Here is a 72089-nt window from a genome sequence, read left to right as displayed (position 1 = left end):
GGATTCTCTGGGCTGGATTTTGCCATCCAGACATGGGACAAACCTATATCTTGTGGGGGACAAAGAGGCAGGGGAGACGTGCTTTCAGGATTCATGACCCCATTTCTGTCCTTTGCTATTTTCAAGGATGCAGGATAAGGATGTGGGTCCTGATTCTGCACTCAGTAATCCATTACCAGCAGTTCCATTACGAGGATGGTGAACTGAAAATGACCACAATTTTCATGAAGTTGGGTGGTTTTGGAAGGCTTCTGAAGGTGATGTGGTTCACCCAGATCAGAGGATTCATGACCCATGGAGGAAGCTTGTTCTGGAGTTGGGAAACTTTTGACAGGTAAGTTTAAAATGCGTTTCTAACTTCACATGCCATTCTGCAATGCTATATGGTAAATTAAGTTTGTTTTAATGCCGTGATTGAAGACTGAACTTTGTTCTGAAAAGATAAGTAACCATTAAATTGACCAGCATTGTGAAAGTTTTCAGATGCCTTAGAGTATTTTATCCAGTGGATAAGGTGTTCTTTTGCATTCAACAATTTTGAGATTTAAATTTGAATATGCCAATTTGGCACAGTGCTTTTATTCTTACATTTATTGACAGTCCAACATCAGTTAAGCTTTTACTATAGCTGAACAGAAGGATGACTTCTTTAATTGACAGCACAGCCATCTTTTAAGCCTTTGAAACAATGAAAAGAATGGCCATTTGTTCAGGCTACCTCATGGGTTTTAATGCATTCAGCTGTAGAGGTTTTGTTGTCAGTTGTGCAACGAAATCTCATTATGAATGCAAGGCTGAGTTCCAAACCCCATGAATAGATTCAGCTCAGCAGGGGCTATTGATATAGCTCTCAAGGGGACTGGGAGCTTTGCTCTGATCAATAGCTTTATGAGCTCCTAAGAGGATTATGTTTTTAAGTGGTTTTTGAAAAGCTGTTTGTTTGATTGTCATTTTCTATGAGTTCCTAAGTGAATTGGCTTTTTTTCAAGTGGAGTTTGACTGTTTTTTTTTGTTTTGACAGTTTCATTAGCATCTCAAAGACTTTCCAAAGTTATTACAGGGCTCATGAGTTCTACCCATAGAGGATGCTGGGTGAGTGAGCATGGGGGTTATGGGGGGTGCATGGGAATCTGGAAGGGGCAGGGGCCAGTATACAGGAGGCATGAGAGTTGGGAGGAATAGGTGGGATAGGGGGGTGAGTGGGGAGTGAGGGGAAATCATGGGGATGAGGAGTCATGTACAGCACTGGGCCGCTGTCCAAGCAAACAGAGGAAGGCCTTCTAACCTGCCCACCTTGGCATCTGCCCACCTCTGTTCCTGCCTCAGGCTTATTTGCAGGAGGTGGCAACCCTGACTGCAGCCTGCCATTCTACCATAAAAATAGCATGTGCAGGAACTGCCAAGCTGAAGGTGCGACCACGATGTCTGAAAACCTCCCAGCTCGCGATTCATACCTCAAAGTGGAAAATCTGGCCCTTTAGGCATCATAGCCTCACGGAAATGTTCTTCTGACACTTGTTAATGCTGCATGGGGAAGCTTCATTTGCTAAATATGCTCTTTGACATATAGAAACATAATCTTTTTCGGGGTTACGAGCATCCTGTAGATCTGTGGGGAAGAAATTCAACTTGCACCAGTTTCCCATGTAAAATTGGCAGAACAATCAGGATCCAAGTCTAAGACTCAATCCAAATAGGGCCTAGGCCACAATTGTAATAAACAGGCAAGCTACAGATGCCATATACCAGCCATATAAATACTGTAGCTACAAGACTAGGTCAGGGGCTGGGAATTCTGCAGAGAGTAGCTCACCTCCTGACTCTTCAAAGCCTGTCCACCATCTACAAGGCAGTAGTCAGGAGTGCGATGGAATACTCTCCACTTGCCCAAATGAGTGCAGTTCCAACAACACTCAAGAAACTTGACAGCATCCAGGACAAAGCATCCCACTTGATTGGTACCCCATCCACCACCTTAAACATTCACTCCCTCACCACTGACATGCTGTGGCAGCAGTGTGTGCCATCTACAAGATGCAATACAGCAACACACCAAGGCTCCTTCAACAATACCTTCCAAATTCACAACCTCTACCACTTTGAAGGACAAGGGCATCAGATGCATGGGAACACCACCACCTGCAAGTTCCCCTCCAAGCCACACACCATCCTGACTTGGAAATATATTGCCGTTCCTTCTGTCGCTGGGTCAAAATCCTGCAACTCCCTTCCTAACAACACCGTAGATGTACCCATACCACAGGGACTGCAGCGGTTCAAGAAGGCAGCTCACCACCACCTTCTCAAGGGTATTTAGGGATGGGCAATAAATGCTGACCTGGCCAGTGATGCCCACATCCCGTAGAAGAATAAATTTTTAAAAATCCAAATGCTGTTTGATATTCAGGGCCTGTTAAATGTCAGTCAGTTCCAACATTGGGTCGTCTTTCACTTAGATTTTTCAGGTGGGAGGTAGCAGAGGAAGATCAAACAGAGAGGGACAGGGCCAGGCCAAAAAGGGCCTACTGTATTTTTTGTTGAGCCAAGACGCGAGCACTCCTGCTCTATGTGGATCCTCAAAATACTTGAATGTTTTGTCACATAGCCTCCTCCCTGAAACACCCTACCCCCACCTCCCATTCCACTACCATTGTTCAACCAACATTTTCATCCTCACTGTTTTCACAACAGTTGGAAAGCAAGGAGATGCCTAACTACTCCTCTGGAGCATTGTTGGCTTTCAGTCAAACAAACGTTCCCTTATCTTCAATATGTTTATAACTAATAAATAAGTGTTTTAAATAAATGAAGAAAGAAAACATTCCTTTTTAAAGCCTTTATGAACTTTCTTTCCCAGGTTCCTCTGGTTTTCAAAGGCTCAACGGTGTCCAGAGGATCGATCGTTAATTCCTGGAGGCTCCAGGGTAATCCTGGGCAGTTGGCAATGCTAATTGATTGAGGAAAGAACCATGTGAACTGCCTGCTTTTCTTTGAAATAGTGTATGAGATCTTTAGCATTCACCTGAAAGGGCAGATAAGGCCTTAGATCTCATTGAAAGGATGGTAGCTCCATTAATGCAGCATTTCTTTAGGATTGCACTGGAATGTTTACTAAGTGTTATGGACAGGAGCGAGAGGCAAAACTGAACTCCTTTATTTTCTCGCAATCTGTCTGTAAGCAGAGATGTTTTAATTTTTTGAAATAGCCTCTGACTTGTTTCCCCAATCCCTCTGCTTGTGTGGTCAATTTTTAAAGTAACTCCCAGCAAATTCTCTTTAGGGTTAAATCAGAAGTATAGCTTATTCACATCTTCAAACCTGGGTAATCGTCAACTTCATACGCACACACAAGCACACAATAAGATCGGAAAGAAGAGTTCTTACAACTATGAATAACTTAAAAGAAGAAGAAACACAGATATGGATATCAGTTCATATGATTGCCAGAATCCAGAAAGTCCGAGTCCAGTGAGGTTTCCTTCATGGAGGAGCTACAGTTCAGATGGGTGCAGCTAGCTGAAGCAGGAGTTGCAGAATTCCTTTAAAGTTGATGGGGTCGCAATGAGATGAGGTTGGTATACAGAGATATAGTTTGCTCAGTGGGCAATGACAGGAATCTTATGCAGAAAACAGGCTTCGAGGAAGCTTAGACTGTTGGTCAGCCTGGATTCTTGCTTTGATGTTTGCAGGCTGGATTCTAAACAGCAGACTGGGTTGCGAGTCTAGAAGTGTAATATTAAAACTTTTGAAAGGCCAGAAGCTTAGGTCATGTGATGTCACCCATTAATAGGTTAGTTGCAGGTGAACAAGCAGTTTCTATGCCTGTGGTCAAAATCCATTTCTCACCTTAGGAGATAGGTGGTGGCTTTTAGCGCCTCTGCAGGTATCACGAGTTCCGATGGCGATCCCTTTGTTATAGGACCAGGCTAGAGAGACAGATCATCTGTTGGTCCCTGGTTTTGTTGATTGTAATGTGTCGTCACAATGAGAGGTGAGATTCCACAAGAATGAGGGTTGATTTTTTTTCCCCTGTAACTATTGTTGGAAATTTCCAGAAACTGTAGCCAAGTTGTGAAGTATGTGACCTATAGCAGCCATTTTTTAGTTCAGCAAGGTCTATTTTCTAAATAAGCAGAAAGGTAAGGTTTAAGTCAAACGGTTTATGATTTCATTTATGTCTTAGAGACATGATATAAGGCTATGATGACATGTTGATCATTGCAAAAATGAAACTACCAATCCTGTCATTGCTGTGCACAGAAATAGTAGGGTTATTCACTTTTTTAATTGGATAAAATCCAGGTGTTTGAACATTTCTTGTCGGTGTCTAGGAAAACAAAAGTAGGAGAAAAATATACAAAATGGCCACATTTTGAAAAGCTTTCTTCCCCCATTGGAATTTGGTTTGCTAGCTCAGCCTCCCATCTTCCTCTATGCAGCCAGGTTCAAATCACTTGCTATTAACTTTTGTAAAAGCCAGTTACCTATATTGTAAGAAGGCTTTTTTTCCCTGACTTTTTTTTTTTTACAGCAGCATAACTAATTTGGGGCAACTCAAAATTAGCAAATTGAGATTCAGTGTGAGAATCAGGTGCAGATATAATCAGTAGTATAACAGAAGCTCAAATTGCACTGGTTAAAAAATTTTCTACTAATGAACAAACAATGTTTTGTCTTTAATTTTTATTTGTTCTGCTGATGCTCTCTGAGCAGAACCAAGGCTTTCATTCCTGGCAGCTGATGGCAATGGTGGAATTTACTGTGAGGGGATCTCTTATTTCACCTTTGCCTATCACAGGCAGTATTTGATTACAATTACAATCTAGTTTAAGTAGTTGACCAGAGTTTCAACTGCTCAAGTAGCACAAACAAGCAACTTGAGCTCCCCTGGTGGCCCAACATGTTCATCTAGTGAGTGTCTGAGCCATCCACTCCAGGTTTTTGTCTGTGGTGAATTATCTCTGTCAAAGATAGGGGTGTCATATATGACCTTGCTGTACCTAAATTAGGAAGGGCAAACTAAGCCTACTCTTGATTACTACCCACCAATCCTTGTTGGAAGTGTGCACAAACGTCATGTGAAGAAAAGATCAGATTTGTCAGTGATTCTCAGTGTAGTTGAATAGCCTGCTAACATTCACACTCAAAGCTCGCACATAAATAATGGCCACATGGATGAATTTTCAGAAGGTATCCAGTTCTCATAGAACTTTAGCTTAGTAGAGTCAATGCCTTCAGGAAGGAAGGGAGAAATTGGTGCATATAAAAACCTGGAGAACAAAATCCACAAAAGCTGAATTATTCTCAGCTGGACTCAACATTCCACAGAATTTTTACTATTGTTTGTACTGTTTATTTTCTTGCCTTAGTTTTTGATTTTAAACCTCATTTGGACAACAGCTGTAAATTAAATTTGTACAGAAGTTAACCCTGCAATTAGAACCAGAATTGGATCGAAGCTTTGGAGTTCTCATCTATTGTTTGTGCACCCATCAGGGCAGGCTAACAAACATCATAGAACAAGACCATGGCCCCAATATTACAAAACTCACCTGATCCGTGCTGAGTTAGCTGATCTCAGACAGTGCAAGATGGTGCTAAATTGGCCTAAGTGTTCCGAGGCTAAGGGGAGGGGACAAAATAAAGCACCATTTCTATTCCTGATTGTTGGTCTTTTGACCACTGATAGAAAGTTATATGGCTAGCATTGAGTGAGAAGATAATGATAATGTCCCTTCAGTTGAGCTATCTAATGCCATTATCAAACTCACAAGTGAAGAGTATAGCCTCTTGGGCTAGTTAGCAAAGGGTTATTGGCACCTGTGAAGCCAAATCTCATCATGAATCACTATTTTCAGAAAAAAGATTAAAAGGTGACTTGAAACAACAAAACAACTTACATTCATATAGTGCCTTTAACATAATAAAATGTCCCAAGGGTGCATTATAAAACAAAGACAAATATGTCAGCCTTTTCACATAAAACTTGATGTCGCACCAAATCAATGATGTTTAAAATATGATTTAATGTGAGGTTTTGCAGGCAATGTTTATGCCATTATTTGCATATATAACAACTTGTATTTATATTGTGCTATTAACTTAATAAAACATCTCAAGGTGCTTTACAGGAGGCTTATAAAGCAAAATTTGACATTAGCCTGCATAAGGAGATATTAAGGCTGAAGATAAAAAGCTCAGTAAAAGAGATAGGTTTTAAGGAGCATCTTAAAGGAGGAAAAAGTGGTAGAAAAGCAGAAAGATTTAGGGAGGAAATGACAGAGCTTAGGGCCTTGGCAAGCACTAATTACCAATGGTGGAGCAATTAAAATCAGGGATATCCAAGAGGCTAGAATTAGAGGAGCACAGATATTTCAGAAGTTTATACGGTTGAAAAGGATCACAGATATCGGGAGGGGCGAGGCCATGGAGGGATTTGAAAACAAGGTTTAGAATTTTAAAATCAAAACATTGCTTACCTAGGAGCCAATGTAGATCAGTGGGCACAGGTGCAAGCTAGAACATGGGTAGCAGATGACCTCAAGTTTACAGAGAGTAGAATTTGGGATGCTAGCCAGGAGTGCATTGGAATAGTCAAGTCTAGAGGTAACAAAGGTATGGTTGAGGGTTTCAGCAGCAGATGAGCTGAGACAGAGTTGGAATCAGACAATATTATAAAGGTGGAAATAAGCAATCTTAGTGATGGTGTAGACTCAAATATGGCACCAAGGTTGCAAATGGTCCAGTCCATCCCCAGATAGTTGCCAGGGGGAGGGATGGAGTCTATTATATAGCCTATTTTGATCCCGCCCCCCCCCCACCCACCCCACCCTCACTAGAGCTATCTGTCCTTTGCTCGTCCTGCTTTCCACCCTTAATGTCTCCATTAGCGCATTTCTTAGCTAATATCACTACCGTCAATACCTCTTTGTCCCTTTGTCTATAACATCTTTTGGCAATCTCCACCTATCACTGGCCCTCTATCCAGCTCTCCCTGTCCCACCCCTCTTAAACCAGCTTATATTTCACCTCTTTTCTATTTTTCCTTAGTTCTGATGAAGAGTCATTCAGACTCGAAATGTTAACTGTATTCCTCTCCACAGATGCTGTCAGACCTGCTGAGTTTTTCAAGGTATTTTTGTTTTTGTTCTAGATTTCCAGCATCCGCAGTATTTTGCTTTTATCTTAGACGGATGGAGCCAGTGGCTGGGAAACAGAGTTTCTGGTGGGGACTAAAGAAAATGGTTTTGGTCTTTCCAAGGTTTAATTGGAGGCACTGGATGTTGGATAAGCTGCCTGACAATTTAGAAACAGTGGAGTGTTTGACAGGTAGTGGTGAGATAGAACTTAAATATAGTCACTTAAACTCTATCTCCTGCACAACCAATTAACATTAGTCCTTTGAATGATATGGTTCATCATGTCCTTGTGTCTCCTCCACAGTAACACAGTTACCCATTATAAAGAACCCTAAACCATCCATTTGGTATGATTAAGTTTATGTAAGCGATTTAGTTTAAATCTTGTTTATTGTCTTCTACACAAATTATTATATAATTACCGGATTCCACTGGTGTGTGATTTCCCTCTCCATTTTAGTGTAATTTAATTATCTCTCCGCCATTAACGCTTTTACTCAAGAACTTTCCCTTTCTCTTTCCACCATTAGTATTATTATTAGTGACCTTCCCTCTCCCACTATTGCTAGTCCTATTCTCTTTGTATCAAACTGCCCCTATATCCCTCATGTATACGTTAAGACTCCCTCTTAATTGTATCAATGCTATCTGCACCAACCATTCCATGTATCAGTGAGAATTACTTTCTCTCCACCCTCTGTGTGAAGAAATTCCTCCTAAATTCTTTATTGATATTTAGTACTATTATTATCAGCGACATTCTCCTCTTCATTATTAGCACTATTGCTAGTGATCTCCTTTCTACACTTATTCCTATTGCCAGTGATCTTACCCTTTCTGTTTGTAGGTTTACTAATGTCCTTCCTTCTTATTTCATAGTTATCTCCATATATTCCATTGATATATTTATTAATGTTTTTTTCCAACCTTGGAGTCAAGATTGTTAGTATCCTCTCACATAATAAGGTTACTAGAGAGTCCTTATATTACCACAAGTGACTAGAGCCCTTACCTCATTCATGGGGCTCATTGTTTCTACACCAACAGCATGATTCCTACTCTGTTACTCCCTTGCATACAACAGCATGATTTCTACCGCCGTTTCAAGAGATAATTGTCAAATTGGCCCAGTAGTATTCTCGTCATGTGAGTCAGAATGTTATGGTGTCAAGTACCAATCCAGGACTAGAGCACAAAATTTAGAAAGGTATTTTGTGTTGAAGTTGCTGTCTTCTTAATGAGGCATTGAACCAATGGTGGACACAAGAGGTCCCAAACTATTCAAAGAAGAGAAGTCCTCTCAGTGTCTTTGCCAGCATCCCTCAGCAAACACCATGGCAGATTAATTGACAATTTAACTCATGGCTGTCTTGCTGTGCTTAACTTGGTTTTCTTTTTGCCTACAATGCAAAATTGACTACAACTTCCAAAGTAATTCATGGCTGCAAAGTGCTTTGAAATGTCCTGAGGATATAAAAGACATTAAATGAATGTATATTTGTTCATTCTTTCATTCTTTCTTATCATTTTTACTGTTGGAGGTTTTTGTTGCAGATGATCCCGTTAAATGCAGCATAGACTTAAATGAGATTAATTTGGTCTAAATGAAATTAAGTTTGCGACATCAGTGGGATATCAAGTTTTTTTATCTTTTGTGTGTGTGTGTCATGCTTTATTGAGATACTTTGGCCAGTGCAAAGGTTTAGTTAAGTACACATAATTTTCATAAGATACAGCTCTCTTTTGTAGTCCCACACTGGCATGATTAAAAAATACCGATAAGGAAATGTTTCTTTTGATTGAAATGAAACTGGAAAATAAAACCCCAAACATTTTCTATTTACACTCCGGTGCATTCATTTTTGTAACTGAACACAATTATCTACAATTATCTGTCATTTCCAGTTAAGTAGCAGTTTCTTTCGAAGACACACAATATGCCATGGATGTTTGCAGCCCAAATTACACACACTTAAATTCTACATGAGGTTGTATTTTGGTACTCCACATGTTTTAGTTTATTTTTGTTTTTGAGTAAATTACAGAATAAAGTAGAACCCCATTATAACAAACTTCAGTATTACAATGTTCCCATTATAACTTTTTTTTTACTGATTCCGGCGGAAGCTTCATTAAAGAAAGCTTCCTTTAACCAATGCAGACTTCAAAATTATCTGTATCCTTAATAATTTAATCTTCAGAGCTAAGCTTTGAATTTTTTAAAAAAGATATTGTTATCATTTTATTTATTTCTGCATATCTGTTAAACCAAAAAACTGTAGTTAGCCAAAATATAATTACTTTTCAATTCTTTTGTTTCAATCATGCTGATGTAAAGCTGGAATAAAATCCCTCCAGATCCAGTTCTATGTTGATTTTACGCTAACATATCCAATTGAAAACCGGCTGGCAGCTCAATGCACCATAAAAACACAACAGCATGATGGAAGCACATTTCTAAATCTTTAATCGGGCACCTATGTATACTGATACCATTGAGGTTTACTGTGTAATCTGGTCATCCTACTGTGTGTTTCAGTGTAAATAGGAAAGCTTCAAAGTTATTCCAGCTGGCACCTGGCTGGAAAAAATTATACTAGAACAGCTCCAGGTAACAGCGTGAATAAGTTTTAAAAACATAGCATAATGTAACCAAAACAGACTGCTATCTTTTACAGAAAGTCCTAAGAGATGTTATTACTTTGTACTGACACAGAAACATTTGAAGGAACTTTACTAAATGTTTTTGAAAGGTTGTCAAAGGTTAATTGTTATATTATGAGAAAACAATTGTGTGTTTTTAAAACTAAATAAGAGACTAAGAGGTACTTACTAACTGCTAAACTCAGATTCTAGTTGCTATCTGATCATGTCATAATATTTACCAGAAGAAAGTATTTGCTACAGAATCTTGCAAGAATCCTTGGTATTAAGAAGTGACATTAAAATAGCAGCCAATGAATTACATATTGTTTGGTTTATGCAGAGATAAAATTAAGATGTTTTTGATTTTACAGTGATTCAAGTCAAAGAACTAAATAATGACATTGTTTAAATATATGCATTTCCTATTTATATATATTTTAAATAACATTTACTGGCCAAAAAATTTAAACTGACGTTATGGAGAAAAGCAGTAACTGTATGTATACTAAATCAATGATTTTGTTTTAACTCTTCCTTTCTTTTTCTTTCTTTCTTTCAACATCTGATATTTATTTTCCTCCAGTTTCCTGTCTGAACTAATTTGAGCATGCAAGACCATCAACAAAACTACAAATGACAGGAAGCAATAGTCGGTAGGACACAACTGTCCCCAACAAAGTTTTTCTATTCACCTACCAGTAATTTCCTTTCCACAAAAAACCTCAAAATCAATACTTCATTGCAGGATTTGATACAAATGTTGGATGAGATGAGGAGGGTTTAGTAAATAAAAAGGGATTGCAATTTTCCACTTTGCTCGGCCTTTGGTAAGTGTAAGCCAATAAACAATCCTGCCAGAAAATTGCTTATCATTCTCAGTGTCTTTCTTGTCTCTCTGTTTAATCAAGATTTCTTGATGCTTGTGCAGGATAAAGGAGGCAAGTAATCAGCTCCCTGGCATTAAGGCCACAAAGATGACTCTTGTGTTTGAAAAAGAAGAGCCTAGGGGAGATTTGATGTGTACAGTTTAAGTCAAACAAAAAGTCTTTCTTTGTTTTTTGAAGATTATAGTTGAATCAAATAATTGGAAAAGGGTTGGGTTTCTCATATCTCACATCTAATTTTTAGAATAATTTTTGTAAAGTAAAATGAAATAAAAGCTCTTGTGCTACAATAGTTGCTTCTCAAAGATAGCTTATCATCAAATATATATCAAGTTTCTCTCACATTAGGGCTGACTACCACAGAAAACATTGGGTATCTTGAGCCTGATATAAACAGTAACAATAATACTGTTGGGAAATAGTCCTTAGGACTTAGTTTATGAACTACTATATGCGGATTATTAATCTTAAAGTGATTCCATCTCTCATCCCAAATCCAGTAGCCACTTAGTATCTAAGTATCTCAATACTATCTATCTGTACTCATATGTAAAGTCAGCCCAAGCAGAAGACAGCCACTCCCAAATACTCACCAACCAAATGTGTAGGAGTTCTTCCAAAGATCTGATTAACTCCATTGCAATTTCCTCCACACTAACCCACAGCACAGTAGGTTCACTCACATGCCACATCAAATATTCATTAACAGAAACTTCACTCATTTAAAAAAAGGATCGATTGTCGCTCCATGGCCAACATTATAACTTCCTGGAGGTAAAAAAAAATGTTGGAGAAAAAGGCAAATAAATGTAAAGCAAAAACTTTCAAAGATAAGTGGTTGCCATGAAGAAAAATGTTATTACCTTGTTCAAAAAGAACATAAATACAATACTGATGAGTAGAATTTTTAATTTTCAACAAAAATCCATTGTTTAATTCCATACTTCACAGATTGATAATGTGGCTGAGCCTGCTTTTTACTTGTGGTTTGCATAAGTATGTGTGTGTGTGTGTGTATATATATATATATATATGGGGGTGGGGAGAGGGAAGCAAAAGAATGGCTTTGTGAAACATCATTGTATAGGCCGAAGGAAGGAAAGGCATTTTGTTTGACCTTGTCTAACAATGTCATTGCTAATGAAACTGTAGGGTAATTATCCTCGAAATGGTGGCTTCCAGCATGGAAAAAGAGGTGGCTTGTGGAGATGCATAAAAGATCAAATTTGTATTTATGATTCTCAGAGCATTGCAAGTAAATTGTCATTACGTACTTTTGAGTTGCTTTGTTTTTACCTACCAGTTATTTTACATTAGGTTTCAATAATATCAACATTTACATTGTTGGTTACAATCTGAGACCAGCACTGTTTTCATAGAATTACAAATCATAGCATGGTTACAGCACAGAAGGAAGCCATTTGGCCTGCCGAGCCCATGCCGGCTCTCTGCAAGAGCAATTTGGCCAGGCCCACCTCCCGCTGTTTCTGGTAACTGAGGGCACCCAAGCTCACTGTATATCAATCTAACTGCTTATCTTCTCTAAACTGCAAAATTTTGTAAAAATTATATTTCAATTTTCACAAATCAAACAAGTAGCAGCAGCAGAAACTGGAAGTAAAAAATGATAGCAATGCATTGTAGGTCAGATTGGGCACTCTTCATTCATTGAATGTTAATAAATAGAAAGTAACTGAGTCTTGCAGACCAGGGCAGGATTTTTAATCCAGCGGGCGCCCGTGATCGAAACGGACCCCCAACGGCGATTGGCCCCTAACCGTGATTTCACGCCGGCTGGTCAATTAACAGCCAGCCAGCGTGAAGCACACGCTGAGAAGCTCAGCACTGCTGGGGTGGGTGTGGGAGGAGGGCAAGCGCTGAAGTCAGCGTGAATGCAGGGGAGCGCACAATGAAAGCTCCCTGAAGGCAGAGAGCTGCTTCGGGGAGCTGAAGAGTTTAAATGCAATAAAGAAAGATTTTAAAATCCCGAAAAAGTTCCCACGCATCAGAATCAGTCACCTGAACATATGCTAGATGAAAATTCTGTCCATACAATTTGTTTTTTTCATTTAATAACGGAAACCTCATCTTGCCCTTGGATGAGATTTAGACTCATAGCACAGAATTTTGCTCTTGGTGGACAGGCTCGGCAGGGGCATTTGAGAAGCCAACCACTGCCCACAATCGGCACTGGACCGCGATTTCATGCTGGCGGGCTAATTAAGGCCTGCCGAACGTGAAACACGAGCGGCAGCACTGAGCGCTGCCTGTCCAGGCGGGGGCAGGAGGGCAAGCGCGCCCAAAAACTTCACACACAGGCACGAGTGAGTGCTGCATAATCTCCCTGAGGCACGGGGCATTTTTAAAAAAGAAAATGAAGAAAATAAAAATGTAATAAAACTTGTCCCCTCTTGTGACTCCATCACATGAGCAGGGGTATGTAATTAATTAAATTTTAAAACATTTACCTTATTATTATTTGCTTTTGGAAACCTCATTCTGCCCATGGATGAGGGTTCCGAAGAAATTCAAAGGCTACCTGGCCTTTTATGCCTGCCTGCCGACCGCTGCTAACTCTGGCATGCGCCTGCCAACCAAGCTATTGCGCAAAAGCTCCTTGACGTCGGCATGCTGAGCAAAAATTTCTGCCCATAGACTCATAGATGTCCATAGCATAGAAGGAGTCCATTCAGCCCAGTGCGTCTGTGCCTGTCAACAAAGTTGTTGAAAAACGCAAAAGACCGCCAGGCTGATTTACCCACCTGCCAATCATAACGTTAGACAGGCAGCAAAAAATCTCTGCTAATTACAACTTTCATGGCCTTAAGAAGGCCTCTCAATTGTCGGTGGCCTTGCTCTTGGCTCTCGTGTGTGCCTGCTGACTGATATATCATACTAGTGCACGATGACATCGGGACCCTCGCCCAATGGCATCACACGCTATTTCACGCTTGAGTGGGTGGGCGCATGCCCGCATGCTGAGTGAAAAGTTCTGACCCAGAGGCTTTATTATTGGCTGTCCTGAGCTAACTGGTTTTAGCCTGGAGTGGTAACATGGAGCTGAATCTTACCTGTATTGGGCAAGCTGGGTGGGAGCGGGTGGGGTGGGCACGGAGCCGATCGCTGCCCGCAATCGGTTGTACGTTGCCATTTTACGCGGCGGGCCAAACTAGGCCCGCCCAGCATAATGTGTGACCTGTAGCGCTCAAGGGGGGAGGAGGGAGAGTCGGGGGCCTGTGTTTCCTGAAGGTTTTATGAAATAATTAATTAAATTTTGCTAAATTCACAAACATGTCCCAGCTCATGTGACACCTTCACATGATGGGACATGTTTAAGTAATTTTTTTCCTCCTTTATTAAAAGGTTTTACTATCAACTTAATCTCCCTGAGGCTCCCACCCGTGGATGAGGTTTCCTGAACAACACGAAGACCGCTTGAGCTCTTCGCCTGCCGCCAACTATCAGGTTGGATGGACAGCATTGCTAACAACTTTAATTGGTTTGTTAATGGCCTTAATAGGCCGTTCACAGTTCAGCAAATGAAATTGCGCGTCATTTTGCGCGTCAGCAAAAAAAGAAAAGGAAAATTCTAAGTACTTTGCACAACACAGTAGACCTTAATCTCTTAAACTGATTTTGACATTGTCTGTGATTGTCAGATCCTGATTCCTTATTTTTAGTCTTGCCTTCCAGCACTTTACCTAATTGGCTATTCTTCAGAAATTAGTTTGTTCAGTAATTGTTATCCAGCTATTCGACCATGAGGAGTGTCACAAGTTGTTTCATCAGCTCAGAATGAGAATCCAAATTCTGATTTTTGGATTAGGTTTCAGAGCAATTTCAATGATCTAAAATCAAAATGGCTGGTGCCAAGTTAGATTTCACATTTAATGTTTTCTTCAGTCAGATCATGGAACTGTGCTGCCCATGTGTCAGCTCTCCAAGTTAACATCACAAAAACCCGAGTCTAGAATTCTGTCACTGGAATAAAGGAAATGGTTTTATTGGTAATCAAAGGAGACGCCAGCACATAGGCATCACTTCCCCATGTGAAAACTATTAACATCATATAGCAGGGTCAATTTTCTAAGGGAGGATTCCAGTGGAGAACCTTTCTCAATGGAAGCTCAGACTGGAGAACTGGATGCATAGGCCAGTGCACTTTTTCCTCCAGTGCTCCCACATTGCTGAGTCACACAGCCATCTGGCAAGGCTTGAGAATCTGGAAAATTGGATATGCTGGCTTCCATAAATTCTCTGATTCCCCTTTCCTGTTGGGCAAGTGAGAGTGGGAGTGGAACCTCCATTATCTTTAACCTTTAAATGGCTTAACGCAGAAATTGCTTCCAAAGATTTGAGTACTATGCAAAGGCTATTTTTATCTCTGTCTTGGACTATTAATACATTGAGCAAATAATTGAAACAAATTGTTAATGTTACTTAGATTTTTGAACTTCACCAGTTCCAACCATTAATGGACCAGTTGAACAGAAACATTTAACAGTAATTGCAACTCTTAACAAAGAAAGCTCGACTCCAGATCATTTGAGCTTGTTCCAACATTGAGAGCAGGGGAAAAGCGGCAGCATTTATAGCTACATCTTAATAACTTTGGCCCCCAGCCAACCATTTCTGATATTTTACATTTATATGTTTGTGTTTTTAGAAAATCATAATTTTCCTTGTCACTAGATAAAGCAGCATGAGTATTGTTTGATAAGGGACTGCAGGGCTAATACATGGACCTCTCTTAATGGCTCATGTTTAGCAGTTGAATTTCTCCTACCTGGATAAAGTTTTGTATATTAGGCATGATCTTTGCCTGTGCTGCTATTCTCTGCAGATTTGTTGACCTGCAGTCATCCTAAAGCAAAGTTGTTGGATTTTAGGCTGCGTGCTGAGCAACCTGTTTTTTTTTAAAAAGTCTTCCTTGTACCCTGCGTTAAATTCAGTAGGTTTTCATTGTGGTTGCCATTCACTTAAGCGGTAGCCAACAGCAAGCATCCAGCATTTAACAGAGTAACAAATAGACAGTTTTAGAGTAACGATACAGAAATTGGTGCTCAACTATAGTGTTACCATCCTAGCTGATGTTAATACTGGACAAGTCAGATGCCAGAGTGAAACCTGGCTTAATAGATTTTGACTTTTTTTTAGAAACCATGGAAGAAATTTACTGAACAAATTCACAGGAGTCTGCTGATAAACTTTTAATACAAAGAATAAAACAAGTAAAATGAACCATCAAAAAGGTTGGAAAGATCGCAATACAAACACAAGAAGATAATTCAAATTCACACTATTCCTTTACCCCAGCAATATCTTTAGAGACACATAAACCAGTGGAGAGTTACCACTAGTTTGACACACAAAGGTTTCTCACTTGGTACTGGTACAGTTGCAAATGGTTTTCTGCCAGTGAATTCCTGAGCATTCATTTGATGCTTTTCACTCAGCTCATATCTCTCCTAGAGACACCCAATAACCGTGCTCTAAACTCAAGTCTTCCCATAGCACCTCTGCTAAATTGATCACTTTACTGAGTTCTGTAATTGACTATTCAGTCAACTACTGTCCCAATAGCCTTGTAGTGTTTTCTGCACAGAGAGCTGAATACCCCTGCCTTCACTCTGACACACACTGAACTCTCTCCCTCTCAAATCCTGTCCTTATTCTGTGTCTGTCCCTGGATCACTAAAGTTTTTTTTTCTATTTGGTGTTTTCATCCCCATAATCACCTAACTTTTAACTCATCTCTTTAATGTCAGGGGTTGTAAAACCTCATTAAAAAGTATATATGTACAAACAAACCAAAAAGTCCTGATCTTTTGTCAATATATACACGTGTGTGCGTGTGTATATATATATATATATATATATATATATTCAGCTTAAAAATTATATATTGTTCATGACAATGACTGAAAAATATGCACAATTTTAAATTAATGTAAATAGGTCACCTGAGGGCTTGGCTGAACTACCTAAATGTATTACAAAGGCATAGAAACCTGAAAAATTTGATCACGGTGTTAACTTATCTGATCAAAGCCTCTGAAGTAGTTCAGGCATTAGAATTAGCCTTAGAATCATTAAACAGGGTAAGGAAAAACCAATCTGGAAAGTTATCCAATGTTTAAAATAAAAACATAAGAACTCGGAGCAGGAGTAAGCAATCCTCAAGCCTGCCCCCGCTTAAGTCAGATGATAAGATGATACCTGGAATGTGCTCAGCTGTTATTCCCTCCAAGGATAACTTGGTGACTGTCACTATCTAATTTATGCCTATACCTGATATTCTTTTATTTCCCTTTCCAATGTTCTCTGCAACCTTTGTCTCCTGAAGCTATCAACTTCTTTCCGGCCTTTTTTAAGCAAGTGGCCTTCAAGACTTAGCAAATCTGGTGATTGCTCACATTTCGGAAACTTGATAGTGAATTTTGGTGAACTATTTTATGGAAGCATCGTGGAGTCAAGCCTGTCCCTGTCCACACTCCTGGACTAACAGGGAATCTTGGATCGTATAATCATTGGCAGGAGATCTAGTCAGTACTTCTTCTCTGGCTCAAAGGCTTCGAAGCTAATTTTAACTCTACCATTGTCCTGGCTGAGATCAACTAACTCTGCATAAAAAGAGGCTCAAACAGGCATTAGAGCTCTCATTTTTATATTTGAGGCCTGGGTCTTGGACCACTAATTTCCTGCCTAAATCAATAAGGCAGCTGGAGATGTTCGGGCCGTAATGAGCATGCACTTCCTTCCGACTACATTGGAGGCTTTGGTACCTATTTAGTGTGTGAAAGTTGGACCAGTGACTCTAGGAAGTAAAGAAAGACTTGCATTTATATAGCATCTTTCATGACCATCAGATGTTTCAAAGCACTTTACAGTCAATTAAGTAATTTGGAAGTGTGGTCACTGTTGTGATGAAGGAAATGCAGCATCCAGTTTGCAAATAGCAATGTTGATAATGACAGATAATCCGTTTTTTTTTTTAAATTGATTGAGGGATTTGAAATTGTGTCATGAGATCCTTTGGGACAAATTTTAACACAACATCTCTGACAGTGCAATACTTCCTCAGTTACTACACTGGGATATTAACCTTGATTTTTGTGCTTAAGCTCTGGAGTGGGACTTGAACCCAGAGCCTCATGACTCAGAGGTGACAGTGCTACCAACTGATCTGCAGCTATTACAGTAAACTTTTTGGGAGGGTAGTAGCAAATGGTAGAGGGTAATAGTGAATACTTGCAGATAAATAAAACATGATATAAGTGTCATATAAATGTATTTGGGATGTATTCTAAACATATAGCTGAAAACCTGTAAATTATACTCTAGGTGTTTAATATTTTGGGATGTGTAAGTGAGCATATTGGTGTCTGGGTGTAGAGATGAGAGTTGACAGTTAAGGATTATGTTTCCTCCCCCACAAAAAAGTCTCACTGTGGCTTTGTAATGCACCAAATAGAACAATGGCAAATCTTGTTCCAATAGCTGCAGTTTTCCTTTTGACTAAGCTACTTAGATAGTATTTTAATCCTTTTGCACTACTGGCTGTGAGCCTATTCAGATTTTTACACAAAATTACATCAATTCATCTTGGGATAAGAGTTGACTTTTTTAACCTCAATTAGCACAATAATACAGTTATTTAAAAATAACTGAAAAGAACTGCAGCGCCATTTCAATTTACCTACAAAACAAATGTGTGAAGCAAGTTTGTACTCTACATCTAAGAAGGTCGCCTAATCCTGGAGGTAGTAATTTTGATTTTGCCTGACAGCGTAAAGGAGGCAATATTGAGTAAGCTGCCTGTTAGACATCTCTGCTGAATTTCATTTCCATAACTTTGCCCTATAACACACAGTCAAAATTTATCTCTTTAGAATGTCAGTTGATCCATGTTTTTGTGAGTTGCTGTTGCATGCAGTTGCTAAGTTGAAATTCATTTTGCCAGAATCTTCTGGATTAGTTTTTCTTGGGTGGAATACAAAGGTGAAAAATGTAGACCAGGACTCCTACCAACTACTCACTTTGGACTAACTTCTGCTGGAAGTGCACATATGTGGATGTCAAGTGAAGATCAGATTGTGCTCAGATATAATGGGGTGGATTTTATGCTCCTTTGTCAGTGGGTTTGCAAACAGTAGGAGACTCATTGAATCCAGCAAGTGGCCTGCCTGCAGCTTCCCCGCCCACCCTTGCCCCCAGTCCCCACTGCAATTTTACCAGTGGCAAGGGTGACCCACCAATGAGCCAATTGAGACCCTTGAGTGTGAAATTAATGCCCACTTAAGGGCCTCATCCTAACGCCTGGGCCCATCAGAATGTCCCCGCTCCCCATCCAAGGTGTTACTCCCCTCAATTCCCCTACTTCCTTGATCTCTCAGACCCCAGCCCCTCAGCCCACCTCACCCTATAGTTTGGTACTCAGCATAGTTCTCAAACACTTACCCAAGTCCTGATGCAGCTCTGCATGCCTCTGTTCGAAGTGCTGGAGAGCTGCTGGCCTCTGATTGGCCAGCAGCTCTCTGAGCTGGGACTTTCTGATCCAGAAGGGCAGGAATTCCACCTCCCTGTCTATTAATGGCTAATTGGTCGTTAAGTGGCTGTGGGGCAGCTGGTGTTTCCATCGGCAGGCTCCCCCCACCCCCCCCCCACCCCCAACCTTTTAGCTGGGAGTGGACAGGCAATCCAGTGCCTCGTATAATTCAGTCCAATATTCCCAAATTGCCTGATGATGCTCATTGTCTAGTCTCACACATGAAGAATATCTGCTTGAATTCAAAGGTATTTGGAATGCATTGAGCTGTATCCAGCAAGAGTTAGCTCCTTCAGGATAGGAGAGGAGAAAATTGTGGGGGAAAACCTAAAGTGAGAAAATATAATCTACCATAAGTAGCCGCCAATTAGAGCTGGTGGAAGGTTTCAGGCTTCAAGTCCAATCTAAAGGTACAGCTACATTTTGCACACCTGCTGTTTGCATTGCAGGTTAATTGCAGATATATATTTGTATCAGGGACAAGGGAGCCACTTTTAGCATTCACTGATGTCAGTCTCCTGCAACACAAATATAGAAATGCCAGACCCCTGTCAAATCCAGAAACTCACCATAACATCTCCAAAGGTGCTCCAGAGTGCTTGCAGATAGTGTAACTGCAGTTTAAAGAGAGCCATTAGTTAATTACTGGTGTGATTCCACTCCTAATTCACTCCAAGTACTGATACTGCCCTGATTACATCTTCCTTAGAGAGAAAGAAAAGAAACACTTACATTTATACTGCGTTTTTCACAACCACCGGATATGTCAAAACAATTTACAGCCAATGAAATACTTTTGAAGTGTAGTCACTGTTTTAATGCAGAAAATATGGCAGTCAATTTGCGCTCAGCAAACTCCCAGAAACAGCAACAGCAGATAATCTGTTTTTTAATGTGGATTGAGGGAGAAATATTTACTAGGGTGCTGGGGATAACTCCACTGCTCTTCTTTGTAAGGATGCCATCTTTTACATCCACCCAAAGTAACAAGTGAGGTTTTGGTTTAATGCCTCATTCTGGTCCAAATCAGCAGCCATTGCTGTGGCTGCCATCTGTGTGTGGTCTTTAAAGAAAGAGGACCTTCATCTTCAAAGCCACCAGGGCAAATGGAGAGCTGGAACCTGGGCTAGGGTAGGGAAAGGTTGCTTATTAAAAATTCATTGCTGCTTGGTAGGTTTTTTGTTCAAACTTGCACCCTTTTCCATCAAATAAAACTATTTCAGCAGTGCCACCTTGTTCCAGCCAGTTTGAGCTATTCAGCTTAAGAGAGCTTTTAAAGGCTGCCCACCCCAGTGAAAATCTCAGGAAGTCAGAAGGTGAGCTCTTAACAAGCTCTCTAATGACCCCAACCCACCCAATTAATGAGGCGGGGAACTTCCCTTTCCCACCCAACCCCCATTCTCCCCTCATCCTCGGGAAAGTCAGCAGAGTCGGGAATGCATGTGGCGGACAGGCATGCAGGTGGGTGGTGCCATTTTTCTTTGCAGTTCTGTCCCAATTTGGGATAGGAAAATCTGGCCCTCATTGTTAGCAGCAAGCAGATAAGGCACAACCGATACAGAATACAATTTCCTATATTCTGTGCCAACTATGCACCTATAATCTCAGAATAGTGCTCTTTGGTAAGGATTTTCTGTGCCCATCGGCGTCAAGTGTGTTTGGTGGCATGAGGAGCGAGAAGGCCAAAAATCATGTGAAACCACTTTGCGATTGCCCGCTCTGCCCGCCAATGGTGGGCCGCATTTCCTGTCATCGAACATCGGGAACCTGATTGTAATACATTAGCATATCATTATAAGGCCAGCCTGCTGGACACCCCCCACCCACCCCCACTCCCACCAACACCGCTGGATCGTCCACCTACATCGGTGGGAAAACAGGGCGATGTGCACATAACAGCACATAAGTGATGAGCACCTGGTGGGCTGCACTTCGCTCGGGACTTCAAGGTTTGTTTGCCTACCATGCTTCAGGCAGCACACACAGTCCTCAGCGCCAGGCTTCACAGACAGCATCACATCACTTTTAGGGGGGCTCACGTGTAAGTCTCTACCTACCAGATCAGCCATATGTGGGTGGCTTTTCAACAGCTGCAGGGCTAGGGCTTGCTTGGCGAAGCAGTAGAAGTGGCCTCAGGCAAGGGAAGATGCTGCAGGATGAGAGCTGTACTGGGGAATGAGAGCATCCCAGGGTGTGTGGGGGCACATGTTGATCTGTGCAAGTGAGCTCAAGATGGTGAGGAGGCAGTCGCCAGAGGAGTTGAGGCCAAATGGAGATGTGAGGGTAAGCGCATGAGAATGGGTGGTGATGTCCCTTGAGCTGACAGTGAGTGAAATGCCAATGAATGTGTGATGGGATTGAGTGTGAGAGTTTAGAGTGATGAGATGGTTGCCACATCCTGGCTGCACGGTTAAGATTATTTATCCTCTATCTGCATTGGATGGCCAACCTTTCCTGTGCAGCATTGGTACTGACCGCCACTGTCACTGCCTGCCATGCTGGATTGTTGATGCTGCTGTCGGTCCAGTAGCCAGCGCAGGGGTCGAGGACATCCTGGTGGCCTCCACGGCATCCGAATGACATTTCAGTGACGCATCATTAAACCAGGGGACTGCAGTCTTCTTGCCTTTCATAGACATCTTCCCTACAGCAGTCCTGGGCTGGAAGTACTGAGACGTAGTGTGCACTTTAAATATGGCACCCGGTGTGATGAAGCGGCGAGGTGATGGTGAGCAGGCGAATGAGATTCTGCCCACCATCGAAATGGCATGTTTCCCAGGAATGCATTAATAATGTGGCAGGTTTGGGACGATACAGCATGAAAACCCACCATCACGGCCAGCAGGTAAAACATCACTTTACCCACCTGCTACCGCACTTAGTGCAAATCTGGGATGATTCCGCCCTTTGTGTTGCACATTTTCCAATTCTGACACTAGCCATCTTGTGGTCTCTCCAAGTGAGTTTGCCAATTTTTGCTCAGTTAGGAACACAATTGTACCAAACAGCCATGCTCACAAGTAACTGGATTGAGATTGCACAACCTCATTTCATTTAAAACCGTTACCGTTTGGACCAGGGAAAATATTCATCCAATCAACAACAACAACATGATAAAAGCAAAATAATGCAGATGCTGGAAATCTGAAACAAAAACAAAAATAGCTAGAAAAACTCAGCAGGTCTGACAGCATCTGTGGAGAGGAAGACAGAGTTAACGTTTCGAGTCCGTATGACTCTTCATCAGAACACAAGAACAACAGTCTGGGCTAGATTTGAAACAAACTCCTAAAGGTGAAAGGCCTACTTCATCATCCATTTCCTTAAACTATCACCTTAAAAAGGAAATTGCAATTTAAGTTGGTGGATAAAGAGTCTTTTTTAAGTTTGCAAATTCAATTTGCTCCTTGGATTATCTGGTTTTGCTGTATGGTTTGTTATTTCTACATTTCCTTTTGGCTACCTATTCTCCCCTATTATCATTTGTTTTTCCAACTATTTAAGGAGCATCATGCACAATGATGACTACAGAAATTCTAATGTGAGGTGGTGGATTCCATGATTTGAATGAGCAAGGTGAGGTCATGAAAGGATGAAAGGTTTAACAAAACCTGAGACTGTTTCACTGTATCTATCATTCCCCGAGCATGTATGTGCATAGGCAACTCCATACATACCTGAGCATGTCAAACGAGACATAAGACAGCCTGCCACAGAATTCTCTTCCCTCAGAAGTCAAACTTGCCACAGATTAATCCTTTCCTGCTATTAGATCCTTCCTGATCAGTGTTAAAAATATTTATCATATCAGACAGTCTGTGGTGTACACATGCGACAAGCAAGTGAGAAATATCATGCTTAATGGGGTGCAAAAATTATATCACTTTTTTACCCAGTGGAAATGGGCGTTAGCAAGTCAAGGCACCAAGCATTAAATAGTGAGGTGGAAGGGTTCACTTAAGTGCAAAGCAAATGAGAATGGCAACCATGGTAGCCATTTGAACATCTCATAGACACCCTATGGCCCATAAAAACAGAAAAAATTGGCAGTCAAGTAACATTCAGATGCTTCCTGAACACACAATTATCATTATGCACATCTATGACCATTAACTAAAAAGCCACCATGATACCTTCATTCAGTCAAAAGGTGCCCATATTTTTTGAAGGAGGCATTAGAGATGGGTAGGACTCAGGTGATTAGGAGTAATCTCTACTGACCCCACTAAGTAACGTCCAAAAGCAGAGGAATGCCTTGGCTTGGAAGCACCTGTGTTAATTAACTGTTCTTTGGCTACACTCCACTGACAGTAAAAGGGTGCTTTCTAGCTTTGGAACAAAGAAAAAGTGCAACAGGATAATGACTTTGTAAAATATATTAAATCACACCTTCAAAAAGGTGCAGAAGTTCCCAACTTAGACTTATGCCTTCCTTGATGGTCTCCACAAGAAAGGTATCCAAAAGTGAGGAGCATAATAACCTGCCTCTGATGTCTTGCTTCAGATGCCAGCAAATTTCTTCCTTATTTGCAGCCAAGTCAAGGTGCTTGTGTGACCATGCAGTGTGTTCCTTACTGCGTGTGGTCTTCTGCTCCAAATAAGGCCACCTTCTTTGGCGTACCGCCTACAATGCAACCTTCGATGTTTCAGCATCTTTCTCACATCTCCACCATGTCGCTATGAACAATTAGTCTACTTCTCTGCTACCATCAAAGATTTCTGTTTATTGGTGAGGGACTGCCTTGCAGATATTACACTCATCAACCAAATATGTTACAGGCCAAGCTTTTCATGTGCCAGTAACAGATTCAAATTAGGGAAATGAACTCCCAGCTACAATATTCAGCACCACTCCTTTTGAGCGGATGCTGAAAAGGAGGCTTATGCCACAGACCAGCTTAACCCCATTTTTATCTTGTTTAGAAAATCATGTTAAGGTAAAGCTCAAATTGCTCTTCATCAATACAAGATTTGTAATATAACTGGTCTATATAAACATAATCCAACTTGTACAGCAAACTTTGATAGGCAAAACACCAGACTTTTCTGTCAAATATGGTTGCAATAAGAATCCAATATTAGTTCTGGAATTTATATTTTTCCACATCAATTACATAGCAACATTAGCAAAGACCAGCTGATCCATCAAGCTTGCACTGGACCATGATAAATGCTTCTTCTGCCACCCCACCTGACACCCCACCAAACTCATCCCACCATAGTTCCTCCCAACGCCATGCTCATCTCTTGGGAGAGAAGAAGGTAACAGGAAATACAGGGCCAAGAATATTAAAAAAATGCTTGGTAAAATTACACTCTGACCCCTCAGGCAATCAGTCCAGTCCCATGGCCCAAGTATTACATTTAAAGGCACTTGGCTTCCATATAATGCAATCTATGCCCTAGTCAGGAACTGATCCAGCTCCCCCTTAAGACATGCAGGGAATCAACACCCACCACACCAGGTAGCAATGTAATCGTGACGTGCATAATTCTCTGAGAGCTGCCAAAGTAATTTCCGTTCCTACAGTAACATAGCTTAAACTATTCAGTCTTAATTTTACCCAAAACTAAAATCTTCACACTGTTTTCTCTGATGCAATTGTTGAATAAATTAGGTTAGTGAGATTGCTGGGGTGAATTGTGCTGTTTACTAAACACTCATAATTCATTTAATGCAGCCAATTAAGCAATTGCTACTGAAATATCGGCATTACAAATTACTATATCAACTTCTAATTCATAATAATGTGCACAGCAGAATTCAGATACCTATTACCTATTAAAATACGCCGCACTATTGATCTCCAGCTGTAAATGACACCACCAAAACCAACCCTGGTCCGAGTGCCCCAAGTGCTCTCCTATCCTGTAGTGCTGCTTTCACCACATATACACTTTGGAGGCTGAAATATGTTAAATAGCTGCACAAATATACACAGTTAGGTAGTCAATGTACTGTCTTATTGGGCAGAATTTTATGTCTCGCAGGCGGGCACGCACCCAACCCGACCCAATCAGGCATAAAATAGCACACGATGACGTTGGGTGAGCATCCCGATGTCATCATGCAATTGCGCGATATTTCAGTTGGTGGGCCCAAGAAGGGTGCCAGAGCCTTGCCTGCCATTAATCAAGAGGCCACATAAGGTCATTAAAAAGCCAACTGATGGTGATTTTTCGTTGCCCGTGCGATTTCGCGCTTGTCACACAGGCAAATCGGGCAGGTGGCTAGCCAACATTTTCAAAAACCTCATCCACGAGCAGGATAAAAGGGGTGAGCAGCATTGCCAGTGTGAGAAGCGAGGAGTTTGGTACATAGTTTGTTGCTGGTGACATATTGGTACTTGACAGCTTCATCTCTGTTCGGTGTTTCATTCTTAACCTTTCCAAGCTTCATTTCAGGAGTTTTTGGTGTCTCCAAGGCCCCTGGAGGATTCAGTCCATGCGGACCCTTCCAGGTATCAGACAGCCTTCTATTACCCTGGTAATGGGGATTGTGGTCTCTGCTGGTGGCACTTCTTCTGAGGAGGAAGAGAGGGGCAGAAGGGTGAGGAGGCTAGGTGTCCCAATGCAGCTTCCAGGAGAGTGACCTGTGGGATGAGAGGCGCAGGCACAAGGGGCACAGGGCCACCAGGAAGTCCAAGGCAGAAGGGACCGCAGAAGATGTCACTAACCTGCTGCCAGGGTTTACAGGCAACGATGCAGCTACCTGAATACGTCCGAGGTGAAACGCTGAAGGATGCTCCGCCTCTGATGAGAAACTGTGACCTCCATTTGTCAGATGATTGGGCCTGAGATCAGCTCCAATTGTGTGGGTGGACACCCCATGCCAGTGCCTCAGAAGGCACAGTGGCCCTCAACTTCTATGCCTCTGGGCCTTTCCAGGGTTCAGTGGGGGATCTGCATGGAGCCTCCCAATCAGCTGTCCATAGTTGCATGAAGTTGGTGACAGAGCTCTGTTGAGGCAGGTACTGACCTTTATTCTTTACTTACGATGAGGCCAGCCAGGTTGAGCGAGCCAGAGGCTTTGCAACAATTGCTGGGTTTCCCCGTAGCCAGGGTGCCATCAACTGCACACATGTGGCCATCAAGGTGCCAGCTGGTAAGCTGGGAGCCTTCGTCAACAGGAAGGGCTTCCACTCCATGAATGTGCAAACATTGTGTGACCACAGGATGCAGATTCTGCAAATCTGTGCAAGGTACCCTGGCAGCCCCCATGACACTGACATCCTCAGACATTCCCAGGTGCCGAGGCTCTTCAATGCCCCCGCCCAACTAGGTAGATAGCTGCTGGATGACAAGGGCAATCCATTGAAGAGGTGGCTCATGATGTCTCTCAGCCACCCAAGAACAGAGGCAGGGCAGTGTTACAATAGGGGTCCTACCTCTTCAAGGGCTGTGATAGAAAGGACCATAGGTCATCTCAAGATGCGTTTCCGGCACCTGGACCATTCAGGGGGTGCACTACAATACCCCCCAGAGCAGGTGCCACTGATAGTGGTTGCATGCTGCATTCTCCACAATCTGGCACTGGCAAGGGGGAGACCCACTGGAGGAAGAGGATCTTGACACAGCTGCAGAGGTCACAGAGGATGAACTCAGTAGTAGAGTCAGAAGAGGAACATGGTGAGGAGAACGCTGAGGGCAGACCTCAATAACCTTCAGGGAGGCAGGGAGAGCAGGGATAGCTTGATCCAACGTTCCTTCAGCTAAACTACCAAAGATCAGCTTCAACTCCAAGCCAGGGCTGCCACCTCCATCCCAGATGTCTGAAACGACCCTTTCATATCGGGGCTGTATTAACTGAGAGTCAGATTAATTAGGGGATTTTTGTAGTTATTATAGTACTAATTTTGTAGACCTATGTATTTGCTTCCAATTTTCTTTTATTATGAAATGTTTAATATGGTTTTATAAAATCCTCTTGAGACTCAGTGGCCTTATTAGTACTGAATTCAAAGCCTGCTTCTTGAAACATATAAATTGCAAAAATGGGTTACAACAGTTGCTTCAAGTTTTCCTCTGGAATTTGAACAACTCAGCCTTTACCATCGGCTGTATCATAATAGCGCCTCACCATGTCATGGCTGCTCACCAGTGCTGCCACCTCCTCCCATGCCCCCTTGGTGAGGTAGAGTGGCCTCCTCCTCCCTTCTCTGGGGAAAAAGGGTGTCCCTTTTGCAGCCACCTCCTCCAGCAGGACAATGAGGCACTCATCAGAAAAGCAGGGGGCTGAGGGCCCACCCAACCTGCCCTCCCATCAGCCATCTTCAGCCACACTCTAATCCATCACTTGAGTTTGTTAACGCACAACAGACATTCTTCTGTGGAAGCCTTCCAGGGGCTATCTGGGCCACTCTTAAACTGGCTGCCAGGTCGCCATTGGACTCGGCGGCTGACAGGCACCCACCCCTGCTCAGCCATCCCGACCAGTGAGGAACCGCGTTTCACACTGGGCAGACCTTAATTGACCCACCAGCATGAAATAGCGGTCGGGGTGGGGGGGGGGGGGGGGGGGGGGGGGGTGGGGGGGGGTGGGATTGTGGGTGGCGGACGTGTTTCTTGGCCACTCCTGGGCCTGCCAATCGTGCCCGCCTGACAACTTCAAAATCCCACCCATAAATGCTGCTTTGAGAATATAGACCAGTATTATTTCATTGAGAAAGTCAGTGTACAATTCTCCTTGTTTAAAAGTAGGTTTGGAAAATATCAAATTTTTAAAAATACCTCAACAAATCTATCTAGTTTCAAAAATAAAGGGCAGAAAAACATGTATTTTTAGCCCATTGCTGATAATAATGATCACTTAATTATTACCTTTCAGCTTTCACTGGGTATTTGACCCTTTAAGCTTCAGGATTCATCCAAATGACAGGTCAACAGAGTTAATCGGCTATTGCTTACTACTGATTGCTTTTCCACAAACTCATCCACAGTTGTCCTCTTTTTGAGAAAAACTATATAAATTTGCAGTCTTTTAAGACGTTTTTTTCACTTCTGATACTGGGTCTTAAGTCCAGTTCAAATAGGGGAGGGTTAAAGCCTATTCTTTGATGGATGTTGAAACTGTTTGATAGAAGATGTTGGGAACTGTCAGTAAAGTTGGCTGTTGATGTGAGTCTACATCAACACTTGAGCATTGGTTTACACTAATTTGACAGTTGTGCCCAGAATTCCTATAATGACAGAAATGGCACAGTAATTGTAATGGGTAGATTATAAGAGTCTGAGTATTGTCTTGTCAAAGTAATTGCATGATACAGAGGAATAATGGGGAAAAAAAGCTCATTTTGCCAGTTCTCACACAGACACATAGAAAGAAAAAATTTGCCATTGTATAGCAGGCTAAATGTATCATCCAAAAAGCACACTTCTGATAGTGTTGCACTCTATCAGTAGTGCAGTGAAATGTTAGTCTGGATTGTGGGCTCACTTCCTGGAGCAGGGCTTGAACCCATGACCTGCATGAAAAACAGGCAAACTTTAATAGACAATTCAGTTAGCCACTTTCAATGATTTAATACACATAGCATTCTGAATGACCAACTTATGAGCCAAAAACCCCACTAAGGTAGAAAATATTAAGCATATAAGCCCATTTCTAACTTTCAAGAGTCCTTCAATAATCAGAGCATGTGAAACAATAGTAATTTGAAATATTACCAATCTCATCAATATAGAATTTTTTAATAGGATTTATGTAACAGTATGCAAAATTTGTAACTATTAGGTACTTTTAGGTAAGGTGAATGTGGGCAGAGGTAATGTTTTCACCTCTGTTAGTCCGTGAACAACATATCTCAAAAACTAATGGACCAATTTCAATGAAACCTAGTACCAGATAGGATGTGACCCAAGGAAGAACTGATTAGTTTTGGTAAAGAGGCAGACCTGGATCAAGTGGATCCAGATGACAGTGGATCACAGCTCTGAATTACATACGGGCATAACAAACTTTGAAGACATGTTCTTTAAAAAGACAAACAAGCAAAGACACTGAGCAGAAGATGTCTGAGAATGTAAAGTAACCACTTTCTGGAAAATTCCTATGTGGATTATACTTGACCCAAGAATATGGCACCTAAAAAGGTACCTAGGCCTACTTCAGACAAAGACACTTAAAGAGATAAAATGCAAATGACTGAACTTTAATCTCCTGAGGTTGTCAAGACACTGGAGATTGATTGCCATAACTCAGCAGACACCCAAAACAATCATCTGTTGAGTTATATCTCAGAATGTGGAAATGATGTGAGTTGAAAGTAAACGGTCTCTGGGTGAAAGATATGTTTGTTTTTTCTCTTCCAGGAATGCACAAGGAAATGGGTTAAAAGCAACTGCAGAACTGATCTGTGTGTGCTAGTGTGCTGTGACAGTAGAAGAAGATCATCTTGGAGGAAAAAGCACTCAGTCTCTCTCTCTCTGTTACTGGAGACAGGTCAGCAAAGCCACAGTGATAAAGGAAAAAGGACAGTTTCTTCAGCCAACCTGCAGAACCAAGGGCTGAATTTTGAGGTCGTCAGGCAGGTGGGGGGAGTGGCAGGCGGTCAGGCAGGCCAGGGAGTAGCCACAAAATAGACCGCTGTTCGCGATCAGTCCCGACTGTGATTTCGCACTGGCTGACCAATTAAGGCACGTCCAGCGTGAAACACGGCTGTGCAGTGGCGGGGAAGGGCCAAGCAAGGGTGGGGACCTGTTGGCCACTGGGTCCAGTAACAACATGACAGCCTGTTTATAAACAGCCCAAGCAGGTCCTGGAAAGCTGTCACGGAGGACGTCTCCTGTACATTCGCACTGGAGTCGAGTGTGGCTTAACACGGCAAGCGGGAGAGCATGTCAGGTAGGCACTCGGCTCCCCGCTTTTCTGATGAGTGCTTCGCTGTCCTACTGGAGAAGGCGGCTGCCAGGAAGAACACTCTTGTCCCCAGGGATGGGAGGAGGTGGCAGCAATGGTGAGCGGCCGTGATGAGGTGCGGCACACCCAGGTCCAGTTCTGGATGCACTTCAATGACCTGCTGTGCTCAAGGTGAGTGAATACCATGTTGGCATGGGTCAGTGTGCAGAACTGTTAAGGTGTGGCCATCCACCTGTGGAACTTCAGAGTTCTAGAGTTTGAGTGCCAACTGTCAATGACACTGGAGCTGGCCAAGGGGGTGAGCCCTGGTTGTTTAGACTGAGTGCCATGTGGCTCAAGGCCCCACTACTCAGATGTGCCCTGCCAGGTGCTCCTCAGCTGCGGTTGGCCAGGATGAAATGGCGCTGCAGGTAGCAAATAGGACAAATCAATGCTCCTCTGTTGTTTCAGGAGAAGACAGCCCACAATATTGAAAGGTCGCGGACTGGCGGAGGCCAAGGTAGCCTCCTAATCCTTTCCAGATATGAGCAAGATGCCCTGGAGCTTGAGAGCTGGCACGCTTCATGTGCAACCGGCGTGGAGAAGTGGGGGTGCCAGACGAAGGCAAGAGTGCAGTGCACTGAGGTGAGACTTCCAGTTTGTGCAATCATTCTAGTTTAGTCTCTTTATTATGTGAGCCTCGAACCTGAAGGCCCATTAATCATTGGACAATGAGGGCACCGTGATATTGATCTCCATTGTCTCACCAGGGTGCCTGGCATGCACAGTGACAGTGTGATGACTTTAACTAATGATATGCCCTTGTTCTCCCTTTTAGGCTCACCAGCAGGCGTATGGTCTGTGGACTCCAGAGGGCCACCTCTGACACTGGAGGACTACTGGGCTTCAGCTGCACCTGCATCACACCTGCTCTCTGAACCAGGCACCAGCGCAGATGCCAGCACCTTGGTAGGCATTTGATTGGCAGTTACTATCTTGGTGCACATTGGTGAGGGCACTTCACAATTGCTTGAAGTGTAGTCTGAGGCAGAGTGTGCCCAGGGTGCAGCAGTCAGAGGGCTGCTGGGGACCAGGATGATGCTCAGTCAAAGGCTACTGATGAGCCTCTGGAGTTGTCCATTAGGCAGCAGATGCTGGATATCCAATGAGATGTCCAGGAGGTTCTGGCGGGGACCCATGACGGTAAGCGTGTCATGGTCTCCTTAATGGAGGAGTCCATGCAGAACATGAGCACTGTGTTGACCGTCATGGCCGAGCACACTGCCTCCTCCATTGAGAGAGTGGCAACTTTCATGGAGGGTCTGCTCCAGAATGATGGGTTTCTAGGGTTGCGCTCGGACCTGCAAACCCTCACACAGGGACTGACTTCAGGTGGTCAGTGTCAGTGTGGATGATGGATGAGGCACCCAGTACCCCAACTCATCACCAAAGGCCTTTGCAGCTGCGTCAAGATCCTCTTCCTCCAGTGGGTCCCCCCTTGCCAGTGCAACTATGGATAGCTGATTGGGACACTCCACACAGATCCCCACTGAGACCTGGAAAGACCCGGAGGCATAGAAATTGAGGGCCACTGTGACATTCAGAGCCACTGGCATGGGATGTCCGCCCACAGTCGGAGTTGACCTCAGGCCAATCATCTGGTAAATGGAGGTCACTGTCTCCCTGGAGAGGTGGAGCCTCCTTCAGCATTGCACCTCGGACATATTGAGGTAGCTGCATCGTCTCCTGTAAACCTTGGCAAACAGGATAGCGGCAGCTTCTGCGGCCCTGTCCGTCTTGGACTTTTTGCTCGCTCTGCGTCCCTTGTGCCTGCACCTCTCCTCCCAGAGGTTACTCCCCTGGAAGCTGCATAGGGACACCTGGCCTCTTCCCCCTTCAGTCCCTCTCTTCTTCCTCAGAGGAGGTGCCTCAGCAGAGATCACAATTCCATCACTAGGGTAAGGGAAGGCAGTCTGATACCATTCATACGGTCTGAATCCTCCAGGAGCCTTGCAGACACCAAGGAGTCCTGAAGTGATGCCTGGAAATGCTAAGAATGTAGCCCCGAACAGAGATGAAGCTGCCAAGTACCAATAAGTCACCAAAAGCAAACTATCTATCAAACTCCACATTATTCACAATGGCAATGCTGCTGACTCATTTTATCCCACCCTTGGGTGAAGTTTTGAAATTGTGGGCTGACCGCCTACCCGTTTTGCCCATGCGATGAACGTGAAATTGCACGGGTAATGAAAAATCACCATCAATTGGCTTTTTAATGGCCTTGAGTGGTCTGTTAATTAATGGTCAGGGCGGCTCTGGCACCCGCTCGTGCCTGCCTAACGATGATGTCAGGACACTCGCCTGATCTCATCACACATTATTTTATGCTCAATTGGGTTGGGTGCGCGCCCAACCATGGGACGTAAAATTCAGCCCTAAATGTCTCCAAACCAACTGCTAAACTGCCAAAGTCAGCTCTACTGGAAGCACCCGACTTAATGGCCCAATGTTTCGCCATCTACATCTCACAGACAAGCCAAAGACTGATTCATATATCTTTTTAAACTTTTATATGGATCAACTTCTCATTTCTGATCTGTGTGTATGTGTTGCATTTTTATTATTCTTTTCTTGTGTTTTTAATAACTAATAAACTTATTCTTTCTTTGACTCAAGAAAGCCTGGTTAAATTGGTTCCTTCTAAAACATATATACGTTTGGACTGGGAAAAGGTATCCATGGAGTGGGAAGGGAATCTTGTTAAATTAATCTTGTTGCAACCAACCAAGGGGGTTGAATAAAGAAAGGGAGCCAGCTCATTCCTCCTCACCTGGGAGCATAACAAAATTGGGGTCCCGTTCAAGAAGTTAATAAATTGGAGAACCTAGCCTGGAGACCGGTTGTAACATTAGAATGTTGTGAATTGTTTTAGAATGTTGCGGATTGTCTCAGCTACTGCAATGGAATTTGTCACAGCTGTCAAAATGTGGGCAGAGTTTTCAGAGCAGGTTGTTGGGTGCAGATTGGCCTGAAGCCTCCTCAGTGAGTTGGAAGCTTTTCATAAAACGATTAAACTATTTCTTTTTTTCAGTTTTATAGTTACAAAGCAAAAAGCAGGCTGGGAAAAGCCTCAAGGAAGAATTGTGCAATATAATAGCATTGAATTAACACAGCGCGATGGAGGTATGTGCTCTACAGAGTGCGGTTTTCACTTGTTTATTTTCTGTTTTGCTCTGTATATAGCTGTTTCATTCCCAAAAGTAAATTGAAGCAGTGGGCATCACCATAATCATCAGCAACATTGCACTTTAAATAGACAATGCAAGACACAGGAATACTATAGTTGGCCTCAGTGCCTCCAGGTTATGGATAGAAGAATCAGATAGTTGTTTCAGTCCTGATCACTGCACAACAACCCATGGCTAGCTGCATATGAAGGATGGTCGCTTTGGTCAGTTACCAGACGCACATGACACCAGTGAAAACATACATCAACAACTGGAGAAAAACTAGGGGAAGTGAAGGAGGAAAAAAAAAGCATGAATATGGAGGCCTCAACTTTTCCTAATCAGATAGGTATGTACAACAGCAGCATAATCCGGTGCAACTAACTTGCACTGTTCACTAGAAACAGAAGATTTTTTTTATTCATTCATGGGATGTAGGATGCGGGCTACACCAGCATTTATTGCCCATCCCTGATTGCCCTTGAGAAATTGGTGGTGAGCTGCCTTCTTGAGCCACTGCAGTCCATGTGGTGTAGGTGCACCCACAATGGTTTTAGGGAGGGAGTTCCAGGATTTTGACCCAGTGGCAGTGAAGGAACAGCGAAATATTTCCAAGTCGGGATGTTGAGTGGCCTGGAGGGGGCCTCCCAGTTGGTGGTGTTCCCACGTGTCTCCTGCTTTTGCCTGTCTAGATTGCAGTAGTCATGGGTTTGGAAGGTGCTGTCTAAGGAGCCTTGATGAGTTTCTGCAGTGCAACTTGTAGATGGTACACACTGCTGCTACAGTGTGTCGATGGTGCAGGGAGTGAATGTTTATGGATTGGGTGTCATTCAAGTGGGCTTTTTTGTTCTTGAAGATGTCAAGCCTCTTGAGTGGTGTTGAAGCTGCACTCATCCAGGCAAGTGAAGAGTACTCCATCACACTCCTGACTTGTGCCTTGTAGATGGTAGACAGTCTTTGCAGAGTCAGGAGGTGAGTTACTCATTGCAAGATTCCTAGTCCCTGATCTGCTTGTAGCCACAGTATTTATATGGCTAATCCAGGTTAGTTTCTGGTCAATGGTAACCCCCAGGATTTGCATAGTGGGGGATTCAGCGATGATAATGCCATTGAATTTCAAGGGGCGATGGTTAGATTCTCTCTTGTTGGAGATGGTCATTGCCTGACACCTGTGCGGTGCGAGTGTTATTTGCCACTTATTAGCCCAAATCTTGATATTGTCCAGGTCTTACTGCATTTGGACATGGACTGCTTCAGTAACTGAGGAGTTGTGTAAGGTGCTAAACACTGTGCAATCATCAGCAAACATGCCCACTTCTGACCTTATGATGGAAGGAAATTCAATGATGAAGCAGCTGAAGCTGTTGGACCTAGGACACTACCCTGAGGAACTCCTGCAGTGATGCCCTGGAACTGAGATGATCGACCTCCAACAAACACAACCATCTTCCTTTGTGCTGGGTATGACTCCAACCAGCGGAGAGCTTTCTCTCTGATTCCCATTGACTCCAGTTTTGCTAGGGCTCCGTGATGCCACACTCGTTCAAATGCTGCCTTAATGTCAAAGGCAGTCACTCTCACCTCACCTCTGGAGTTTAAACGAAGGCTGTAATGAGTCAGGAGCTGAGTGACCCTACCGGAACCCAAACTGGGCATCAGTGAGCAGGTTATTGCTAAGCAGGTGCCACTTGATAACAGTGTTGATGACCCCCTTCCATCACTTTACTGATGATTGAGAGTAGGCTGATGGGGCAGTAATTGGCTGAGTTGGATTTGTCCTGCTTTTTGTGTGTGGGACATACCTGGGCAATTTTCCACATTGCCAGATAGATGCCAGTGTTGTAGCCATAATACAATAGCTTGATTAGGGGCGTGGCAAGTCCTGGAGCACAAGCTTTCAGTAATATTGTCAGAATAGTGTCAGGGCCAAAGTGTTTGCAGTATCTAGTACATCCAGCCGTTTCTTGATATTACGTGGAGTGAATTGAACTGGCTGAAGATTGGTATCTGTGACGCTGGGGACCTTGGGAGGAGGCCTAGTTAGATCATCCACTCGGCACTTCTGGCTGAAGATTGTTGCGAATGCTTCAGCAGTATTTTTTGCTGATATACTGGGCTCCCCCATTATTGAGGATGTGGATATCTGTGGAGCCTCCTCCTCCAGTGAGTTGTTTAATTGTCCACCACCATCACAACTGGATGTGGCAGGACTGCAGAGCTTAGATCTGATCCATTAGTTGTGGAATCGCTTAGCTCTGTCTATCGCTTGCTGCTTATGTTGTTCGGCACGCAAGTAGTCCTGGGTTGTAGCTTCAGCACGTTGACGCCTGGTGAAACCGATATCTGTAATATGATAAAGCCATCATGGGAAATGATTGAATAAAAATCATATTTTACATATTAATTATTTTTAATGTTATAATCAAACGTAGGGAGTGAAAAATATTAAATTTATTTAGAATTTAAAATGTAGTATGTAAATTACAAATTTAGCGCTTATGTTATTCACTTAATGCAGTTATTGAGAAGTTAGGTTAATGTAAAATGGAATTATTTATGAAAGTGATGTACATGGGAAGAGGGCTGCAAGCTTCATGGAAGTGAAGGAATGAGCAGGAAGAAAAGAAGAAAGCTTTATGGGAGGAAGGGTGAATGGAGGAGGAGGAAGATGACAATCAGGATTTTCAAATTTGAGGTCGGAGCAGGATGCTTTTTTCATGATATGGAAGAAGCGTGCTCTTCTGTTAAAGCTTGCAGATCAAGTAATAACATTAGATAAAGCAAACATTGTTTCTCTGAGCACATGTGAGCCTGTTTCCTAATGGCTGATGCAATGTTTCCGGCCTAACTGCCAATCTGAAGCTGATGATAAATAATTTATCAGAGTATTGGAAATTTATGTTTAAAGTAACTGATCTAGGAGCAATAAATCACACCACTGCCAAACCCCAGCACTATTCTTTAATAGTCTAAATGGCAGTAGCAATCAAAGCAGGTTCCATTCAGCAAATTTGCCATCAGCATTGTTTCAGCAGGGGAAACTGTGGAGAAGTGCAGAAGTCCCAGCAAGTTATGCTGTGGCATATTGAATGGCATAAGTCTCTTACACCCTAATTTCCTGGAGCTTGTTAGCTACAATAAAGGATCAAGCTGCAGATATGTCCCTATTAGGGTGCAAATTTTGAAGGAATTACAGGCTATTGTTTATACTATTGTGAAGATTAGTAGGTTAATATTTTCTAAATTTAATTGTATGGAAAATTGGTTGCATATCTGTTTCAGTGGCCAGGATTTTCCATGCCCACTGGCATCGGACATGGTCAGTGGCATGAGTGGACAATATGGCATTATTGGTTTCATGAAACCAGTTCAGTATCATCTGCTCAGCCCCGCATTTCCCTCTATCGAACATCGGAAACGTCATCATAATACAACAGCATTTCATTATCAGGCCTGCCAACCAGAATCGCCCGCCCATATCAGTGGGAAAACACGCCAACATATTTCACAACAGCACATAAGTGACGTGCACCTGGCGGGCTGCACTTCACTCGGGATTTCAAGGTTTGTTTGCCTATCTTGCTTCAGGCAACTTTCGCAGTCATCAGCGCTAGGCTTCACAGACAGCACCACATCACTTTTAGGGGGGCTTATGGCAGGTCTCTACCTACCAGATCAGAGATAAGTGGGTGGCTTTTCAATGGCTGCAGGGCTAGGGCTTGCTTGGTGAAGGGGGAGAAGTGGCCTCAGGTAAGAGAAGAGGCTGCAGGATGAGAGCTGTACTGGGAAGGAGGGTAACCCAGGGTGTGCGTGGGGCCACTGTGCAAGTGGTCTTAAGTCGGTGAAGGCTGAGGAGGCAGTCTCCAGGGGAGATGAGGCCAGATAGACATGTGAGGGTATGTGTGTGAGAATGGGTGGTGATATTCCTTGAGCTGGCAGTGAGTGAGATGCCTGTGAATGTGCGATGGGCTTGAGTGTGTGAGTTTAGGTAGATGAGATGGCTGCCTTACCCTGGCTGCACGGATGAGATCATTCATCCTCTATCTGCATTGGATGGCCAACCACTTCTGTGCAGCATTGGTATTGGTCACCACTGCCATTGCATCCCAAGCCTGGTGCAGCTGGCCATCCTGCACCCAAAGCGGGAGTAGAGGGCATCGCAGGAGACCTCTACAGCATCCAAAAGGCATTCCAATGATATGTCACTAAACCTGGCTCTGCAGTCTTTTTGCCTTTTGTAGACAACTTCCCTACAGTAGTTGTGGGCTAGAAGCACTGAGATATGTGCATGCGGCTGGACTTTAAATATGGCGCCCGGTGTGATGAAGCGGTGAGTTGATGGCGTGGCAGGCGAATGAGCACCATGGAAACAGGTGTGTTTCTCAGGAATGCATAACTAATGTGGCGGGTTAGGAATGACACAGGGTGAAAACCCGTCATTGCATCCAGCAGGTAAAAAATCATTTTACCCGCCCACTACCGCACTTTGTGCAAATCTGGGACAATTCTGGCCAGTATATCTTTATAGCTATAAAACCATGGGGTAGAGTTTCCATTCATTTACACTTTTTTTTTCCGGTGCAATTCACCCAACACTATGCAAAAGGTCACAAAATTTTTAGCACAAATTAGATTCAGTGCAAATTGAGTTTACACAATATTTTGGACTAGTTTAAAAAACATTGCGCAAGAAACTGGCCAGAGAGGCAAGAGGCCATTAAAGGGCATGGAGAAAGGGAAACGAAAGACCATTAAAGAGTATAGAGAGAGGGGGGGTTGGGGGGGGGGGGGGCGGCGAGAGGCCATTAAAGAGTGCAAGAGGGAAAAGATCGTGAAAAGCAGCTGATTGGTGAGTAGGATTGGTGAGTATTTCTAGGTTTTAAAGTAAAAGAAAGGTATTTAGTTTGTATTTAGGTCTCGAGTCCTTTTTTTCCTCAAAAATAGCTTATTGAGTATAGGATCGATACTGGTTTAAAAAAATAATTACAATAAAATGTAAAGAGCGGGGGTTCATCAAGTGTAAAGAGCTGGGATACTAGAGTAATTAATAAATAAATTAAATAAAAGATGATAGCGATGGAAGGATTGGTGATGTGTTGCTGCTGCAGCATGTGGGATACTGCTGGACACCGAGGTGATCCAGAGCAAACACATCTGTAATAATTGTTTGCAACTCAAGGAACTTCTGATCTGAGTTGACGAGCTGGAGTCTGAGCTGCAGACATTGCGCCACATTATGGAGGGGGAAAGTTACCTGGACACTTTGCTCCAGGAGGCGGTCATACCCCTCAGATTAGGTAATTCAAATTTGGTCTATGATCGGGGACAGGAGGATGTGACTGCTGGTGAAGCAGGAATGGGTACCCAGAGGATAGCGTTCGAGGAGCCTCGGCCCCTGCAATTGTCCAACAGTTATGAGATTCTTGCAAGCTGTGTGGCTGAGAGCGGGGACTGCAGGGAGGATGAGCAAACTGACCACAGCACCATGGTACAGGAGGCCATTCAAGTGGGGGGGAGGAAATAGGAAGGTAGTAATGATAGGATACAGTATAATTAGGGGGATGGATACTGTTCTCTGCAGCCGTGAGCATGAGTCCCGAAGGCTGTGTTGCCTGCCTGGTGCCAGGGTTAAGGACATCTCCTCAGGGCTGGAGAGGAATTTGGAGTGGGAGGGGAGGGATCAAATTGTTGTTGTCCATGTTGGTACTAACAACATTGATAGGACTAGAAAGGAGGTTCTGCTGAATGAATTTGAACAGGTAGAAGCTGAATTAAAAAGTGGCGCTTCCATGGTAATAATCTCAGGATTACTACCTGAGCCATGGGCAAACTGGCATAAGGTAAATAAAATCATGAAGTTAAATATTTGGCTCAAAGATGGGTGTGGGAGGAATGGGTTTCAGTTCATGGGGCACCAGTACACCAGTACTGGGGTAGAAGGGAGCTGTTCCAGTGGGACAGGCTTCACTTGAACCATGCTGGGACCAGTGTCCTGGCAAATCAAATAACTAGGGCTGCAGAGTGGGCTTTAAAGTAAATGAGGGGGAGGGTTCCGGAGAGGGGAAACAAACACTTACAAAGCAAAAGGATCTGGCAGCTTTGCAGGGCAACTAATTAGGTAATGATCTCTAGAGTGCGACAGGAAGGGACAGAGTGTAAAAGCATTAAAAAAAGCATCAAATAGAGCCAAAGCACGAAAAAATGGTAAAAGGCAAAATTAATGGCTCTTTACTTAAATGCATATAGTACTTGGAACAAAGTAAATGAATTAACGGCACAAATAGAGGTTAATGGGTAAGGTGTTATAGTCATTATGGAGACAGGGTTACAAGGAGATCAAAGCTGGGAACTAAATATTCAGGGATATGTGATTTTTTGAAAGGACAGGAAGGAAGGAAAGGGTGGTGGGGTAGCTTTGTTAGTATGAGATGGAATAAGTATTATAGCTAGAAATACTCTTGGATCAGAAGATGTAGAATTGATATGGGTGGAGGTAAGAAATAACAAGGGGAGAAGGCAGTGGTGGGAGTAGGCTATAGGCCCCCTAACAATGGCTATACTGTAGGACAGGGAACAAATCAGCAGATAATGAGGGCAGTTCAAAAGGCAATACATTAATCATGGGTGACTTTAATCTTCATGTAGATTGGGAAAATCAAATTGGCAGAGGTAGCAATGAGCAAAAATTCAGAGTGCATTCAGGAAGTTTCCTAGAACAAAATGTTATGGGTCTAACCGGGGATCAGGCTATTTTGGATCGGGTAACATGTAATGAGGCAGGTTTAATAAGTGATCTTGGAGTAAAAGAGCCTCTAGGTAACAGTGGACATAAGTTGGTTGAATTTAGCATTCAGTTTCAGAGTGAGAAACTTGGGTCAGAAACAACTGTGCTAAACTTAAATAAGGGTAATTACAAAGGAATGAGGGCAGAGTTGGCTGGTGTGGACTGGGAAAGGAGTTTAGCAGAAAAGATGGTTGATGAACAATGGCAGATGTTTAACAAAATAGTTCATGACTCACAACAAAATGAGGAATAAGGATTCAAGGAAGAAGATAAACCAACCATGGTTAACCAAGGAACTGAAGGATAGAATCAATTTTTTTTTAAAAATACAATGTGGCAAAGATTAGTGGTAAGCCAGAGGATTCGGAAAATTTTAAAATCTAACAAAAGATGGCCAAAAAATAATGAGGGAGAAAATAAACTTTGAGGATGAATTAGCAAGTAATATAAAAGCGGACAGTAAGAGCTTCTTTAAATATATAAAAAGGAAAAGAGAGGCCAAAGTGAACGTAGGCCCCTTAGAGAATGAGGCTGGGGAAATAATAATGGAGAACCAGGAAATGCAGAGGAGTTAAATAAACAATTTGCATTAGTCTTAATGGTAGAAAACACTAATAGCATTCCAAAAATACTAAATAATCAAGGGGCAAAAGTGGGGTGGGGGGGGGGCGGGGGTGGAAATAAATACAATAACTATCACTAGAGAAAAAGAACTAGGGAAACTAATGGGGCTAAAGGCCAATAAGTCCCTGGACCTGATGTGTTGCATCCTAGGATATTAAAGAAAGTAGCTACACAGATAGTGGATGTACTGGTAGTAATCTTCCAAGAATCCTTAGATTCTGGAAAAGTCCCAGAAAAGATTCTGGAAAAGATTGGAAAACTGCCTATGTGACATCCTTACTCAAAAAAGGAGGGAGACAAAAAACAGGCCAGTTAGCTCAACACCTGTCATTGGGAAAATGTCAGGGTCTATTATAAAGGATGTGATAGCAGAGCATTTGAAATGTATAATATAATCAAACAGAGTCAGCATGGTTTCATGAAGGGGAAATCATGCCTGACAAATTTATTAGAATTCTTTTAAGGAGGTAACAAGTAGGGTAGATTAGGCAAACCTGTAGATGTAATATATTTGGATTTCCAAAAGGCGTTTGATAAGGTACCTTACATAAGGCTACTTAATAAGAGCCCATGGTTTTGGAGGTAGTATATTAGCATGGATAGAGGTTTGGCTAACTAATAGAAGACAGAGAGTTGGGATAAGGAGAGCATTTTCAGAATGGCAACCTGTAACTAGTGCAGTGCCACAGGGATCAGTGCTAGGGCCTTAATTATTTTACAATATATATTAATGACTTAGATAAGGAAAGTGAATGTACTATCACCAAGTTTGCGAATGACACAAAAATAGGTGGGAAGGTAAATGATGAGGATGACACAAAAGAGTTTACAGAGGGATATAGACAGGTTAAGTGAGTAGGAAAAAACTTGGCAGATGGAATATAATGTGGGAAAATGTGATGTTATGCACTTTGGCAAGAATGAGGAGCTGAATATTATTTAAATTGAGAAAGACTGCAGAAAACTGCAGCACAGAGGGATTTGGCAGTCCTCATAAATGAATCCCAAAAAGCTAGCAAACAAGTTCATCAGGTAATAGGGAAGGCAATTGGAATGTTGGCCTTTATTTCAGAGGGAATGGACTATAGAAATAGGGAAGTCTTGCTAAAATTATACAAGGCACTAGTTAGATCACACCTGGCATACTGTGACCGGTTTTGGTCCCCTTATCTAAGGGAAGATATTTTGGCATTGAAGGCAGTCCAAAGAAGGTTCACTAGGTTGATTCCGGGTATGGAGGGATTTTCTTCTGAGGAGAGGTTAAGTAGGTTGGGCCTGTGCTCATTGGAATTTAGAAGATTAGGAGGCAACCTTATTGAAACATACTAGATTCTTAGGGTGCTTGATAGAGTAGATGCTGAGGGGTTGTTCCCCTTGTGGGAGAGTCTAGGACCAGAGGGCAAAATCTCAGAGTAAGGGGTCACCCATTTAAGACAGAGATGAGGAGGAATTCTTCTCTCAGCGGGTAGTGAACCTGTGGAATTCTTTACCGCAGAGGGCTGTAGACGTTGTTAAGTATGTTGATGGCTGAGATAGACAGATTTTTAATCAGTAAGGGAATCAAGGGTTATGGGGGAAAGGCAGGAAAGTGGAGTTGAGGATGATCAGATTAGACACGATCAGGCTCGATGGAATGAATGGCCTGCTTCTGTTCCTATGTCTTATTGTCTTATGGTCTTATAGGTCTTTCTGCTAATTGAGTTTCTTTACAGGCTTTTGAGGAGGTTCTAAAAATTAAGCTGGTTCTTTTGGGTGTAAGGACAGTAATAGGTGTTTTTCAAAGATTTTTGAATGTATTTTTTTAATTTACAAAGAAACTGACTATTGTACACCAACACAACTAGAAAATGGTTTTATTTTCCACAACTCATTATCAGTAATTTGAAATCAGGTTACCCACAGCTTGACATTGTAATTAAAAATTTTTTTTGTGATAAATCCATTTTTAGCAGTATTAATCAAACCATGCTAAGTTACCACTCCCAAATTTGTCAAGGAATGTCTCTTAAGTTTTTTTTTACGCTACATTTGAAAATGTTGCCAGATTGTGCAGGTTCATGACAGATTTTGCATTTGGCGATATGCAAATAAGTTTGAGCAGAAACTCAAGAAAAAGCACACAAGCAGGTGTAAGTTCTGATTACATCAAAATGGAAATTATACCCCCACATCTCTTTTCATATTTTAAGAAATATTTCTTAATATTTAACTCATAGCTGTTGCAATGTTAAAAAAAATACTGCTGAACAGAGGAGCACTAATTAAATTGACAATGTCTGCCATTTTCACATACATAATCAATGATCACAAGCCAGTCAATTTCAGAAATTCAGTTAGTTTAAGGTGGTATATGGAGGAGCGGTGTCTTTTTATATCTTTGTACTTACCGGGCTGTTTAAATTTAATTGTTCCACCCCAAACTACAATTCTTGAAATACGTTTATTTCAGCACACTTAAATTTTGGTAAGTACAGAACTACATTATGAAGAATGTTATTGTTAAAATAAGATTTTAGGGCTCATTGGTTCAGCCCATTTATGCAGTAATTAACTGGGCTATACAAATCAGGAAATGTTTAGGTTTCTGCGCTGAGTGAGCTGATCTCAGTCAGGACAATAACAGGACTACAGGCGACTTCAGTGCCACTGTTTTAAGGCGTGGAGAATTGGCCAGGCTTCCTACCCCTGACTGTTATCCTGTGTGTGTGTGTGTGTGTGTGTGTGTGTGTGTGTGTGTGTGTGTGTGTGTGTGTGTGTGAGAAAAAAGGAACAGGATTTTTACCAACTTCAAGTAAATCTTCAACCCATGTAATTATTTATTTAGGGTCAATTGAAACAAAGCACACAAAACATGATGAATAAAACCATATATTTTGAACAAAAGTAATCAGTGTACTAAATGTACTAAAAACAGAATGTGCTGGAAATACTCAGTGGGTCTAGCAGCACCTGTGGAGAGAGAAAGAGAAAACGGGCTGAATTTTACCAGCCCTATGAAGGTGGGAATGGAGGCAGGATGCCTGGTAAGATAGTGTTGGCCCGCGCAAGGCAGGATTCCTCACCTCTTCCACCATTGGTCAATTTTTCCAAAGGCAGCTTGCGTGTTGTGTCAATGGCAGACTGAATGGAAGGAAGAAGGCACTTTACATAATTAAAGAGCCAATAGTGCAGGATTTTACCAGATATTTGCAATCATACTAGGGGCACATAAGAAGTGCAGAGCATCAGAGGCTTGCCAAATGAAACAAGGCAAGGAACCAGCCAGCAGTGTCAGGAGGTTAAAAGGTCAGTGAACATGGCAGCAACACGTGGTCTCAAATAAACCATGCTATCAGGTTTGGTGGAACTGCAAAGGGAGAAGCCAAAGATAGTTGTTGCTGCTGGAAAGTTGTTCCAAGGTGCTAAGAAGCCACTGGAAGCAGAACAAAGCTTACTAGGAGTATCAAGGCTGTGGAGGCTTCATCAGGCAATGGGCAGAGTGCTTTCAGATACTAAGGCAAGTGGGGAGGTGAGTAGACCAAAGATGGGCATGCAGTGGCTTTGTAGAGGCAAGGGGAGTTCCAGCAGTCAGAAGAAGCCATTAAAAGTGAACAAAGAGGATGTGTGGGGCAATTAGGCAGCCTTATTATAAAAGGTGCTACATGTCTCAGTGGGTGTACTGGCAGGGGCTCAGCTTCATCGAGATGTCCGAGCACCAATGCCTAGGCTGAATGCGCCTTTCCAAGGAGGTGGTAGAGATATGTGGAATAATGGAACAGGAATTGAAGCCACTGAGATGTGGCAGCCACCTAATGCCTGTTTCCTTAAATATGACATTGTCACTCAATTTCTATGTCAATGGGTCATTCCAGGGATCATCCAGAGATTTACATGGCCTCTCTTCAGCAACCTATCGCCACGTAAAGGAGGTCTCAGCCATTAAGGAGGGCTGGCCAATACATCAAGTTCACAACAGATCAGGTCAGTCAGGCCAAGAGAGTTGTTAGCTTTGGGGCCATGGCTGGGTTTCCCAAGGTGCAGGGGGGTCATTAACTGTACATGTAGCAGTCAAAGAAGTAAGCACTTCATGCAGATGTATATACGAGGTTTCCTGGAAGCTGCCATGACTCGTACATCCTTAGACAGTCCCAATTGCCTCAACTCCCAACCCTTTAAGCCACCTGAGTGCCTTTGTGGCTGGATCCTGGGGGAAACAAGCGGTGTCCATTGAAGTCATGGCTTCTGACTCCTGTACACAACCCTAGCACACAGGCAGAATATAACCACTGACTCATGAGTACAAGGGCCACCATCGAGTAGGCCATCGGCCTTTTGAATATGAGGTTTTAAAGCCTCATTGGATTTAGGGGAGCCCTACAATACACACTGAAGCTTATCCCACACCATTATTATTTGCTGTACATTACACAACCTGGTGCTCCGCAGGGGAGTAGCGGTAGAGCCAGAGGAAGACACCGAGCGAGACATGTCCTCAAAGGAGGATGATTATGAGGCACCCCAAGGGGGCACTTGTGGAAGATGGTGTTCCATACATCTAGGTGCATGCTTATGGAAACTTCTACAAGGTACTCCCCCTTCACCTGGAGTTCATATGGAGGCAGGCAATAGGAAACTGGCACACGTGCCAAGGAGATACTTGAATCTCTCATCAACGGGTGCTTTTCTTAAGCACATTCCCTCCCAGAAATTTATGTTCTTGACCTGTCATGGGAGACCCTCATCATCTATGGGTAGAATTTTCAGCCCCGTTAGCATCAGGTGTTATGGCGGGTGTGAGAAGGCCAAGGTGGGAAGGCCAAAAATTGGTTCACAATTCGGTAAAACTAGTTTGCAATCATCTGCTTCACCCATCAATGGAGAGCCACATGTCACGCCGCTGAACCACGGGAACATCATTTTAATACATCTGCATATAATTATAAGCCCTGCTCGCTGGAATCATCCCCTCACACTGGATCATCCGGGCCATGCCAACGTGTTTCACAACTGTACATCAGCGCCATGCACCTGGCAAGCTGCACTTCACTCGGGACTTTGCTGTTTGTTTGCCTACCTTGCTTCGGGCAGCACTTGCAGCATCAATGCCAGGCTTTTCAGGCAGCACCACAGTGCTTTTAGGGCTGCTCACCGGCAGGTCTCTACCTACCAGACCAACCATAAGGCGTGGGTGGCATTTCAATGGCTACAGAGCTAGGGTTTGCTTGGGGAAGGGGGAGAATTGACCTCAGACAAGGGGAGAGGCTGCAGGGCAAGGGTTGTACTGGGGAAGGGAGGTATCCCAGGGTGTGTGCAGGGGCACATGTTGATCTGTGCGAGTGGACTCAAGATGGTGAGGGCTGAGGAGACAGTCTCCAGAGGAGTTGAGGCCAGAGGAAATGTGAGGGTGTGTGTGAGAGAGTGAGTAGTGATGTCCCTTGAGCTGGTAGTGAGTGAGATGCCAGTGAATGTGTGATGGGCTTGTGAGTGTGTGAGTTTAAAGTGATGAGATGATTACCTTACCCTGGCTGCATGGATGAGATCATTCATCTTCTTTCTGCATTGGATGGCCAACCCCATCTGTGCAGCTTTGGCACTGACCACCACTGCCCAGCTCCCAAGCCAGAGTGAAGAAGTTGCTAGACCTCCTGCAGCCAGAATGGAGGTGGAGGACATCACAGAGGGCCTCCAAAAGGCATCCCAGTGACTGGTCACTGAATTCTTCTTGACTTTCAAGGCCATGTCTTCACTGGAGCAGTCCTGAGCTGCAAGCATTGAGAACTGTGTGTGGCTGCAGTTTAGATATGGCACCCAGAGTGAGGAAACAGTGAGGTAACCATGTGGCGGGTGATTCATACGCCACCCACCAGTGAGACGGCGTGTTTCCTATGGCTGCATAATTATTGAGATGGGAATTGCACAATACGCTGTTAAAACCTCTATTGCGGGTGGCAGGTAAAGTGTCGTATTTCATGTCTGCTACCACACTTAGTGCAAATCTGAGACAATTCTGCTCTATGCGTTCCCATGACTGCAGTGTGCAAATATCATCATTGAAACAGATGCTCTCGAGTATCTCACCTTTCCAGACTATACAGTCAATGGTTTAAACATTTGTATTAATGTTGAATCCAGTTCAATCACATTCTCTTTAATTAAACCAAATTCAAATATGTGTGTGAATATTAATATCACCTAGTGAACTTCCATGCATCTAGGCACATACTTATGGAAACTTCTACAACGTGCTGCTCCCCCTGCACCTTGAGTTCATGTGGAGCGAGGCTGCTGAGTTTGTTGCTCTGGTGCATTGGATGGCCATTGCCTTGTCCTTGGAGTGCCTGAACCTTACTGGGGCCCGACACATTTGACTCCACCTGCATCTGTGCTTAGGCTGATTGAATGATCAGACTGTGTCACAGTGGAAAGGGCTGATGATGTGCCTTCAGAGGTGGAATTAAGTGCCCTTACAGGAGCCTCATGGCCTGAAGGCAAGCACTCCTCTGTCCTTTCAGGCCTCGCATTAACTCCTATGGTTACCTAGATACCTAGAGTCTTTGATCTCCTAGCAATGGGGAGATATGTGCTTGGCCCATCTCGCTCACCCATCGCTCCACTGACCTCATGAATGAGGCCATGCTGTGGATGTCCCCTTGCAACCCCTTCTGTGGGCTCCATTTCACATGTAGTATTATTGGAACTATCTGGTGAACACTTCGCACTCGCGCAAGATGGGTGAGCAGGGGCAGTGACAGCTGCAACCACTTCCCCTTGGTTGAGTGAGGAAAGGCCCAGTGATGCTCACCTTCACACAGATGGTGAGTCGGAGGTGTCATCAGCAAAGTGGCAAAGGCTCCAGCTTATGCAGAAATGTGCGAGAAGAGGCAGTTTCTAGAGGCAGTGAAGTCCCATGTTCAAACAATGAAGGAGTCCATCCCTAAGATGAGTGCCTCCCATATTTCTGACATGTGAACACATGACATTCTCCATTAAGAGAATGGCACCCTATTGGAGAGATACATGGAGCACAGCACTGATTGGATGGCCATCAAGTCCTGAAGTGGGACTTGAACCTGGAGCTCCTGGCCCGAAGTAGAGCGGCTACCGCTGCACCACAAGACCACCCACACAAATACATTTACAAAAGAAAAATAAGCTGGGTCTGCTCAAAAATAGTGATAGACCATCTCGGATACATATTGGTCATGACTGTTCAAGGCTTGAGCCTGACCAATACTGAATTCGCTGATCATACTCAGGGTGGTAGTGTGACACTATGATGTCCCAAATTAGGGAGGGAAAATTGGTTAGTGTTCCTCCTCCTCATTACTATATTATGTTCCTTCAAAGGTTTGCACCTGTGCATACTAGAATCAATGCAGAGTATAGCAATAATACTGGCCTGTTGGTTAGGGAAAAAGTTCAAAAAGGGAAAAGCAGAAACTGAGCTCCAGGTCATTGTCAACTCCCTCTCCAAAGCATATGAACTAATGGGCCTTTCATTAAACATCCGATCCTCTAACTAGGGTCCTCTTCCAATTAGCTCCCACATCAAAACCCTTCCCTGCCTCAATTAAGATCAGTGCCAAATCCTGGAAAATCGGACCATTTTTCAAATCTTGATGAATGCAGACATAGATGATGAAATTCATCATCACCTCCAATGCCGGCTGAGGAAAGGAGTATTTGAGGACCAGGATCTTAAACCAGGGACTAAGGTCATGGTTTACCAGGCAGCAGTCACCCCTGGGCTCCTATATACTTTGGAGACTTAGACAACTTACAGCAGGCATCTCAAAGCATTGGAGAAATACCACCAGCGGTACCATTGCGAGATCCCCCAAAACTGGTGGCAAGAAAGGCGGTCCAACAGAATTGTCCTCTCGCAAGCCAACTTTCCCAGAATCCAGGTGCAAGTCACTCAAAACCAGTTCCAATAGGTGGGATATGTCATGTGTATGCCTGACAGTAGACTCCAAAAGGAACTGTTCTACCTGGAACTCGGTCGTGGCAGGAGACTCCAAGGAATACTTTGGGGATGTCCTCAAAGCAACCCATAGTGGTCAAACAAACCCACTGACTCAAGGGAGACCCTGGTTTGTGACCAGCCAAAGTGGAGAGGACTATTTTGGGAAAGCACCAAATACATCAAGAGCCTTCGTAAGGAACATAGAGGGTGAAGTCAAGACATTGAAGGGAGCACACAAACCTCCAAACAACCTATCTACGCAACCCTTCAAGCACCACCTCCCATTCATTTTTAAAAATTCATTCACAGGATGTGGGCTTCGCTAGCTGGGCCAGCATTTATTGCCCATCCCTAGTTGTCGTTGAGAAGTTGGTGGTGAGCTGCCTTCTTGAACTGCTGCTGTCCATGTGGTGTAGTTACACACACAGTGCTGTTAGGAAGGGAGTTCCAGGATTTTGACCCAGCGACAGTGAAGGAACAGTGATATATTTCCAGGTCAGGATGGTGAGTGACTTGGAGGGGGCCATCCAGTTGGTGGTGTTCCCATCTATCTGCTGCCCTTGTCCTTCTAGGTGATAGGTCGTGGGTTTTGAAGGTGCTGTCTAAGGAACCTTGGTGAATTTCTGCAGTGCATCATGTAGATGGTACACACTACTGCTACTGTGTGTCAGTGGTGGAGGGAGCAAATGGTTGTGGACGTAATGACAAGCAAGTGTGCTGCTTTGTCCTGGATGGTGTCCAGCTTCTTCAGTGCTGTAGGAGCTGTCCTCATCCAGGTAAATGGGGAGTAATCCATCACACTCTTGATTTGTGCCTTGTAGATAGTGGACAGGCTTTGGGGGGGTCAGGAGGTGAGCTACTCGTCACATAATCCCTAGCCTCTGACCTGCTCTTGTAGCCACAGTATTTATATGGCTAGTCCAGTTCAGTTTCTGGTCAATTTTAACCCCCAGGATGTTGATAGTGGGAGATTCAATGATGCTAATGCAATTGAACATCAAGAGACAATGGTTGGATTCTATCTTGTTGGAGATGGTCATTGCCTGACACCTGTGTGGCGCAAATGTTACTTACCACTTGTCAGCCCAAGCCTGAATATTGTCCAGGTCTTGCTGCATTTGGACATGGACTGCTTCAGTACCTGAGGAGTCGTGAATGGTGCTGAACATTGTTCAATCATCAGCGAACATCCCCATTTCTGACCTTATGATGGAAGGAAGGTCATTGATGAAGCAGCTGAAGATGGTTGGGTCTAGGACACTACCCTGATGAACTCCTGCAGTGATGTCCTGGAGCTGAGATGACTGGCCTCCAACAACCACAGCCATCTTCGTTTGTGCTAGGTATGACTCTAACCAGCAGAGAATTTTCCCCCTGATTCCCATTCCCGTTTTGCTAGGGCTCCTTGATGCCACACTCGGTCAAATGCTGCCTTGATGTCAAAGGCATTCACTCTCACCTCACCAGTTCAACTCTTTTGTCCATGTTTGAACCAAGGCTGTAATGAGGACAGGAGATGAGTGGCCCTGGCAGAACCCAAACTGGGCATCAGTGAACATGTTATTGTTAAGCAAGTGCCACTTGATAGCACTGTTCTTGACCCCTTCCATTACTTTACTGATGGAGAGTAGACTGATGGGGCAGTAATTGGCTGGTTTGGATTTGTCCTGCTTTTTGTGTGCAGGACATACCTGGGCAATTTTCCACATAGCCGGGTAGATGCCAGTGTTGTAGCTGTACTGGAACAGCTTGGCTAGGGGCGTGGCAAATTCTGAAGCACAAGTCGTCAGTACCATTGTTGGAATGTTGTCAGGGCCCATAGCCTATGCAGTATCCAGTGCCTTCAGCCATTTCTTGATATCATGTGGAGTCAGTCGAATTGGCTGAAGACTGGCATCTGTGATGCTGGGGACTTCCAGAGGAGGTCGAGATGGATCATCCACTCAGCACTTCTGGCTGAAGCTTGTTGTGAATGCTTCAGCCTTATCTTTTGCACTGCTGGGCTCCTCCATCAATGAGGATGGCAATATTTGTGAAGCCATCTCTTCTAGTGAGTTGTTCAACTGTCCACCACCATTCACAACTGGATGTGGCAAGGCTTAGGTCTGATTCATTGGTTGCTTAGCTCTGTCTAACACTTACTGCTTATGCTGTTTGGCACACAAGTAGTCCTGTTTTATAGCTTCACCAGGTTGACACCTCATTTTTAGTAATGCCTGGTGCTGCTCCTGGCATGCCCTCCTGTACTCCTCATTGAACCAGGGTTGATCCCCTGGTTTGATGGTAATGGTAGAGTGGGGGATATGCTGGGCCATGAGGTTACACGTTGTGTTCAAGTACAATTCTGCTGCTGCTGATGGCCCACGGTGCCTCATAGATGGCCAGTCTTGAGTTGCTAGGTCTGTTCAAAATCTATCCCATTTAGCACGGTGGTAGTGCCACACAACACGATGGAGGGTATCCTCAATGTGAAGACGGGACTTCATCTCCACACTGTGTGGTGGTCACTCCTACCGATACCGTCATGTACATCTGCGGCAGGCAGGCTGGTGAGGATGAGGTCAAGTATGTTTTACACTCTTGTTGGTTCCCTCACCACCTGCTGCAGACCCAGTCTAGCAGCTATGTCCTTTAGGACTTGGCCAGCTCAGTCAGTAGTGGCTCTACCAAGCCACTCCCCCACCCAGAGAACATTCTTCATCGTTGCCACCCTCAGTGCTTCCTCCAAGTGGTGTTCAACATGGAGGAGCACTGATTCATCAGCTGAGGGAGGGCAGTGCGTGGTAATCAGCAGGAGTTTTCCTTTCCCCTGTTTGACCTGATGCCTTGAGACTTCATGGGGTCCAGAGTCAATGTTGAGGACTCCCAGGGCAACTCCCCCCTGACTGTATACCACTGTGCTGCCATCTCTGCTGGATCTGTCCTGCCAGTGGGGCACGACATACCCAGGGATGATGATGGTGGAGTCTGGGGCATTATCTGTCACATTATGATTCCATGAGGATGACTATATCAGGCTGTTGCTTGGCTAATCTGTGAGACATCTCTCCCAATTTTGGCATTCGCCCCAGATGTTAGTAACAAGGATGTTGGAGAATCCTCAACATCAACTCTGGTCCCCCATGAAGTCTCATGGCATCAGATCAAACACAGGCAACAGGATTGCTGTTGTCGTTTCAGGTGCCTAGGTCAATGCCGCACGGTCCGTTCAGTTTCATTCTGCGATTCATTACAACTGAGTGGCTTGCTAGGCCATTTCATTGCTATAGGTTTGAAGTCACATGTAAGGCCAGACAACAGATTTCCTTCCCTAAAGGGCATTAGTGAACTAGATGGGAGTTTTTTTTGCAACAATGATTTCATGGTCAACATTAGATTTTTAATTCCAGATTTTTATTGTATTCAAATTCTACCATCTGCCATGGTGGAATTTGAACCCGGCTCCCCAGAGCATTACCCTGGGTCTCTGGATTACTAGTCCAACAACAATACCACGACACCATTGCCTTCCAGACCGAATACTGAGTTCAAGAACTTTACATCATGAACTCTCTCCTCCATCTCCACCCCCTTTCCGATCCCCTTTTTACAATAATTTATATATATTTTTCTTTTCCCGCATATTTCCATTATTTTTAAATGTATTTCCATCTATTGTTTTATCTCTACCTTTTAGCCTATTTTGATTCCCCCCCACTCCACTTCCACTAGGGCTATCTGTCCCTTACTCGTCCTGCTTTCCACCCTTAAGGTCCCCATTAGCACATTTCTTCGCTAATATCACCACCATCAACATATCTTTGTCCTTTTGTCTATGACATTTTTTGGCAATCTCCACCCATCACTGGCCCTCTATCCAGCTCTACCGGTTTCCCGCCCCCCCCCCACCCCCCCCCCCCCCCCCCCCCCCCCCCCCCGCTTAAACCAGCTTATATTTCATCTCTTTTCTATTTTTCCTTAGTTCTGATGAAGAGTCATTCGGACTCGAAACATTACCTGTATTCCTCTCCGTAGATGCTGTCAGACCTGCTGAGTTTTTCCAGGTATTTTTGTTTTTGTTCTAGATTTCCAGCATCCGCAGCATTTTGCTTTTATCTGAGTACCATCATTGAATTTACGTGAGTGGAAGCACCAGGCCAATCATGAATACAAATAGGTTGACTGAGAATTATTTTTGGATCACCCCAAATAGCAAAGGACTCAACATTAGTACTGGTGTGACAGGAAATCTATAAAAACATTTGACTTCTATGGACTTGTATAATTTTCACAGCACACTTTTACAAACTCATACAAATTTGCAATTCATTTCATCAAACACTGCACCATTTTGTGAAAATCACTGCTTGTATAGATTCCCGACAACACCAGTCTGATCTTTAAAAAAAAATCCAACCATTGCTAACTTTGAAAATAAAGTTGCCAAGAACTGTGATTTTAGCACAGGAAATGGTAAGAGTTGATTGACTCATTTCTTTGGCAGACTTGAACTTTATAGCATGATTAAGTTATCATTCAGTTAATTTCTCTATTATACAACCTCAGCTCCCTTTATGAGTGAAATATTGCCCAAGTCATGCAAAACAGTAGGTCCTAAGTTTGATTCTTAGTCAAAGCTTAATTAGCTGATCGCCAATTGGGCTAACGCAATTGACTCTAATGCATTATGTTTTTGGAGAAACCTTTTAGCAAATATTAACAGATAAATATGCTACAAGCCAGTAACAGTAAGCCAGTTACAAAAAGAAAAAAATTGCGATATGAGTCACGATACTTAACAGCACAATGTGGTGAGACGCAAGTCAACACATCGCCAAATATACTGAACATTCAATTACAGCTATAGTATTGTGAAAAGGTCCTCAATAGAGGCCAGTTACTACAGTATCAATTACATATTTGATCTCCTTATTCTTCCTACCAAAATGATTGGTGTCCAGTTCATTGCAACCACTTTTAGAGTATTATTGTCAAAAGCTTGAGAGCGTGCAATCTTTCTCCTCTTATATGACACAGTTGATGTATGTACAGGGTGCTTAAAGAGAGCAAAATAGTTAACGTTGTGTGATCTATGTATACCTGATGAAAGCACATCCATGCATATTATTGTCTTTTAGGACTTTTTAAATAAGCAGAAAGTATCCTGTCAGTTCAATTTTGACCACACAACAGGAGTCCAAGTTGAACTGAACTGGAGCATCACACTTACCAACTTGTTTAGTCTTAATTGAGACCACAGTATTTTAGTTATTCATAAGTAGATGGAATTTATACATGAGTATATTATTGCACTTGGATAACATGCTTGTTTCTTGTAGAATTTATCTGATCAAGAAAGTGAGTCAGAGCAGTGACAGCTGATAAATTGTAATTTAAACACAATTACATTTGCAATTATTACCTTCAGATCTATATTATACATTTAACTTTAATTTGCCCTATGATAAACAACAAACAAGAAAATCTAAAGCACATGTAAGATAAAAGTAATAAGAATAGGATATGTACCCCTCATATATGTTAATCATTAACAAATAGCTGTTGGCACTAATAACTGGTCCTGATATTCATTTAGTGCATGGAACCTATTTATAGCATCAGTGATTTTAAAATCTGTTGCCTAATTAACATACAGATGCTTTCAAAATGTAGTAAATGCTGTTTTTTACATTGACTACTTCTCCCTTTCTCTGCCAGGTTTCTTCCTTCCCCATTTTCCGTCCTGAAAACTTTTAGTTTTTGATCTTAGAATGCTATAGTTCCACAGGTGTTGGTCACCCTACAGTATCTTGGTCATGTAGCCATTCCTCGTCTGTGAAAATTGATAGTAAGTGGTAGAGATCTATTCAATTGCAGAGGGCATGAGGCCAAGCTCAACTCTTTCCTTACCCAATTACGACCACATGCACATCCCCAGCACAGTATCTGGAGAGTGTACAAGAGCTACTTTTACCATTCCTAAACCAGGAGCATGGAGGCCATTGTCATGCTTCTATTCTTACCTTACTTGAGATCAGCTGATCAGGGAGTGCATCTGTGGCTTTACTGATTTGCATGGCTCAGCTTATTTCAATGAAGTTATTTTCCCTCAAAAGAATTTCATCAAAAGGCAGAGGGTGTTGCAGAGGTGAGTTGCAAAATCACATTACTACCAGCATGGTTGCCAAACAACTGTGCAAATTTAAGGTAAATAAATCTCAGGGGCCAGATACGGTACAGATCCAAAGATCCTTCAAGAACTATGGGAGAAAACTTCAGGAATTCTGACACAAATCTTCCAGAACTCAATGAATACTGGAGAAGTGCCTAAGGACTGGAGAAAGACAGATGTCACATTTATTTTTTTAAAAAGGTAGCAAACATTACTCAGCAAGTGAGTCTGACTGAAGCTGAAAAAAAATGGGAATCAGAGGAAATATTTTGTAATAGATAGGTGGCCTAACACCTGCTTAAGGCCCTACTAATAGGTTGGTTTCCCCTGAGGCAGTGCGAACTCAGGACAATCAGTCTTAGATTTGGCCCACAATGAGGTCTTCAAAGGAACCACTGCAGGCCACAAGCAACAGGGTAAGATTTTAAAATATAATTATCTGAATGGGAACTGGGAGGTGCAGGGGTGGCCTTCCCAACCTCACATTCAAAGAGCATGTCCTTTACATCGCCTCCGCCCCCAAATCGCCACTCCACCACAAACTCCCCCCACCCCCCACTCAACAATTGACACTGCCCCTTGTTCCCTTGATAGTGCTCCCACCCCAGATCGCCAACGCTTCCCCCAAGCATGACTGCTCAACTTCCCTCACCCACACCCAATCACTGCAGCTTTCTCTGGCCACTGCTACCTCCTCAGCCGTTTTCGCATGCCACCAAGTTGCCTGTTGTTGTCCACAGCCCAACCTTCCCTCAAAATGAGGTCTAAGGCACAATGGTGAAGGTATCTCATGCAGTCTCACCATTCAGGCATAGGGAACTTTCCCAACACCCTGATGTGCTCAAAAGTACCTATAATACAAGAGAAGATACATGGGCATTTCGACATCAAGTGGCAACAACAGTGTGCATCGAAAAGACCATGGATTGTATATCAGCAAAGTAGTGAGATGGAGCTCAACCAACACACTAACAGATGGAAAAAGATTCCAACAGCGCCACAAGGAACATGCTCAGATTGCACCCGTTGGATTGTTAAGACTTTTTGGCCATAAAATGGGGATTTGTAGTGCCTGTAGTTTTGGCACTAAGGCACTTTGTACAAAAATGGCATCTACCACACACACAGTTGCTGAATCACAAAAGGTTAGTATGCAAGTACAACAAGTAATTAGGAAAGCTAATAGAATGTTATCATTTATTGCGAAGAGAATTGAATACAAAAGTACGGGGGGTTATGCTTCAGTTGCACAGAGCACTAGTGAGACCACATTTGGAGTACTGTGTACAGTATTGGTCACCTTATTTAAGGAAGGATGTAAATACATTGGAAACAGCTCAGAGAAGGTTTACTAGACCAATACCTGGAATGGGTGAGTTGTCTTATGAGGAAAGATTGGACAGACTAGGCTTGTATCTGCTGGAGTTTTAAAGAGTAGGAGGTGACTTGACTGAAACATATAAGATCCTGAGGGGTCTTGACAGGGTGGATGTGGAGAGGATATTTCCTCTTGTGGGAGAATCTAGCACTAGGAATCACTGTTTAAAAATAAGGGGTCACCCATTTAAAACAGAGATGAGGCAAAATGTTTCACTCAGAGGGTTGTGAGTCTTTGGAACTCTCTTCTTGAAAAATTGGTGGAAGCAGAGTCTTTGAATATTTTTAGGCAGAGGTGGATAGATTTTTGGTTAGCAAGGGGGTGACAGGTTATCAGCGGGAGGTGGGATGCGGATTTCAGGTTACTATCAAATCTTATTAAATGGTGGAGCAGGCTCGAGAGGCTGAATGGCCTACTCCTGCTCTTTGTTCCTATGCTCGTATCTATAACACAGGCCAAATGCCATCTTGGTGAGGTCATTAGTGCAGGCATTAAGAGCATGTGCAGAAAGTATGCAAAGCAGACAGATCGTGGCATCAGTCAGTGTGTTATGCTAACTTGACACCAGCATTGCCACTTTCAACATTGCTGCTCCAGCTCCAGCTGCATTCTGCAGCAGGAAGTACATCCCTCTCCCTGACCCACCCCCAACCCCACCGCCTGCACTATTTAGAAAGATCATCAACAACTTGAATTGGGTGAATTGCTGATCTCTAATGGCTCTGTTTGAGTTTGTAGTGACTTGAAGAGTTAGGTAACGTTGAGTCATGCTCCATGTGGAGAAGTCATGTTGTGATTGCAAGGGTTCTGGTTAGACAACGTGCTCACAGTCATGGGTGCTGTAGTTGCAATTTCCCCTTTGGCTGCAGCACGAGAGGAAGACAAAGTGGGGAAGCAAAGAGGGGGTCAAACTGCTCACAGAGGAGGAAGAGTGGGGTGAAGGGCCCACAGCAGGTGGCTTATCCACCTAGGGTCTTCAAAGAGCACTTTTCTTAGCTCCAACTAAGACGCAGCAGCACTCTGTGTATCATCCACTTTTAACGAAGGAGGTGATTACAAAATTCTGCCACCTCTTACAGCAGTCAGCCTCAGAACAGGGCAAGGACAGTATGCCAGTGGCTGTGAAGCTGACCATGGCCCTGATGTTTTTGCATTTGGCTCAGTACTGAGGTGTACTGCAATGATGAAGGTTACAATTTGCTGAATTTACAGTTGGTGCCCACTATCCTGAAAACAATCATTATGTTTTCACTCTGTGTCAGTCTTCTTTCAGCCACCATGTCAAACCATAGCATGGCTGCTTGGCACTAAAGGCTATCCACTTTATACCGGGAGTATAATTCTGTTGGGAAACCTACCCACAGGTGCCCAACATGCAGAGTTAGAACTATGCTATTATGTGAAACATCAATGAGCAAACTATTGGAGTGCTGAAGCAATGGTTCCATTACCTGGGCTCCAGTATTCACCAGAGTTTGTGTCCCAATTTGAGGTCATCTGCTATATGCTCCATAGAATGCCAATAAGAGGGGACAGTTCTTGCCACCAGGGTTGCAGCAAGCAGCTTAGGAGAAGGAGGATGAGGAGGAAGACGAGGTAGATGAAGAAGGGCAATAAGACAAGGAACAGGAGATGGAGGAGGAAAGTGGGAGGCAGCCAGCACATCCCTGTCCAGGCAGGCCTATCCATGATTGCTTCATTTAGCTTTGGTTCCCATGAACACAACCCCAAGCTCCAATTGTTTAACAGTCCCACATTTTACCATCTTCTGTTACAGACCATACAGTGCCTCCTTGACCACAATGCTGAAAGAAAAGCCAGCACAAAATAAGCATCCCACACTAGCTTTATCTGACAAACCACCTAATATTCCATACAAAAGTCAGCTAATTGCACTTGTGCATTCCTTAGTGCCTGCCTCATGATCCAATGCAGTGCTAGCCTAGTGGCTGCAGCATGGCTGGTGAAAAGCCTCTGACTTTCAGTAGGGCAACTGCAAGTACCTCATGAGCCTAGAACGCCCAGCTTTGGACTGCACCACCTCAGCATGGATGGCACCCATCTGGGTTTATTTGTTGACAGGCACTAGTAAGGGCACTGGGGAGTGGCAGTGGTGGTTGCACGATTGCAGTCATCCTGAGAAAGGACAGCAGACTTGTGCTCCATGGAAACAGTACCACTCTCTTGGGGTGGCACCTCAGCAATCCGAGTAATCTACTGGAATTGAGATTACTGAATAGCTGTGAGAGCCTGCAAGCCCTTTGAGCACTGGCATTTGCAGCCATGATGGCAGCTGCAATCTGAACCTGCATGGCAACAAACAGAGAAAGCATGATCCGAGTCTGAGTTTTCACTGCTACATTCTGATGTTGGGTGGCTTCTGCTTATGCCATTGCAGAATGGAAGCTGAGATATCAACCATTGGACACTGCATCATGGTTGGGCCCACAAGTGCTTTCAGTGAGTTGATCACCATCTACCACCAGAGAGAATGAGTTCCAAGCTCTGTGAAAGCCCTGTGGCAAGTAGGAGATAGACTCCTCTCTGTTCCTTGATGGTGACAAGCAAGCTGGCAGTTCTGCCAATGCACCAAGCATTTCTGTGTGCAGGCCCATCAGCCCTACTGAAGTCATCACCTGGGTTTTCTGCAGCATAACTCGTGTATGACCTCACCCCCTGGGAAGATGGCACCCACACTGTCCTTTCCCTCTGCCCTAGTTGCAGCCTACTTGCACCCAGTGTCTCACTGCATGCACATCCTGCCTATATGGTACTCTCTGAAACTTCTATGGTGTCAGTATCTAAGATAGTGGCTACAACTGTGAGATTGGGTGAGGGTGTTTCATCAGTCTCTTGTTTCTCTTGGACTTGAGACTTCCACATGAGCTCTTGAACTGGTGGCAGTTCTTGGGTATCCAAAAGGAGAAAGGCAGAAGGGTAGGTTTGTGGTGAGAGAAGGAAGGAAAGCAAGAGTTGCACACTTATATCATCTCCAGCTTGTAAATCAGAAGAGGTTGTTGGGTGAGGAGAAGTGGGATGTGGGAAGGTGGATTAGGCAAGAATGCACCATCATCCTTGATGGTTCGGCTCTGCTGCTGGCCATGGCCTCAGCCATGGCTACATCAATGTGTTATCTTGTCTATGGGAGTAAGCACATGCAGCCATGCCTACCCTCTGCCAGTTAGGTTTTACAGCTTCTGATTATGGGACACCTTGTCCTGCAAGAGAGGGAACTGTGTCAGTAAGTGATGAATGAGGATCCACATTTACCACTGGACCCCAGGGAACATGGAACAATACTCGCTACAGGGCCACTAAGAAATATAGAACAATATTTTGTCCATGATTTAGTGGTAATTTAGTGCTGATGGTCCAGCAGTGAAGGTAAATATGTCTTCCACAGTAGGTCAGTAATGAGTTTTAGTCTGTGTTCCCCATATTACCTGTGTATAGATCCCCATACTCATTAATGTACTACTGGGGAATCTACACTCTGTAAGGTAAGGGCAAGATCTGCAACCCCCACTAGTCAGTGAAGAATATGGATCCATATTTACCACTGGAGCGCGAGGGAATATGGTCCCATCACCAATTATAGACTACTGAGGAATTCAAACACACTCATCAACTGTGGAATATAGAATAACACTCACCAGTGATCATTAAATTACCAAGGAACACAGAACCATATTCACCATTAAATCACTGGGAATACAGAACCATACTCACAATTAAATCACCAAGGAATAAAAAAACTAGTTAATATTAAATTACTGGGCATTGGAAACAATTTCACAATTGGGAAATGAGCAGATATATTCAGAGCAAAAACATGCGGCAATCGGATAGAAATTAATTTTCACACTAGGTTTTTTAAATATGATTTTTTATATCTTGAGCTCACCATACTTTCAGTATTCTTTTCCCTCTTACCCTTTCTCCTAAAAATGATGATTCATGCTGGCACTGAGGACCCAATAGCTCAATTGATATATCCCACCTGAACATGCCTCATCCAACATCCAGTCACGCATTTTTCCAGCAGAGAGCCAAGGATAGCAATTAAAAGCAAGATAAAAGCAAAAAAACTGTGGATGCTGGAAATCCAAAACAAAAACAAAAATACCTGGAAAAACTCAGCAGGTCTGACAGCATCTGCGGAGAGGAATACAGTTAACGTTTTGAGTCCAAATGACTCTTCATCAGAACTAAGAAAAAATAGAAAAGAGGTAAAATTTAAGCTGGTTTGGGGGGTTGGGGGGGAACGACAGGTAGAGGGCAAGAACCTTCTTCACATGTTTCCTCCCCTTAGCTAAGGCACTGAGGTCAATTGCAGCCTCTTTAACGAGCTTGCCTTGACTCAACAAGAATTAGATTGTGAACTTGGTGCTTTTCGAGCATGGCTTGTTGTCAGTGAATTATCTTTTTAGATATTAGAAACATGGCAACAATTTTTTCTAAAGACCTAAAATGTATCATTTTCAGAACCCTTTTGTGCTACGTCTTTTAACAGTCAGATTACTGCTACATTGCAGTTTGCATGAGTTGGAAATAAATTTCATACAAAAACCCTTTGGCTATCCCACATAACAAGATTTGTATGAAATAAGTTGCACAGTATTCAAATCATGCTACTTAAAGAAACAAAAAGGGTGATTTGTGTGTTATCCAAATACAGGGCTTTGTCATGTTTCAAAACCTGTTGTAGCCAGGAGCAAAGTGTCTATTTTTTTTTATTAAATGTAGCATTTCTTGTTTGGTTCCACTGGAACTGATGACTGAGAATCGAATGAACTGACCAACCATACCGAATACTGTTTTCTTATTTCAAGAGAGGTGACAAAGCAGCAATACATTAGCAACAACATGAGATGGTCAGGTAATCTGCTTGTTTCTCCATAACTATATACTTTATCAATGACTTAATTGTTTAAAGGCACCAATGATGTAGCAACAATGTGATACAAAACAGAAGAGGCCATGTTTAATTCTTGATTGTGTTGAATCTAAAGCCAGCAGTTAGGTGGGTAAAATTAGCCACACAATCCCTGTTTAGGGAGGGGAAAATAAGATCACTACTGAAGTGACTTGTTGGCAAAAGAAAAGTGTCACAGTCAGGTCATGATAGTATATGGTTTTACTTTCACACAGTTGAAAAGGCAACCAATGCTCACTTACAGCTTCACAGTTGCGAAAGATGGCTGAAGTTTATTAGTATCACAGAATCGCAGAATTGTTACAGAGTAGAAGAAGGTAATTTGGCCCATCATATCTGCACCGGCTCTCTGAGCATTTTAACTTAATTCTTAACTTAATTCTGAGCATTTAACCAATCCCCTGCCTTTTCCCTATAACCCTGCACATTGTTTCTATTTAAATAATCATCCAATGCCCTCTTGAATGCCTCAATTGAACCTGCCTGCACCACACATCCAGGCAGTGCATTCCAAACCCTAACGACTCTCCGTGTGAAAATGTTTTTTCTCACCTCGCATTTGCTCCTTTTGCAAAACACTTTAAAACTGTGCCTTATGGTTCTCGATCCATTTATGAGCAGGAGCAGTTTCTCCCTATATACTCTGTCCAGACTCCTCACGATTTTGAAAACTTCAATCAAGTCTCCTCTAAGCCTTCTCCTCTCCAATGAAAACAGTCCCAACTTCCCCAATCTTTCCTCAAAACTGAGGTGTCTCATATCTGGAACCATTCTTGTAAACCTCTTCTGCAATCTCTCCAATGCATTCACATCCTTCCTATAGTGTGGTACCCAGAACTGTGCACAATTCTCCTGCTGAGCTCTAAACAGTGTCTTATATAAGTTCAACATAACCTCCCTGCTCTTGTACTCTATGCCCCTATTAATGAAGCCCAGAATACTGTATGCTTTAGAGACAGCTCTCTCTACCTGTCTTGCCATCTTTAATGACTTATGTACATATACACACAGGTCTCTCTCCTCCTGCACACCCTTTACAATAGTATATTTTATTTTATACTGTCTCTTCATGTTCTTTGTACCAAAGTGTATCACCTCAACCTTCTCCGCATTAAACTTCATCTGTTACTCATGTGCCCAATGCGTCAATGTCCTTTTGAACTTCTACACTGTCCTCCTCACAGTTTACAATTCTCCCAAGTTTTGTGTCATCCACAACTTTGAAATTGTCCCCTGCACTCCAGTATCCAGATCATTTATATATATATGTATATATATATATATAAAGAAAAGCAAGGGTCCCAATACTGACCTCTGGGGTACTCCACTACAAACCTTCTTCCAGCCCAAAAAATACCCATTAACCATTAATCTGTTTCCTATCCCATAGCCAATTTTGCATCCATGTTGCTACTGCCCCTTTTATTTCATGACCTATAATTTTCCTCACAAGTCTGTTATGTGGCAATGTTTTGAATGGCTTTTGGAAGTCCATATACACCACATCATTGGTCTTGCCCTCATCAACCATCTCTGTTACCTCTTCAAAAAACTCCAGCAAATAAGTTAGACACAATTTTCCTTTAACAAATCCATGCTGACTCTTTCGAATTAATCCACATTTTTCCATGTGGACTATTAATTCTATCTCGAATAATTGTTTCTAGAAGATTCCCCACTACCGAAGTTAAACTGACTGGCCTATAATTGCAGGACAGATCTTTACAACCTTTTTTGAACAAGAGAGCAATGTTTGCAATTCTCCAGTCCTCCGGCACCTCCCCCAAATCCAGGGAACATTGAAAGATTATTGGCAATGCCTCTGCAGTTTCCACTCTCACTTCCTTCAACATTCTTGGATGCATCTCATCCGGTCCTGGTGCCTTATCAAATTTAAGTACCAACAGCTTATCCAATATCTCCTCCTCATCAATGTTAACCCCTTCTAGTGACCGAGTTTCCACCTCTGTCACCATGGCCTGGGCAGCATCTACCTCATAGGTAAAGACAGATGCAAAGTATTCATTTAATACCTCAAACATGCCTCTTGGCACTATGTGTAAATCCCCTTTCTGGTCCCTAATCAGCCCTACTCCTCTTTTTACCACCCTTTTACTATTGATGTGCTTATAGAATACTTTGGGATTTTCTTTTTTGTTAGCCGCCATAATCCCTCTTTGCTTCTTGTATTTGCTTTTTCGCACCCCTTTTGAATCTTCTGTATGCAGCTTGGTTCTCAATTGTATTTGCTACCGACACCTCCTCTTTGAAGGTAGCCCAACGTTCATCTGCTGTTAGTCCCACCAACCTTTGGCTCCAGTCTATCCGGCCCAGCTCCGTTCTTACCCCATTGAACGCCGCTCTGTGCCAGTTGATTATTCTTACTCTGAATTGACCAATATCCTTTCCACTGTAATCCTAAACCTTATGATACAATGGTCACTGTCCCCTAAATGTTCCCCCACTGTCATTTGATCTTCTTGGCCCACCTCATTCCCAGAAACCAGGTCTAGCAGTGCCCCCTTTCTTGTTGGATTGGACTCATACTGCTGTAGAAAATTGTCCTGAACACAAGCTAGCAACACTTGTCCCTCACTGCCCCTTACACTACCACTATCTCAGTCTATATACAAGTAATTAAAGTCCCCCATTATAACTACTCTACAAGGTACTCTTTGTAATTTCCTTGAAGATTTGTTCCTCTATATCCTTCACACTAGATGGTGGTCTATACATTACACCGAGCAATGTAAATGCACCCTTCTTACTCCTTAGCTCTAGCCAAATCGATTCTGTCCTTGAATCCTCTGACACATCCTTTTTCTCCACTATTACAATACTCTCCTTAACCAAAAATGCCACCCTCCTCCTTTTTTCCCTTTCCTAACTTTTCTGAACACCTTGTAACCAGGGATATTTAACTCCCGCATCAGCCCTTCCCTAAGCCAGGTCTCCATTATCACCACAACATCATAATCCCACAAGGCAACCTGTGCCTGTAACTCCTCAATTTTATTAACTATACTCCATGCATTCATATGCGTGCAGTGTAACTCTGATTTAAACTTCATTATTCTCACCCTTACTCTGACTCCATCTATTAAGTTACTATTCTCTATTTTAGTGCTATCTGCCTCTCCCAACATTCCATGCACCCTAGTATTACTTTCTAATATTCTCTCCTGGTTCCCACACCCCTGCTGAGTAACTTTAAACCCTCCCCAACAGCACTAGCAAAACGACCCACAAGGAACTCAGTCTGGGCTCTGTTCAGAGGCAACCCATCCGTTTTGTACAGATGGCATCACCGCCAGAGCCAGACCCGGTGTCCCATGATTCTAAAGCCCTTCCTCCTACACCATCATTCCAGCCACACCTTCATCGGCCTTATCTTCCTATTTCTGTACTCACTTGCACGTGGCACTGGGAGTAATCTGGAGAGTACAATTTTAGAGGTCCTGCTTGCTAATTTCCTACCTAGCTCCCTAAATTCTGATTGCAGGATCAATCCCCCTTCCTACTTATGCCATTAGTATCAACGTGAACCATGACCTCTGGCTGTTCACCCTGCCCCAAAAGAGTGTCCTGCAGCCGTTCTGTGACATCCTTGATCCTAGCACCAGGAAGGCAACAAACCATCCTGGAGTCAAGTTGATGGCTGCAGAAACACCTGTCTGCTCCCCTAACTAAAGAATCCCCTATCAGTACTGCCCTTTTGCTCTTCTTCATCCCCTCCTGTACAGCTGAGCCATTCATAGTGCCACTGGCTTGGCTGTAGCTGCACTCCTCCAAGACTCCATTGCCCTCACTGATATCCAGAATGGAAAACCAGTTGGTGAGCGGAACCTCTGGGGACTCCTGCACTGCCTGCTTGTTTCTCTTGGACTGCCTGGCAGTCACCCATTCCCTATCTGCCTGCTTGGCCCTAACTTGCAGTGCAACCACCTCTGTGAACATGCTATCCACATAGTTCTCTGCCTCACGGATGCACCTCAGTGGCTCCAGCTGCTGCTTAAGCTCTGAAATGCAGAGTTCAAGCTTGTGCAGCAGGTAACTGCTGCACACGGGTTCATCTAGGTCATGAGAAGTATCCACGACTCCCCACATGCCACAGGACAGGCATTCTGCTTGGCTGAGCTGTCCTGCCATGCCTTAACCTTAAAATTTTAAATCGCTTAAATTTTTAAATCCTATTTAATAAACCTTACCAAAAGTACAGTTCCTACTTTATTCTAAACATTATGAATGGAATAAACCTTAAATGCTAATTAGATACCAGAAATTCAACAAACAGCTAGCTTCTTCTCTAACCAATCAAATTGCTTCTGTCCTGTGATGTCACAATTTTTAAAAAAATTCATTCATGGGATGTGGGCTTCGCTGGCTGGGCAGCATGTACTCATCCCTAGTTGCCCATCAGACGGTGGTGATGAGCTGCCTTCTTGAACCACTGCAGTCCATGTGTGTAGGTACACCCAAAGTGCTGTTAGGAAGGGTGTTCCAGGATTTTGACCCAGCGACAGTGAAGGAAGGGCGATATATTTCCAAGTCAGGATGGTGAGTGACTTGGAGCGGAACTTTGCATTGTAGAGGGGTATACCCATCTATCTGCTGCCCTTGTCCTTCCAGATGGTAGTGGTCATGGGTTTGGAAGGTGCTGTCAAAGGAGCCTTGGTGAATTCCTGCAGTGCATCTTGTAGATAGTACACACTGCTGCTACAATGAGGGGAGCGAATGTTTGTGGCTGCTTTGTCCTAGATGGTGTCAAGCTTCTTGGGTGTTGTGGGAGCTGCATTCATCCAGGCAAGTGGGGAGTATTCCATCACACTCCTGACTTGTGCCTTGTAGATGGTGGACAGGCTTTGGGGAGTCAGGAGGTGAGTTACTCGTTGCACGATTCCTTGCATTTGATCTGCTCTTATAGCCACAGTATTTATATGGCTAGTCCAGCTCAGTTTCTGGTCAATGGTAATCCTAGGATGTTGATAGTGGGGGATTCAATGATGGTAATGCCATTGAACATCAAGACACTTTCCTTTAAAACTTGGTGCAGGCCGGTTCTGAGTAGCTGACAGGTCCGCCTCTCCAACTGCCCTTCCCGCAGGTGAGTGATGAATACACGTGGAGCTCCACCCCAGTATGACAGGAAAGGTGAACAGAGACAACATTGGAAATAAGAAAATCAATCTAATAAATCTACATTCAGGTTTAAAATCTATTACCCTTCTGACCCACTCAAACTGTCACTTTGCCAGGAATGCAGTGGAAAGCTTATGACTCAGGATCAGATCCAGATACACTGGGCACAATTCTCCCAAGCTCCCATTGGCGGGGTGGGGGGAGGATTCAGTTGGAGGTCCCAAAATCGTTTCACGCCAGTGTGAGATGATAGCAGGATCTTCCACTACTGCCCGTTATGGCGGGTTGCACTTTTGCCAGAGACCAGCTTGAAACCAATTTGCATCCTGCTAAAAGGGTGCAAATGAAGGTCCAACCAGAATCACCCACACCCCCCTCGCCCACCATGCCCGATCATACATGACACCAGTGAGAAATCACAGCAGTCCAGAACACGCCTGGACCAACATGGCACGCATAAGTCAGGACTTACCTTAAGGTGGCCTTGGGCAGCTTGCGGAGATCCAAATAGAAGATGGAGGTATCCAGCACCCAGACCCTGGAGCACCACATGCAGCATTGGGTGAGTGGAGTTTCAACCACATGGATCTTGTCTGCGAAGCAGCATTCGGAGGTGAGAGTTCCTGGTGCAGCAACTTCACCAAAGGATTGGATCTTCATCCAGGGACTTCGACAAAGGATCAGATCGTCCAGCTGCAGGTGAAAAGCAGCAGGAGGCACTGGTGGGTGGCACGGGTCTGTTGGTGGGGGCAGGGGTTGAAAGAAGAGTGGGTGATGAATGAAGAGGTCGTGCAGGGGTTCAGACCTAGAGGGGAGGGGGGCATGGGCGGTTGGGGGTGCTAGGAAAAGAAAGTATCATAGGGGTCTTTCAAGATGGAACAGAGGAGGGCAGTGGGCAGAACCGTGGTGGGTTGCAGGCACGGTCGGGGGGTGGGGGATGTCTTCTGCAGGTGTTAAAGGTCATGGGGGGGGGGTGTCAAGTTCAAATGGGCAATGGGAGAGTGTTGACTGTGAAGGGACATGGTAGGGTGTTAAGTGTGAATTGTCATGGGGGTGTTAAGGTGTGAAGGGCAAAGGGGGGTCTTGAGGTGTGAAGGGCAAGGGGGATGTATAAAGGTGTGAAAGGCAATGGGGCATTGTCACGGTGTGAAGGGGTTCAGAGGGAGGAGCCGATGGAGTCAATGTTGGAGTCCACGGATGAAAACTGAAGGTAGCCATAGTAACAGGGAATGGAGAAGGTTAAAGGGGGCAGAGGGAGCCAGTAGGGTGGGAGGGTGATGATGCTGTGTGAAGAGGCATCGATGGTTGTTAGTGGGAATGCAGAGATAAACATGGATTTGGGGGTTAGGCAGGATGAAGGCAGAAAAGTCCATGGTAACAAGGATGGGATTCTCTGGGAGAAAGAGCTTCACTTCCTTTTTAAAAACAAAGTTAAACATGTTCAACAGATACACAATAAAATATTGCAGGGTTGGTGCGAGATTTATCAGGGTTATTTCACTCCTAATAATTCTTCTGGGAATTCTTATTTTAAAACCAAGGTGTAGTGGGTCCCATCATTATCATTGACAACAGCGCTTCATCATTTATCTGGATATTGCCGAAGGTATTGGGTGAGGGTTGAAGGGTAACGGTGGGGAGGTCGAAAGTTATATGGTGGGGCAGGGTGGGAGGAAGTCAATAGTTAAGGAGGATAGAGTGTGGATGATGTGGGAGGGGAGAAGGTGTTGGAGCATAGGTAAAACATTACTAACACATTGCTGGGCTGGTCAGAACTATGCAGAGCCTCGTAGTGGAGGTTTAGAGATGCTGCAATGGAAGTGAGTCACCATGGGTGGGCGGATATGCTGGTCACCTCAACTGGAGAACTGAAAGAGAAACCCAGCATGTAGTATTTACAATGCTAGAGCGCTGGGACACATAACATCGAAGAATACAGGCTCAGCATGCATGGGAGAGGTCTCGCACATGGCTCACAAGGGCCCTGCCGTATACTTTTGCCTCCCTCCAGGAGATGCCTCACTCTAGGAGATGAGGTGTCTGCAGGAAGATGAAGTGGAGGGAACGCTAAGCCTTAAGCACTACAGCTAAAACAATACAGTAGACATCATTCAAGTGAAAGTGATATATTTACAAAGGTTTTCTGATTATGACATTCAATTATTCACACGTACAACCTGTTATGATTTTAATATTTCATAAGTTTCCTTTCCCTGCTACTTCTTCTAAGTGCTCCCCCAACATTTGCAGCAGAGGTGGAGAAGGCCTGCCAGCCAGTTGGCCCTGTTGCCTTGGATGACCCTGGTGGCCATCCTCTGGAAAGCTGAGGCCTGAAGGGCCCCGGTTTACTTTGGCTGACCTGCTGTGGGCCAGCTGCTCCCTCTGCGGTGACAGAGGACAAGGTTGAAGAGGTCACAGGCACAGGGGATTCAGAAAGGCTGGACAGCCTCTGAGATTCCTGAGTGGATGTCCCAGGGGTGATTAGCTGCTGCATCTCCTCCCGTTGGTGCCCGAAGGCCCCAGCCTGAGTCCTTAAAGAGAAGAGAAAGGTCAAGGTGCCCCGTCCACCTATTTCATAGCCACTGCAAATGCTCCCCCACGGTAGAGTGCAGGTCTCGGTGCATCTCTGGCAGAATCTGCTTAACTAGGATCTCCACGGAGTCCACCATCCACCCCATGGACACCTCAATGCGTGCACAGGTTGGCACCACTGAATTAGCAAATAGGTGGACAGACTCCACCAACTTGCATGCCACTCTGTTGAGGGCTTCCAACACATCTGCCTAATGTTCTCCCACTTCTGGCTGTTCCCAGCATCAGTTTCTAGAGACCCATCATTGGATTCACACCTTGCACATGCCTCTTCCCTTCCTCTTGCTGCAGACACATATATGTGCAGTGACCACCAGAGCGTGAGACCCTTCCTACTCTGTAGCTAATACCCACCAAGGTGTGTGTCTCTGTGTTGGTGGAGGGTGCAGTTGTCTGTTGTGATGCCTCTATAGTTGCACAGGGCACTTGTGTCATGTCCTCGTTCCCTTCTGGGCTTGGGCTTGTGCTGAAGCTGGGCAAGGCTTCTTCTGACTCGGGCCTTGCCCCCTTCCTGGTGGCACCTGTAAGTGAGAGAGGAGGGACTGAGTGACAGCATGAGCTGCCTCCAACATGGAGGCACATTTAGACCTGCATGGATCCTTACTGGCTGAAGGCCAAAACCCAGCCTCCCCGTTTGCAATGGCCTGGTGCTGCTCCAGATCTACCAGTTGGGCTGTCCTTTCCTCAAACTTAGTCACTTTCTTCAGGGCCAGAATTTTGAGTTAGGCGGGTGGGCGCAGTCAGTGGGCCCAGGAATGGGTGGGCAATGGCCTGCCATCCGCGACCGGCCTCCGAGTGCTATTTCACGCTGGTGGGCCAACTGAGGCCCGCCGAGAATGAAAGGTGGCTCTCCAATGATTGGAAAGGGGCGGTCGGGGGTGGGGGCCTGTCGGCCGCCAGGTACAATGGTGACCCAGCGGCTGGTTTAAAACCGGTACAGTCAGGCCCTGGAATCCTGCCGGCGAGGAAGATATTTTCAGTGTTGTCAGCAGGAGATCAAAAGTTACGGATGCCAATATGGCTTTAGATGCCAGGCGGAAGGGCAGGTCAGGTGGGCACTCTTGCACCCCTAGTTTTCTGATGAGTGCCTCGAGGTCCTCCTGGAGGAGGTGACTGCCAGGAGGGACACCCTTGTCCCCAGGGATGGAAAGAGGAGGCCACTGCACCTTAAAAAAAGAGCTTTGGAGCAGGTGGCAGTGCTGGTCAGCAGCCATGATGTTGTACGGCGCACATGGGTCCAGTGCCACTCGAGGTTTAACGATGTGTTGTGCTCAGGAAGGCTGAGTGCCATGTTGGCATGAATCAGTATGTTTAAGTGATAAGGTTTGGCCGTCCCCTGTGGGTCAGGGGTGTTAGACTCTGAGTGCCAACAGTCAATGACGCTGATGCTGGCCAAGGGGGTGAGCCCTGGCTGCTTGGACTGAGTGCCTTGCGGCTCGAGGCCCACGACTCGGATGTGCCCTGCAACGTGTTCCTCAGGCGGGGCTGGCCAGGCTGCAATGGTGCTGCGGGTAGAGAGTGGACTAATCAATGCTCCTCTATCCTTTCAGATGGCCCATAACAACATTGAAAGGTCGTGGCCTGGCGGAGGCCCCGCTAACCTCCTAATCCCAACCAGTAGGACACTTTGGAGCTTGAAAGGCACCAAGAACCTCGGTCAACCGGCCGCGGAGAGGCACGGGTGTCAGGTGAATGTAAGGGTGCAGTGCACAGAGGTGAAAGTTCCGGATGGTGCAAACATTCTTGTGTAGTCTCTTCATTGATGGGAGCCTCAAAACTGGATTCCCTACTGATCATTGAAAGATGATGGCACCATGATGCAGGTCTACATTGTCTCACCAGCGTGCCTGGTGACAGTGTGATGATTTAAACTAATAATATGTCATTGTTCTCCCTTAGGTTTGCCGCCACGCACCCAATCGCAGGACCCTGAAGACCATCCCTGATGCCAGAGGACTCCAGCCATACCTGCGTCACACCCGCTCCCTTAACCAGGCAGATACCAGCACTGGTGGGTGTTAGATCTTCGGCTAGAGTGTCGGTGCACAGCAGTGAGGGCACTTCACACTCGCTTGAGGTGCAGGCAGAGGCAGAGTGCCCAGGGCACTGGCAGTCAGAAGACTGCTGGAGACCAGGACGATGCTCAGCCAAAGACAGATGATGAGCCTCTGGAGTCATCCATTAGGCAGCAGATGCTGGATGTCCAGCAAGATGTGCGGAAGGATCTAATGGACATCCATGCATGCCATGGCCTCCGTTATGGAGGAGTCCATGTGGAGTTTCAGCACTGCGTTGATCCTCATGGCCGAGCACACTGCCTCCTCAATTGAGAGAGGGGCAACTCTCATGGAGAGGCAGCTGCAGGAACAGAATGAGGGGTTCCTAGGGTTGCACCCGGACCTGCAAGCCCTCACACAGGCACTGAATTCAGATGGTCAGTGTCTATGTGGGAGATGGATGAAGCACCTAGTATCCCATCTAGGTGCCTGTCCATCAATGGTGAGCAGGGAGGTCCCGAGTGACCTCACATTAGCACATGAGCTGCCTGTCATCTCAGTGAGCTGCTCTCAGGGTGCTCTGATGATGGCAGCAGGTCCTCCACACCTCTGCCAGTGACTGGCATCTGATGACGCTGCGGCAACTCGGGAGATGCCAGCCGTGGAACTGGCCAGCACAGGCTGCACTGGCCAGAGGACGGCCGTCAAGATCATTAAGGCCAACCAGACACCAGAGTCAGCAGGCTGTCTCCAAGGCTGGTGCCAGCGAGGGGGGAGCACCAAGATGTAACACTCGCAAACATAAGTTTAATGCGCCTTGGGCACAAGAGGGACTGGTCACAGGTGATCTTCTGTTGTGCAGTGTTCTGTTTATTTTGATTGGTCTTGGGTTGAAGACCAGAGAAGTTTCTATTAATTTATTTTGACTGTCAACATGAGATAAACTTTCTTTTGTTGTAATGGCCTGAGCATGCTTCACCTTTTTTATTTAATGTGGTGCAGGGTACGCCAGTGTGTAACGCTGGATGTGGGTGGCTTGAAATTTTATTTCACAGACACTGACTGGACTTTGGGGTCAAAGGAAAAGGCCATTTCAGACATCCAGGATGGAGCCAGCAGCCCTGGCACGAGGTGGTCCTGCTTATTTGGCAGCCTAGCTGAAGGAACATTAGATCAAGGCATCCCTGGTGTCCCTGCCTCTCTGGAGGTTACAGAGGTCTGCCTCCACGCCCTCGGCATTCTCCTCATCATCCTCCTCC

This window comes from Carcharodon carcharias, chromosome 14 (genome assembly GCF_017639515.1).
Source record: "Carcharodon carcharias isolate sCarCar2 chromosome 14, sCarCar2.pri, whole genome shotgun sequence".
NCBI lineage: Eukaryota > Metazoa > Chordata > Chondrichthyes > Lamniformes > Lamnidae > Carcharodon > Carcharodon carcharias.
This window is presented reverse-complemented; position numbering follows the sequence as displayed.